Source organism: Marmota flaviventris, chromosome 16, assembly GCF_047511675.1.
Source record: "Marmota flaviventris isolate mMarFla1 chromosome 16, mMarFla1.hap1, whole genome shotgun sequence".
Classification (NCBI taxonomy): Eukaryota; Metazoa; Chordata; class Mammalia; order Rodentia; family Sciuridae; genus Marmota; species Marmota flaviventris.
In genome coordinates, this window is record NC_092513.1 from 27,681,747 (window position 1) to 27,739,605 (window position 57,859).

The window sequence follows — 57,859 nt, forward strand, 5'->3', positions numbered from 1 at the left end:
AAATGCAATCTCTTTATAGCGAATTTTTAGCAGTTATATGTAGATGTAGAAACCTACTGATTTCCTGGATAGTTACACGCACACCAGAATACTGAGTGTTTTGTGTAAGGTTATGAGCCACACTAAACAGCATGAAAGCTCTCTCCTCTCCAATGGATTCCCTAGCTCATTTAGTCCAGCAGTTCTTAAATTTGAGCATGAATCAGAATCACTTAGAAGGCTTGTAAAAAGAAAGATTGATGGGCTGATCGCTGAGTTATTGATTCTGTAGGTCTGACATAGTCCTATATATTCTACACTTCTTTTTTCTCTTATATCTTGCCCGCCTCCCCAGTTCTAGGGATTGAACCCAGGGGTGCTCTACCACTGTGCTTTTTATTTTGAGACAGGGCCTTGCTAAATTGCCCAGCCTCCAACTTTATGATCACCTGCCTCAGCCTCCGCAGTCGCTGTGATTACAAATGTGCACCATCATGCCCGGCTACACTCTGCATTTCCCAGGTGACAATGGTGCTGGTCTGGGAACTACTGGAAACAGTGCTCTAGTCCAACCTTTTCTTCCAGATGAGTAACTGAGAGGTAGAGAGGAAGTTATTATTAACTAGTCTTATCTCCAGGGCGTCCTTCTCCTCAAGAATCCCAAATCTCAGTGATCTCACTTTCAATCACCCATAAGGCAAAGTAACTGGTTGTACCAATCTACATTAGAACTCACTTTTAAAGAAAAAAAAAAAACATTTTAAACTAAGGGGCTGCAACTTTAAAAGTGAATTCAGGCAGGTACCTCAGCAGGCGGGTCCCAACATGCCCATGATCAGGGCCCACTCTGCCCAGAAACCCTGCTTTGCAGGCGGTGGCCACCCAGTCGCAGGAGAACCCGGTACGCGCGCCCACGCTGAGTGACTGGGTCTGAAGCCACGCCAACACAGTGCGATTCCGGGTCCGCGGCCGCCCCTTTGAGTTTGAGAAGCTTTTTGGCACCGCCAGAGGCGGTTTTGTTCTGAGAACCGTGGGTCCCACGCAATGTGACAGTTTAATAATTGCCGCAAACGCGACTTTACTGAGGTACCTGGGATTAAGGCTGTTGTTGGGACCGGAAGAGTAACGCCCAGCCGCAAGGTACCCAGCTTCCGGCCATCAAGTGTCCCACCCTTCTCCTTCCCCCACTTTCTCCCGCCCAGTCCAGAACGTCCCTCAAAACCTGCCCGGCTGCCCCGCAGCCCAACAGTTCCGTCCGCCTGAAGGTTCTCAAGCAAGGTCAGGGACTTCCACCTTTCCTCTCTCGTCCAAGAGGGATTTTTAAAGCTTGTTTAGTTCTCTGGGTCTTGTAGTTTATAGTGTCTCCGTGGTGTCTGTCTTGCTTTCTGCAGTCTAAGGCTTAATATAACAACTATTATTATTAATTATTGATAATAGATAAGTGAACGATGCTGAGCCCTTTAGTTTATTATTAATCGTGAGTCTTCAATCTACGTGTTTTTTTTTTTTTTTAAACTAGACATCGTGGCATGGATAGCACAAACTTTGTACCCTTCAGGAATTTAAATATAATGTTGGGAAGGGAAGACAAATGCCACAGGTAGATTTCACAAGCCACTCCACTTCTCTGGAGGTGTGTCTAGGAATAATTCAGACTGAATCCATGTTGCCATCTGTGAATGTTGGGGGAAAAGGGGTCAATAGAAGCTTCAGAAAGGAGTTGTGGCTTGAAGTGCACTTAGGAGGGCTGGGTAGCCATTAGCTAGGTGAACAGAAGAGGGACTTTCTGGTTGGAAGTGGAATAGGAGATAAGTGAGGTGAGGAACAGCATGACCAACGTGGATGGAGGGGAGGCTCACATTGGTGGGAAGTGCATGTCAATATGTGAAACCTCAGAGTCCTGCTTTTGAATGTGACCAGTAGCCTCGGTAAAGCCACAGAATGTGATCTCCCTTCCCTAATTTTAGGCCCCACCTAAGACCTAGAATAGAGACTGAGTAATGAAGTCTTAAGGGCTGCCTTTTCTACCTCCCTCAGAGCCACTGGAAAATGGCACATGGTCTGGGCATATACATGAGGTTCAAACCAGGAAACAGGAAGCTGTCTGGGGAAGCCACATAATAGGAGAGGACATTTGTCTTCTGTGGTGATCTTTCTGATTAAGAAAATTATGTCTAAACAAGGTTAATAGCTTAGTCAACACCAGTGAAGCAGGCTGAAGAAATGTCAGTTTCGATGGGTTCTTAGTTAATAATCAGAGCAGGGCTAGAAGGGAAAGATACAATATAATAATCCAAGCAGAAGAGAAAGCATTCCCAGGGAGGGCTGATTTTTATGAAAAAATACTTCATTTATTAATATTTTATTTATTATAATAGACTTTTCTTTCTGAAAAGGTAATGAAACCTATAATATTGCTTCAAAGGAGAACTGTGAAGTCATTTTAAAATTCAGGACACAGAAAGCATTAATGAAGACCTGCTGGGGGAAGGGAGTAGGAGTAGGCATCTTCTCACATCTGGTATGAAATTGATGGCTTTCTTCTCATTTGTATTGGAAACTCTGGATGAAAGATGGAGAAGATCAGGAAGACCACTGAGGGCTTTGGCCTTCTCCTCCCAATTCTCCTCTCTAAATGTTATATTAATTTCTCTTCTTTTCATCACTTTGTAGATTCTTTGGGCTACTAAATTATTCCTTTAAAATGAAATAGGCCTTACTGGAAAGAGGAAGAATGATAGGAGGGCAATGAAGAGAGATCAGAAGGATTCCAAGGATTGGGGCATTGTTTTTTTTTTTTTTTTTGTACTGGGAATTGAATCCCAGGGCACTTTACCATTGAGCTACATCCCTCAATTTTTAAAACGTTTGAGACAGGGTCTCCCTAAGTTGCTGAGGCTGGCCATGAACTTGTAATCCTCCTGTTTCAGCCTCCTGAGTTGCTGGCATTACAGGTGTGAATCACCACACCCTAGCTGGTTTGGGGCATCTTGAGGGAGGGAGCCTGAGGTGATCTTCAGGAAGACCCCTGGGTGTGGGAGGACCTTGAAGGGGCATCAACAAGGAGCTTGGAGCACACTAGTCACAAATTTTGTATAATGTGCAGTCAGTGATAATTATACAGAAAACATTGTGTAGTGCCAGATATCATGAGGGGACTGTTTCAGAACTGGTGAGGGTGTTCTAGCTTTCTTTTGAGACCTAACAAGCTACCAAAACTTAGAGACTTAGTTAAAATTTTTTTGAGCACTCTCTTAGCATGGTGGGAGAAAGTACAGACTCTGGAGTCAGAATGGTATCATATCTTCCCACCTAAATGGCCTTGCAATTGCCACTTAGCCTCTCTAAGTGTCAGTTTTCACATCTGTAGAATAGGAAAACTTCCTTATGGGATTTTATGAGGTTTAAGTGACATCATATATCTAAGTGCTCATTAAACCATGTTGGTGCTAGTGTTGTTTTTATTTCTATGGGAACAATATCTCCACGTGTTGGTGCACAAAGCTGTAGCAGGTGTAGTTCCTGTTCTCAAGCATCCTAGTGAGACAAATCTACAATACCGATGGGTACTATAACAATGCACAGTAGCTGTGGCAGGTGCTGGCTTAGTATAGGAGTTTACTGGATGGGAAAGGACATGATCCCAGACTTTATATTAGGTGAATGTGATAAAGGAATAGAAGAACATTCCAGGCTGCAGGGAAAGCAGAGGAGATGAGGAGATAGAACTTAAGGGATACAGTAGGGGTATCAAATAAGGTCCTTGTTGGGAAGGGAGGTTAGTTGAGCCTGGAGAACAAGTTGGATGGACTACAAGTTTTGAAATTCCATCCCAAGCCCTTTATCCTGTTTGCCAGTTTCTTTTTATACTTTTCTACTGAAATATTTTAAAAAGAGCTGGATGGAGTCCAAAGTGACCGCTGCAAGTAAGACATTTAATTGAAATGTCATATTTCACCTCAGAAATTCACAATTTAAAAATTTTGCCCATTGATGTCTCCATGTTTATTTATTATTTATTTTATTTTATTTTTTAATATATTTTTTAGTTGTAGTTGAACACAATACCTTTATTTTATTTACTTATTTTTATGTGGTGTTGAGGATCGAACCCAGTGCCTCACACGAGTGAGGCAAGCACTCTACCGCTGAGCCACAACCCCAGCCCTCTATTATTATGTTTTAAATATTTATTTTTTAGTTGTAGTTAGACACAATACCTTTATTTATTTATTTTTATGTGGTGCTGAGGATCAAACCCAGGACCTCGCACATGCTAGGCGAGCGCTCTACCACTGCGCCACAGCCCCAATCCTGCTTCCCATCCATGTTCTTGAGCATCCTCTCCTCCCTTCCCAACAATCCTGTGAGATCCTACAAATCCTTCTGATGAGTTTCCATATGGCCTAAGGTAACCATTGTCCATTTCTATAGCTTATTATAAAAACATCTCTAGCAAATGCAATTAGTAAAAATGTGCAGATTATACAGTACTAGCCTGATTTTTTAACACTTTAAATTAATCAAATAAATGGCTTAAGGACTTATTAAAATTAAGGGTAAGTCTATAGTCTTAGTTATGCTGGGATTTAGTTTATTTTTATATGTGCTTTACCACTGAGCCATAACCCCAACCCTCCATGTTTATTTTTAATGTAATCTTTTAAATTACTTACCACTGAGTAAAAGAGAAGGATCTGGGGTGATGTCCTTCAGATTCTTTTCCTCCAGGATCATTATCACACACCATGGTAAGGACCCTGATCTTGGTGAAAGATGTGTGGCCATGTGGGGTTTGAGTGAGCCTAGACTGGAGTGAAAGCAAGTCAAGCTGGGCATGATGCCACACAACTGTTATCTCAGTGACTTGAGTGGCTGAGGCAGGAGGATTACAAGTTCAAGGTCATCCTGGGAAACAGAACTTGTTTCAAAAAAAAAAAAAAAAAGGCTGAGGTATAGCTCAGTGGTAGAAAGACCCAAGGTTCAAACCCCAGCACCAAGAAGAAGAAAAACATCCGTCAAATGTGGGTGGTGGGCATGGAGACTGATAGCGGTTACTGTAGGAACCTGGGCCAAAGGGATCACCAGAAATGATGAGGAAGTGATATAGAGAAGATACCTCAGTGTCTGTAGGTCTGTGTTTAAATCCAGATGCTGTCACTTTGTGGATATGTGACCTGGTGAAAGTGTGACCTTTCTTGCCTTCAGACCTTTCTCAACTTGTAGGATGAAACTTTATCACAGCACCTGCTTGGGAGTTGGTAGGTAGGATTTATTGGTTGGAAGGCTAGGAGTCTGCCTTCCTGATTCTCTTTTCCTTCTTTCTCTCCATGCTCCATGTCTTACACCTCCAGTGTGATGGGATGAAAGCAGTAATACAGGGAAGGAAGCAATGGCTGTGCCTCCTCTTCCAACCCCTACTGTTAGTATTCCCTGTGTTCCTAACTCATTTAGTCTCAGTTCAGTTTTCACATCTATAGAGTGGGTACCACAGGATCTGAAGGAGGGAAAGACTTCAAGGAGGAGTGGAAATAGGGGTAACTGCACCCAGAGGTTGTCCATGAGATTCCACAAGATCCCCAAAGACCTTTGGAGGCAGAATTTACTGTGGTAGGAAAAATTCCTCATGAGTATTCTGATGAGATCATGTGTGAGTACTCAGTAATATCTAAGTCATTTAAATTATTCAAAATATCTTGCATTTTAAAATGGCCACACTCCCATCTCCCATTCAGCTCTGGTTACTGTCCTCTTTTGAACTCTTTACAGATTAGCTTCACCAGGGACTTTCTGACTCACTGTCTCTACTTTTTAACCTCTCATTTTCTTTTTTTTTTATTAGTTGTTCAAAACATTACAAAGCTCATGACATATCATCTTTCATGCATTTGATTCAAGTGGGTTATGAACTCCCATTTTTACCCCAAATACAAGTTGCAGAATCACATTGGTTACACATCCACATTTTTACATAATGCCATATTAGTGACTGTTTTATTCTGCTACCTTTCCTATCCCCTACTATCCCCCCTCCCCTTCCCTCTCATCTTCCCTCTCTACCCCATCTGCTGTTATTCAATTCTCTCCCTTGTTTTTTTCCCCTTTCTCCTTACAAACTCTTATATGTATTTTTGTGTAACAATGAGGATCTCCTTCCATTTCCATATGATCCTCATTGTTACACAAAATTACATATAACCTCTCATTTTCTTTTAAATTCAAGACTGACTTTTTCTCCTACCACAGTAAATTCTGCCTCCAAAGGTCTTTGGGGATCTTGTGGAATCTCATGGACAACCTTTGGGGTGCAGTTACCCCTATCTCCACTCCCTCCTTGAAGTCTTTCCTTCCTTCGGATCCTGAAGTACCCACTGTTCTGGCTTTCCTCCTGCCACTTTGGCCACTCTTTATTAACCTTCCTATGCCCTTTTTCTTCTGCTGCAGTTAAAGACGATTTTCTCCGAGGTCCCGTGATCATCTTCTTTACACTTCTCACTTTTCTCCTAGAATCGTTTTATTGACTCTTGGTTTGAACTGCCATCTGCAACAAAAATCATTCTCCTGAGTCTTACATCATTATAGTCAACTGCCTTGTGAGAGCCTCTACTTGGATCCCCTTGTCCCAAATCTTGCAACTTGCTTCTTTTCTGTTTCAAGTTTTAGAAAATGTCACTACCATTCATTATCTTTCCCTATTCCTTTTATCTTATTGTCCATGTGAAAGCAATCACTAACTCCTAATTTCATCACCCAAAGTGCTCTATAATCTCTTGTTTTATCCACTATAGTGTTATTCTCTTGGATCAGATTTCCATCATCTCATTTGGGCTAATACCTTGGCTTTTTACTAGTGTCTCTAGTTGAAGAACTACTCACTCTCTCTATATTGCTGGAGTTGCTCCCCTACCTGGAACTTTCCAGTGGCTCTCTATTGTCCCTAAGACAAAGACCACACTCCTGTACACGTTTACAATGTAAGGTGCTCATGCTGTGGCCTTGCTTACCTTCCTAGCCATACCCCTCACTACTCCTTCAAGGCTCCAAACACACTGAACACCTTGCAGTTAATTGTACAGCTTACATGCAGATCTTGGTGCGCATTGGTTCTTTCAATGGTATCTTGCAACTCTTCTAACTCTTTTGTGAGGAAAATATACTAAGCCTCAGGCTCAGTTTCTCTTATGTTCCTTTGATAGTTCTTTCATGAACCTGTGCTCTTGCGCATCTTGTAAAAACCTCTGTGTTCTTAGTCTGTCAAACTTGGGACCTCATTAAGATTACTTTAATCTTAATGAGCTATGAGAATGTAGACACTCAAGAGGTAAAAATTTTGTCATTTTCTATTTATTTGCTGTTTGTTTCAATTTGAGTACTACTCAGAATATTAGGTAGATTGCTTCCATTTGCTTTTATTTGTCTTCAGTGAATCTTCAATGAACCAACATGTTCTGGGCCCAAGAGCAGGCATAGATTGCTTGGTGATAAAGATGTAGAGAAGATTTCTCAATATCTTTTTTGCCAGTTCCTGAGGATGATTATTCTACCAAATAGAAATAGGAGGCTCTGATTCCCTTTCCATGTATTTTCATTATCTCTGTCAGAAATTGGGTTCATAATGACATAGAATCAAACTTTTCCCTCTGAAGTGTAGTCTGAGAGCTCAGAAAATGATATTCTTTTTAAAAGTACCATTTCTCCCTCTCTCTTCCCTCCCTCCCTCTCTTTCTTTCTTTCCCTTCCCCTCCCCTCCCCACCTCTCCCTCCCTCCCTCCCTTTCTTTCTTTCTCTCTCTCTCTCCCTCCTTCCTTCCTTCCTTCCTTCCTCTCTCTCTCTTCCTCCCTCCCTCCCCCTTCCTTCCTTCCTTCCTTCCCTGGGATTGAACCCAAAGGCGCTTACCCACTGAACCATATCCCCAGGCTTTTTAATTTTTTATTTCAAAATAGGGTCTTGCTAAGCTGCTTAGGGCCTCACTAAATTGCTGAGGCTGGCTTTGAATTTGTGATCCTCCTCCCTTAGCCTCCAGAGTTGCTGGGGTTACAATCATCAGCCACTGTGCCCAGCTAATACCATTTCTAATGTTATTACCTCTTCTGTATCATTAAAAGAACACAACTTCCCACCCTTGAAGCACTTGAATTAGCAATGCTTTTTTTGGAGAAAGGATGCCTCCTTAGTTTCTATGGCTCCCCCAGCTCTCATTTTATCCCTGGATATGTTGTGTTTCCTGAATTATTGCAGGACTTACTCATGCCACATTAGTGTGGATTTGTTTGTAGTTTCTAAGATATTGGACTGTTAGAGTTTTAATGGAGCTCCATTAGTCTATTAAATTCCCACACCCGTTGGGCATGAGAAAAAATGCACTTAAAAATGAAAAACAATCTCTCAGACCGCATTACAAGATCAGAATCTTGGAGTGGGCCCAGGAACCTACATGTTAAACTTCATTTCCCCAGTGATTCAGGTAATTATCTCACTACTGGACTAGGAAACCTATCTAAGTCTCAGGCTTACAAGGAGAGAATGAAAGTTCAGGTAATTTACATGCTTTGTCCAAGGTCATATGAACTTGTTGCAAGTCCAGAATTGGCACCAGAGATTTCTGACTACATTCTCATTCTTCCACAGACAGGTGGAAGACAAAGGTTCCTCTGGGACCTTTGTCTTTACACTAAGATCTTTGTAACATAGACTCCAGATTACTTTAGTCATTATCACTAAGTGGCCCTGCTTAACTGATCTTATGCCTGTGTCTGATCGGACCCAGTGAATAGATCCAAGCTGTCTTCATTACAGAGCATGGCATATTACAGCCTTTCAATAAATATTTGTTGAGTGAAGTCAATGAAGCAAGAAAGAATCTCAGGTGGTTTTGAATTAATGATCCAAGATGACATTATTCTTTTCCTAAGGTGGCAATACTCCAAGCAGGAATTGGGGAACCACCCATTCCTTGGCAAGGGAGGATGAATGATATTTTTCTGGATGTTAATCATGGGAAAGTTGGCAAGGGGGAAAGGCAAATGTAATTTTAAAAATCACATACAATTTAATTGCTGTGTTAAAGATTGATAGTTGTCCTCAATTTTTTTTCCTTGTGTGGGTGTGTATGTGGTACTTGGGATTGAACCTAGGGGTGCTCTACCACTGAACTACATCCTAGGCTCCCCTTTTAAAAATTTTTATTTTGAGACATGGTCTTGCTGAGTTGCCAAGTCTGGCTTTGAACTTGTGATCCTCCTGCCTCAGCCTCATAAGTAGCTGGGACTACAGGCATGGCCACTGTGCTTGATTGACTTCTAATTTTTAACTGAGCACATGGCTGCTAATAATAAGGACTACATTTTCCAGTCTCTCTTGGATCTAAGTTTGGGTGACTAGAATCTAAGTGGAACATGCAACAGCTTCAGAAGCTTTCCTTAAAAGATGTGCCTCTTGCCCCTTTCTTCTGCATGCTTACCTGCATCTTGGATCACAGGTGTGATGGATGAATTGAGAACTGAGTTCTAAACCTTGACATGATTCATAATTTGGGATTGGATAATTTTTTCTGGTACTGTGGATAAGAGCTTGGATAATGCTTTGTCGTCACAGAATATATAGGACACTTAGCAGCATCCCTGGCCTCTACTCTTTAGATGCTGGTGACACCTGCTTCCCCAGTGGTGATAATCAGAAATATCTTCAGACACTATCAGTTGTCCTGTGGGAGGCAAAATCACCCAGATGGACAGCTATAGATCAGGAGGTGCCTTGGAATTGGTAGAAGGAGGCTGAGTCCCTGGGCTGGTAGAGCACAACCGTCATATCAGTCTCGGGCGGCCTACCTCTGTACTCCCACATGGAAGAGAAAAATATTTCTCTGGTTCAAGCCACTGTTGAGTTTATGTTACTTGCAGTCATACATAATCTAATAAATCCAATTGCTATTTTTCTTTAGCATCTATTGAAAATGAATCTCAATAAATTTATTTGATTGGGAGGCTATACAAACAGAATGAGAAAATATTGTAGGGGGCCATGAGTTTAAAGATGTTTAACTCAAATGTTAAGCATTAGTTGATTTGTTGGGACTCTTAGTTAAAAGGGCCAGTTATGCTTTCTACATTAGCTTAAGCAGAAAAGATGAGGATACTCACAATCAAAGAAAAACCTGCAGGAATCAAGGAATCTCTGAGGAGTTTAGGGACAGGAACCAGAGACCTGAGGCTTCTAGAACACCACCTCCCACCACCACTCTGTTTCTTTTAACCCATTGCCTCACTCTCTCCTACTCCAGATGACTTTCTTTCACACAGTAGGGAGTGTGGCCATTGACAGCCTTAGTCTCACAGTCCCAACAGCCAGACCACCATCAGCTCCAGCTCCAGGACTGAGATCAGCATATACCCATCTTGATAAATCACTGTGCTTAAGGTGAAGCGCGGTGATTGTCCCACACTAGCTCATAGGGCCCCCCCTCTGTAGTCAGAAGTGACCAGAAGTGTCAGGGGTGTCAGGGGTGGGCACAGACTTGCCAAAGATAATAGCTACTTTGCCTCCTATGTCACACATTTCCTAACTCTCATATACACAATCTCAAAAATCTCAAACGTGTCCCCACTTAAAGTAATAGTGCATTGTTCACACCTCCTTCCCTTGGGAGAGAACCAAGGTCTACTGAACACCATGTACCCTTCTCTCTCAGACCTGGGTGTGCTTCCCTTGCCTTGCAGAGGCACGTGTAACCATGTGTAACCACAATGGGGGAGAAACAACAATAAAAACTCTCATTTAAAAAAGCAGGAAGTGTGCAGGAGAGGACAGGCACTGGCCCAGAGGACACCATATACTGCCTGTCAGGAATAGTGAGCAATCAGTCAGATGTGTTTGTCAGCTCATTGTCTGGCCATGAGTGAGTCCTCTGTCAGCCAGTGTTTCTTCCCTGCTTATGGGGATCTCCCATCCAGGGGTCAGCTGGGCCGCCCCTGAGGAGCAGCAGGGAGGATTTTGCTGCCAGGTTTGTCTACTTAGAGTCCCCCTGCTCCCTGGCATGGGCTTTGGGGACTGGGGTTTGCCTTGGGAATGATAATCACAAGGTCCTGCTTGCTCAGCCTAGGGTTTCTCTAGCTTCATTAAATCCTCGATGGTGGCATTTGGGGGGCTCTACTGGTGGGTAAATTGTGATATTGAATTTGGGTCCTGGCCTTGTAGTTGTGTTTCTTAATTCATTTCCCTAGATCTCAGCTTCATAGCTTTACTGGCTTTTGCCTTACCTCCAGGGATAGAGGGAACTTATTTCCCACCAAGCCCCCTGGCATTTGGGTGGCGAGAGCAGGAGCACTGAACAAAGTCCAGCCAATCCTAGCTTTTCTTCCCATCTGGCTCTGTCCTACTCAGTGGGGCCCCATGAAAGCATGTGGGAAACTCAGTGGGTACCCACTCTCACTCCAGCCTCCGTCACTTGTCACTTGGAAGCACCTTAGGCTAAGAGATATGTAACTCAGAAAAAAGACTTAGAAAGTTGCCCTCATGGGCTCAGGCAGCAGGCTCTGGGATATCTGGACAGAACATTCTGTGACTGTGAGTATTTGGAGCACGGTCTAGAAGGGGTCTCAGTCTCCTGGTGGCTCCCCTTTCCCTTGGCTCTGTGGGCTCCTTATTTATAGGAAAAGGCCAGAGGAAGGTCAGATTGGGAAAGCCTAGGGGGTCGGGACAGGGCTGTTCCTATTCAGGTCTATGTCAGTATTGCTTTTGTCCCTAAACTGCTCCCAAGTGAATGACACTTAATCATAAGCTGGAGCTGCCAATCCTTTTTTTTCTTTTTAAGTATTGGCAAGGAATGAATTTATAAAAGAAGGTGTTTGAGAAGGCCCTGAGGAATTAGATTTCCCTGTTTCTCTTAATCCTCCCAGGTAGCCGATTCCTAGTCAGAACATTAGTTTTAGTACAGCTAAGGAGGAGATACCCAGCAGGTTCTGGGCTTTTTGGGGTTTGGGGGGCTGGGCAGGAGGCAGGATGAGCCAGGTTAAGGGAGCATGAAAAGAAGCTGAAAACTATTGTTAAAAGTGGCAGTAGTAAAAATCCCTCTTACCTCACCTACTTCCCAGTCTTCTCTAGTTTACCCTATTGACAGAAGCCAACAGGCAAAGGAAAACTGTGGGTTGTAGAATCCCAGCCCCAACTGTTACACAAAAGAGTATGAGAGGGCGAGTTTGGAGCTGAGATCTAGTAAATAGCTTACTAACCTGCATGGGTAGGGAGCACTATCGTTCAACCTCCAGTGGAGTCTTGGAACATTGGCTAAAAAGAGAAAGAGACACCTCAGCATGCCCATATATCCTGCTTTAGTGTAAGAAGGAAAAAAGTAGTCAGAATTCTCTAATATCATGACTTTTTTCTACCAAGCCTCCCCTAAATCTTTAGCTATTAGGACACATGGTTTGTGTCACAGTATGTACAATATCAGTTCATAGTTTAGCCATGTGGCAAGGACTGTCAGATTCCTGCTTTTTTTCGAGTCAGCCTGTTCCATCTTCTAGAGTGGAATGAATGTCTCTTGCAATATTTTTGTATCAATTTGGGTTCTTGGTTGCCATAATAGAAACAGATTCTTATGAAATGAACTGAGTTTATTGGAAAGACATGGGGACAGTTCATGACATCAAAGTAATAGTAACCTGTCTTGAAAGCGAGAGAAACCAGGATGGCTTTGGGTATCTCCTGACCTTTAATTGTTGTCAGACCCAGCTCCAACTTCCTTCTAGCCTGGGATGTCTACTTAGATCTCAAATTCCTGTGGGGGAGAATCTGATTGGTTCCATGTGAGCCAGGTGGCTGTGCGTTGGGTCAAGGCCTGTGCTTTGGGATTGTTCTATAATAGACCAGGTCTGAGTCACTTGACTCCGCTGTGTCTGAGAGTTGGGTATAGAGACTGGTGGTCCCAAGGGAACCCTGTGGAGAGGAAGGAAAAGGGAGGTACTGTTACCAGCAGAAGGTGGGAAGAATGCTGGGAAGAAAAAAACCAATGACCATCTGAGCAGCCAAACTGGAATTTCAAGATTATGTGAAGTGGAAGTAACTACATTGTAAATGGCAAGGAGGAGGAAAGCTGCTTCTTCACCCACCAGGATTCCTGGCCCCACAAACTGCCCTGCAGACATAGGCCCACACTTTATTGGACTTTTGATCTCTTTCCCCTCACTAGCTTCTCCCTTCACTGTGTCGGGTGATCAGCCAGGGTGAGAGTTATGTCTTACACTGCTCATTGTCCTTGGTTTCCTTCTGTGTGTCCACCCTCCTTATTCATTTCCTTCGCATGATCCGTGCTGTTCCTGCATGACAGTCTCTTTTGGATTTGTCCGCCCAAATTAATCTTTCTCAAATCCCTTTCCTAGGACTTGCTTTTGCAGACTATCAAGTGGGAAAAGACTGGATAGAAGCTATTTAACTAGGGTTTTAATATCTGAAATGTTTTCATATCTGAAGTCCCAGGCCAACCCATCTATGGTCTTGGAAGAAATGATGCTTTGCTTTAATTTACAAACTTACCTTCTTTTTGAATACACCACCTACCATGTGACCATCAGGGCCTGCCAATACATGGTGTCTTAATAAGAGCATCATTTATTTTAACCCTAGCAGTGGTTCTGGAAAGGGCAATAGTTGAAGGATTCAGGAGGAACTCACAGGAGCCTCCAAAACAAGTCCAGGTGAATCAGGGAGGAAATGTGTCAGAACACAGGCAGAGTCCACCTCTTCAGAAGCCATCCTTGGTTACTGCAGGGTCTTCTGAACTTTCAGCTACTTTTGTGTAAGAGAGCCCCTTGGAATCATCTTAGTGCTTTTAAAGTTCAGTTCTGCCAGATCCAAGATGAGTTTGGAACAACTCAATTTTTTCCAAGGTCCTTAGGCATAATTTGGATAAATCCTTCTGGTTGAGAAACATTGTACAGCATAAATGAGGTGCCTGGGGCTATAACTTGAAAAATGGAGTCCACAGAAGAAATCCAGCCCTCAGGGGTGCTTTATTTGGCCAACATAGTGTTAAAAAAATCTGAATTTGAAGCTGGAGGTGATGCATACCTGTAATCTTAGTGATGAGGAGGCTGAGGCCCTAAGAAACTTATTGAGACCTTATTATTATTTATAAATAAACAATATAGCTGGGCATGGTGGCACATGCCTGTATGACAGCAGCTAGGGAGGCTGAGGCAGGAGGATCATTAATTCAAAGGCAGCCTCAGCAAAATCGAGGTGCTAAGCAACTCATTGAGACCCTGTCTTTAAATAAAATACAAAATCGGGCTGGGGATGTGGCTCAGTGGTCAAGTGCCCCTGAGTTCAATCCCTGGTATCCCCCAAATTAAAATAAAATAAACAATATAAAGGGCTGGAGATATAGCTCAGTGGAAAAGTGCCCTCAGCCTCAATTCCCAGTACCAAAAAAGGGGGCCCCCTCCGGAATTTGAATCTTTTAGTGAAGGAACCAGTATCCAATTTGCTACAGTCCCCACTGTTCCCCATAGCCCTATAATATGAGATTGTGCTTTTTTCATTGTTTATGACTGATGAGCACTTATATCTCCCAGAGGGTCATCCTGCATGTGGGCACACTGGCAGGCAGCTCACTTATGCCAATGGTACTGACCCAGCACTGACTCTTCTTGAGGCCCTTCTTCAGGTGCTGCCATCAGCACAACTTTATAACACATGAGGAAAGTCAGTCTCCTCTCTCTGTTGCTGTGCTATGATTATTTTAAAACATGATGGACTCAAAGTGCACAGGGACAGTGTTCCTGGTAAGGTGTAAACTGATAGCTACAGTCTTTGAACTGATGGAGTTGAGACAAAAGCTCCAGAATCATCAAACTCAGGCTCCAAATGGAACATGAGAGAAAAGGATTGCTATCCATGAATTTGAAGGGAAGATTGGATTCTGCAGAAGTTGAGTTCCTGTTGGATGGCTCAGTACCATCCGAGTTACCTTGGAGATTTTATAACCACTAATATCTCAGGACTGAGTGCTGGTATTTGTGAGGACCACAAATATAAGTCATATATAATTTAGGATTTTATACTGTCCATGTAAAAAAGGGTTTAAAAAGTGAGATTAATACTGTGGAGCTTTTCTGCTCACTCCCCACTCTGCCCCCGCTCCCAGCCCCGCTCAGGCTCCACTGGGCTAGCGCCTCGCTCCGAGCTCCTGCTAAGCTAGCGCAGTCGCAATCAAGATTACCTACTGGACCTTATCACCCATGATGAGATGTTCTCCAACATTTGCAAGATCTGGGAGATCGTGCCCGGGCTCTGCCTGGATGTGGAGGGCAAGATGGTCATTAGGACAGAGGATGACATTGATGACTCTCTCACTGGTGGAAATGCCTCCGCTGAAGGACCCGAAGGGAAGGTACCGAAAGCGGTAATCACTGGTGTTGATATTGTCTGTCATGAACCATCACTTGCAGGAAACCAGCTTCACAAAAGAAGCATGCAAGAAGTACATCAAAGATTACATGAAAACGATGAAAGGCAAACTTGAAGAACAGAGACCAGAGAGAGTAAAACCTTTTATGACAGGGGCTGCAGAACAAATCCAGCACATTCTTGATAATTTAAAAAATTACCAGTTCTTCATTGGTGTAAACATGAATCCAGATGGCATGGTCGCTTTCCTGGGCTACCGTGAAGATGATGTGACCCCCATATGTTACTTTCTTTAAGGATGGTTTAGAAATGGAGAAATATTAACAAATTTGGCAGTTACTTTGGATCTATCATCTGTCATCATAACTGGCTGCTGCTTGTCATCCACACAACACCAGGACTTAAGACAAATGGAACTGATGTCATCTTGAGCACATTTATTTTGACCATGGTTGTTTGGAGTGGAGGCATTGCTTTTTAAGAAAAAGGTTGTCTAAAAATAAAGTGCATTTAAACTCTCTTGAGAGAAGTTCTCTTAGTTTAATACAAGTTTGAACTATATCCAACCTGTAGTATTCCTGGAGAAGCTAGAGCCTGATTGTAGTCCACCAGTAGAAAGCTGACTGTATTTAGATAACTCCTGCAGTGAAAACTACTTCTGCAACTGGAATCTAAAAAACATGAACCAAAGTTTTAATTTTGACTTGTAATAAAGGGAAAGAGCATGCTCATAGCAGTACCAACATTTGAAAAGTGGAACCTTACATGTTGCATCACTTATAATGGAAGTAGTTAACCCTGGAAGAGGTTACCAAAAGAATAAAGAGACACTAACTCAGTTGAAAGAAAAAAAAAAACCTTTGGAAATTCTTATCATTTTAACATTTAATCAATACAAAAATTGTTGATGTACTTTGCTTTTTTGTGAGTGCGTTTGAAATCCAGTGTGTACTTTACATGTGGAGCAGATCTCAATTTGGACTAGGTTCATTTCAAAGTGATACATATTGCTAATTGCTACCTTAGTCAGCAGGCAGATTTAGCCCCTCACTGAGAGGCCAACATGGCCTCTCAGATTTTACCCAACATGTGGGTCTCAGAATGTAGAAAGGCCTCATTGTTGATTCTGTGGACTGCTTGCCTGTGCTTTTACTGCCCCAAGGTACACTTGCCTTTGGGCCACTGACTCATGTCCTAGCTGCCATTGTTTCCTGTAGTCTGAGGGACTTAATTTTAGCTGGGTTTCCTGGCACTGTGACAACTTTCCTCTGTGCTTCATTTCTTCCCTTTCAAGTCCTTGCCTGCCACTGCAGTATAATTCAAAGCTTCAATGGGCTGCAATCCAATGGACCCAACCCAAACAGGAAACTGGATTTCTCATTGTTTATCTGAAACCATGAACCAGAAAATGTCGGACACTTGTTTTTAGTGCTTCATTGAGTTGAAACTGAATCAAAACACAACTATTTCCAACAGCATCTCAAATATGGAATGATTTAGAAGCTTCAACTGTTAGCTCGAGATAATAAATTAGAACATGAATTGACCCTAAGCTTTCCTCACCTGATCATTATCACTAGAAGTAGGAAAGTTCCTCTTTTGCTTAGGATCTTGTTAGTCAGAAGCTACACAACTTTATGTGAGGCTGGGACATCCTAAAGTACTCCAGGAGTATTCCAGCAAGTATTCCACAAACCATCTCTGTGTTAAAGGTCTTGGTGTAGATCTCTGTCTCAATCCCCTTTGTGAACCCCATAAGATACAGTCTTGCCTGTTGCCACATGGCTGTCTCCAGTGTGGGCAAATAGGTACTATATGTGTGGTGGTTCTATATACTGTGTATGCTGTAGATCACTGTGCAAGACATATTAGCAGTCTGTTAATAGCCACTCCTCCTGCTTTTGTTCCAATATGGAAGAGCTCACCTGTTACAGCAGAACATGACAATACCACATGCATGCGTTTCCAGACTCTTTTGCAGCTAGGAGTAGCTTTAAGACCCAGATGTGCCAGAAAGGCCTAAGTATTTTGAAGGAGCTTCTGGGAAAGACTTCTCTTGCTGTTTAAGAGAGAGGGGAGGAGAGGGAAGAGACAGAGACATGAGAGAATAAATTTCTTTAACTCTCTTGCAACTCTGGTTGCTCTCTTCTTCTTGATGTGGTTGTGATGTTTGCAACCAGAGCAACTATTTTGACATTTCAAAGCAATAGGCCCAAGTATGAAAGTGGAGACTTATATGGATGCTTAGAATGATGAAGAGGAGGGAAAAAGATTTTACCCTTGATGACGTAGTTGAGAAACTACATTAAACCTGGAACTTTCCTACTTCTAGGAACAAAATTCCTATTGTCTGAACTACCTTTAATCAGGGATTCTGTTGCTTGAAGCCCAAAGCATTCTAACTGCATGGGTGCCTGGTATTTAATGTTGTATCTTGTCTTCTGCTTCTTTAAGGTCACTGGAATACTCTTCCTTCACCTTTGTTGCCTGGCTGTCTTGCCCATCCTCTTCATCACACTAGTACTTTTACTTGTCAGTGCACCTCATAAAGTTCCTTTGAGGACAGAGACTGTGACTTAATGATTCACTAGTGTAACTCTCATTAATATTATTTAATAATTAGTCATTTAACACATATCAATGAATGAATGAATGAATGGGGACTATCAAGGAAGAGAATTATTAAAATGAAAAATGTATCTATCAAGGATCAGAAACTATATATACACAGGAAGGCAAATAGCTTGTGGGTACAGGATCAGATAAAGGCCATTAGCTGCTTGATCTAAGCATGGCTTCATTTACTAAGTCCTAATACACAGTGCACCCATGTCCACCAAAGCGTCTCCCTTAATACCTGTTCCTGCTTCCCACTCCAGTGTGAAGACCCCTTCCTGTCTGCCTCTTTCCCCTAAGCTTTAGTGTTTGACTTGCTACCCCATCAGAAAGACATAAGCTTGCTTTAAATGTTAGCACCAATCACATTAATGCTACATAAGCTTAGGTCAGTTCTGAGAGGAGTCTTTTCTTTTAGGTGGCTTCATGTATGTTTTCTATGACCCTACTGCACTTGTTTTAAAGTTTAAGAGCTGCAAAAGCTTGTTATATATATACTCCTTTTTTTAAAAGCCTATTATTTGCTGTATTTGTTATTTTTATTTTTTTAAAATAGTTTTAGTTGTATATAGACACAATACCTTTATTTTATTTATTTATTTTATGTGGTGTTGAGGATTGAACCCAGTGGCTCACATGTGCTAGGCAAGTGCTCTACTGCTGAGCCTCAACCCCAACTCTATTTGCTATATTTATTAACCCTTAAGTTCCTTCAGGATCAACCTTGCTGATTTTTTTTAACAAATGAAAGTTTGCAGCCCTGACACTACTAGTCCTTATAATGGTTTCTGGTGGAATGGTTTTGTCAACACAAGCTCAATAAGGAGATGAGACTCTCAAGATCAAAGCCTTTGGAAGGAACTTGTTAGATAAGGGGGGAAGTTGAAAACATTCCTGTGCATAAGACTTTGTTCTGTATTTACTCACCACAGAAACATTCTCACAGATTGTCTGTAAGAAGCCCCCATGCAATCTTGGCCTATTCCATGCTAGTCAGGTATCATGGGAGTCTTAGTCTATTTTGTGCTGCCAGAATACCAGAGTTCTTAATGTTGGGAAATCCAATATCATAGTGCCAGCATCTGGTGAAGGCCTTCTTGCTGTATAATCCATGGGACAAAGGGAGAGGAGATGTGTGTGTGGGCAGAGAAAGAACACACTCCTGTACTCCTGTGATAACTAGCCCATTCCCATGGTAAGGGCATTAAGCCATTCATGTGGCCAGGACTCTCATGATCTAATCACCCTAACGATATAATCACCTCGTAAAGCCACTTGACACTGTTTTGTTGGGGATTAAGTTTATGACTTATTGACTTTGGGGGTATATCCCACCATAATAGTGGGTAACATGCAAATTAGCACCTATAGCTCATAAAGATATGATGTTTGGAGACTCAAACCCCCCAATCTTTTCTTTCTCACATGAAAGGGGCTATCTTTTGGATGGATTATGCTGGTAAATGTATTTTTCTGGAACAGTAGGCAGGAGAGGGTTTGTTGTTACAGAGGATCATTCCATGGGGCATCCCATGATGGCTGTCTGTTTCCTGTTTGGGCTTCTTTGGAACTCCTCAGTGAGACTCATTGAAGTGCATTTACATTGCACCATGTTTTCTTTCAGGGTGAAAGGAGGTGGCAGAGACAAGCATGCCATGGCTTCAGATATAACATTCTAAGAAGAGGGTTGTCCTAGAGAGCTGACCCCTGAGGCATGTCACGCCCAGGGCTGGCTCTGATGGAGGTGCCTGGAACTGTGGGACTGCATGGAAGTTGGCCCTTAAGACATGGATCTCACTCACAGCATTAGGGGCATGTCCTGAACATCTATAAATGTCCTCAGGAGCTCATCCTCATCCTTGATCTGGGAGAACAATGGATGGTTAAGAGGACATCCAAGAGAATTAGGTCTGTCAATCTGAAAGTTGAACAGGGTTTGCCCAACTACACATCTGGTGCTAGTACCAAGTTTAAGAGAGGAAAAAGGGCTCTAGCATGTCAGAATGTATGAGCTGTACATACTTATGTATGCAACTGTTCATATCCAAAATAGCTACAAAGACACATTATACAAAGCTGAGCTATGAATATAATTTATTAAAATACTTACATAGAAATTTGTTATACAGATAACAGAAAAAAATATAAATGCTCCCTAAGAATTCTCATTTAATTTTAGGATAATACTTAGTAACAAAAATAGCTTGAGAAAATATCATTTAAATAAGGCAATGTACAAGGCTTTAAAATGCTCCTATTGGCAGATCTGTGTGAGTGCATGGGGAGAACATGCTCCATGAGCACATCAAAGCTCTGTTCTGAAGGTCACCTTGGGTCTATTTTAGGGGCGTCTGGTTTTCTTTGCTGTGCCTGGACTCTTCACTGCTGGGAATTTCTGGTTATGCTTAGTTTTGCTTTCTCTCAATTCTTATTTTGCAAATTCTCTAACAAGAGAGATATTAGTCCCAACACTGAAAATTCAACTTTTTAATTACATTTATGACAGCTACAAATTTATAGTTTCAAAAGGTTTTGGTCACCAGGTGTTAGAATTGAAATAGTGTTTGCTTGTTTGCTTTCCTAAGAAAAGGAAGAAGTGAATTTCTCTCTAAAATCTTGGAGGGTTACTTACTGCCCTACTTGTTTATCCATCCAGCAAAACTGTATCCTGTACTGAGCACTGACGACTGAAAGAGGGAAAAATCTTGAGACTTCCAAAGTCTCAATTTTTCACCCCCCAAAATACAAAGCTGAAGGGAGTAGAGGTGGCAGTGATGAGCTCACTTTCCTCTCACTCTTCAGCACAGTTAGCCATAGAACCTTTACAGAACTTGTAGCTTTTAAATTAGAAAAGCAAAAGAGAAGAATTCCTCACCTGTATTTCTTTGGGTAGTTCAAATATCATTCATTTCTGAGAGATAATATTACGAAGGTGCAGAAAAGAATGATTTTGTAAAAGAAATTCAACAACTTCTAAAAATAAGATCTATAAGCAAACTCACTTTAACATCCAGTCTTTAAAGACATCCTCAAATGAATTAAAAATGTGAATTTAAAGGGCTCTGGAGTTTCATGATGATTCTGTGTATTTGTAAGATCAAAGGAGGGATTACAGTACAGTATGCTGAGCATTTTATAAATACCTATGCTGAGTAGTTTATAAATATGTACATTTTTCTTTAATGCCTAGGGATTGATGAAGTCAGGAACTTCTCTTATTTTATGTTGGAAAGAAATTATTTCTTATAGAAAGCATAATGAACTACCTAAAACATCCTTCACAATCTCCAAGAAAAGTGGCAATTCAGAATAATTTTGATAAAATCCCTTTTCCCCTTCTACAGTTCTGTCACCATGAAGAAACTCAACCATCTCCTATAAATGTATGTGACACACACACTGGAGAGCGTGGAGGCCATTCTGCTGAGGAATTGGAGAACTTACCCACACCCTATCTGCACCCTTGTGATGTCAATCAAAACTGCAACATGTAACTTGCATTAATTTTAAAAAACCATACTGCTTATCTGAGAATTCTGGATTGAACTTCAATTTTGTGAATTCCTTAAGGCTTAGTTGGTTTATAAAGCATAATTTTTAATACTGATAAAATGATCTGGCCAACTAAGCACCAAGAATATCAATAAATATCAATAGTTAGCTCTGTGTTCACTAGGTCTTTCTATCGAAGCATTTGACTTTATAAATACATTACAGTCTTAGCGCCAACTCTCATTGGGGTTTCAAATTCCACACTACAGCATGTCACCTGGACGTGGTCCTCATGTCTCAGGATATTCCTGGAGTCAAAAAGCAAAATGCAAAGTGAACAAAAGAACAGATTGCTAACAGTCAGTATGAAGTTGTCCAGTAGAAAACCACAGTTGCTGAGACTCTGTAAGTCAATGGGAACATAAGAAATGACTCGTGACCATGGCTGTGGGTGGGGTCGCTCTCACAAAGGGCTCTCAACCATCCTTCTCTTGCTCTGTAGATAGAAGATGCGGTTCTCTTCAGGATAAGTGACTTTACTGAGTGGCATCCTGTAGATGCCGGAGTTTTTTGTGGTCAGCAGGAGGAACAGAAGTGTAGCCAAACAGAAGGACCAGGTACCAGCCGGCAATCCAACCTGGGAAAAGAGAGAAGCCACATATTCCTTTGAGATCCCCTTGGAAAGCTAATCCACACAACACCACTCTATACTTTCACCCTGGCAGGGCCGGGGGTACCAGGGGCATTGCTGTGGATTCCGCTTATGCCCAAGAAGGTCTAGCCTAAGATCTCAGGGGTTTAACAATGGAAGTCTCTTCATGTGTCCTTTAGGATAGTCAGTTAGGCCTCTATTTTTTCTTTCCTTACTTCTCATACATCCAGAATTCCCACACCAGATGTGGACACCTGGTACATGGAAAAGACACTTAGTGCATTGCTAAAGACTTCCTCTGAATGGTCAAGTCCATGGTGACCATTTACTTTGACTTTCACTCAGTCTAGGTCCTGGACTCCACTTGTTTCACTTCTTTGAATTTTGTCTCCCAAATAGACTCTTCAGTTTCTTAGGGTAGGTCCTTCTGTGCTGACCATGGTGACTCACTCAGTTCTGAGCATACCCACTGGTTAGCTCTAGTCCTATGCATATGCCCTGTGGAGTGTGATGGAGTATAATCTGACTGCACATCAGAATCATCTGGGGGAGTTCAAAAAAACAGATGCCCAAGTATCACACAAGATCCACTCAATCAGAAAGATGAGGGACTGGGCCTAAGGATCTGTACTTTCCAAAATCTCATAATGAATTCAGCAGTTTGTTCAATATAGCCTATGGACTGGCACCTGTAAATTTTTTTTGTTGGAATGCAAAGAACTCCATGAGACTTGGATATACTTCCCATCCTATATGGGAATTTGGCTTCTCATTTTAAAGATGCTATATCTCCATAAAGACCCTCCCAGATAAACTCTCTATACTAGTACTGAGAGAGCCAGGTACTATCTTGACCCATTAGCAGCCACGAACACATCAACATGGACGAGGCCGACAGCAACTGGCCCTTTTTATCCTGCAGTGGTGGATGAGGCTGAGAAGAAAGTTCAGGCATTCGGAGGTGGAGGATTCTCTCAAAACAGGAGAGACTGAGCTCCTTGAGTGAGGGACAAGAGAAGGTCAAAGGACAGGAGGACAGTTCTACAAAGAGAAAGAGTGGCAAGAGACAGTTAATGGGAAAGATTGTGCCTATTGAATAATTTGTCCAGGAGCCATGCCTTAGAAGTCTTATTTGACAACAGATGAAGGATTTAATAAAGACCAGAAGTAAAAAAACAAAACAAAATTATTTCCAGATGTAGTAGCACATGCTTGTAATCCCAGTGGCTCAGGAGGCAGAGGCAGGAGGATCATGAGCTCAAAGCCAGCCTCAGCAAAAGCAAGGCACTAGGCAACTCAGTGAGACCCTGTCTCTAAATAAAATACAAAATAGATCTGGGATGTGGCTCAGTGGTCAAGTGCCCCTGAGTTTAATCCCCAGTACTCCTCACCTCCCCCCAAACAAAACAAAACAAAAACAAACCACAAAACACTATTGACTGGATTTAAAACGACAATAATAACATCTGGGTTTTTAGTCAATTATCTTTCTTCCCCTTTCCTGATTTCTCAATTATTATATAGTTCTGGCTTTCTGTTTGAGTAAAAGGTACTCTAAGGTCAACTTCTTGACACAGTTAGACTATGAACTTGATAAAATGTTATTCAGTTATTGATAAAGTATTGTTAAAGTTACTCTTTAAACCATGCAATCTGATATTTGTAACATGCCTGGTGATTGCAGTTTGGACTAAAGTTTACTGTGATATTGGAGGTGAGAGTGACCCAGAAGCTCCAGAAGGAGGAGGAGTGAGGAATAATGGGCATCACAGTCATGGATCCTGTCACTGGATGCTGCCCAGGTGGACTTCAGAAGCGTTTTCCATGTAATTCAAAGCTGATCAATCATACTCGGGACAGAGATACTGAAGCAAACTTACCTTAGCCATCAGATGTGTCAGGCTGCCTCCAAGGTAGGCGGTGAACAGGGCTACAAAGAAAGGAGAAAGAATGCTTGGGAGATGTATTTTGAATCACAGGAAAGACTGCCTTCCAATATAGAACAAATGGAAGGCACATTTGCACATATATCCAGCTAGCCCCACACCGCGATTACAAGTACTAAACTTAGAGTCAGAAACTCTGGGTTCAAATCCTGCCCTATCAGGATTGAAATCCTGCCCTTAGACTCTGTCTAAGCTTCCATGTTGTTGCCTATGCAATGGAAGTAAAAGGTTTATCCCATAGAGTTGATAAAAGCAACAAAGGAAATAATGCTTATGTTTAGCACATAGTAAATGCTCAATAAAGGTCGTCTGTGGTGCTATTTTGTTGTTGTTATGGCTAGTATGTCCATGACAAATAAACTTCCTCATTGTTTAATCCAAGTATAGTTGAGTTTCTGGGTATAACCTGGTTTCTATATAATCTCCCTGAATCTAGGAAATATATCTATATATCTTTTTTAAAAAATCTATATATCTGGGATTGAACCCAGGAGCACTGTACCACTGATTTGCATTCCCAGCCCTTTTTGCTAAGTTGCCTGGTCTGGCCTCCAGCTTGTGATCCTCCTGCCCCAGTCTCCTGAGTAGCTGGGATTACAGGGGCTCACCACCCCATCTGGCAAAACAGCCCTGGTTTCAAATCCCAGCTCTCCCATTTTATTTGTTGAATAACAAATCCATGTCTTTCTCAGGATCTAGTTTTGTCATCTGGTAAAAGGCAGCTTGAAGATCTGCTTTCCAAGGAGGTGATGAGTCTCAAATCAATGCATGCATTTCCACAAACAGCAGCTGTGAACTCATCCCTCTTACCATGTGACAGTTACTATCTGCGCAGAGGAGTGCTCACCACTTGGGTTGGAAGGTTTCCCTCTGTAGTTTCATCAATCTCATTCATTTCTAAGATCACCTTCATTCATTCAACCACTCCTCCTGGGCCTTCTGCTGTCTCAAGTGCCAGCTCCTGAGAAACATTTCCCTGAGCACATAAGACCTGATCTCCATTTCTCCTTTTAATGCCTATTGTACTTCAAAGGCCTAATTTCAGCACTTTCCTGTTTCGTGCAGTTGCCCTGTTTTAAAGTGATCTCCAAGTCTAAGTTGCTCTTTTCTCCACAGCAAGAGTGCCCGACTATTAAGCAGTGGTACCTGTCCATTAAGACTTGTCCATTAAGTACTGGGAAAGCCTGACATTGGAGGGGGACTTCTACACACCATAGGCAATTTACGGGTGACTCCCTGACAGCATTCTTGGTAGCTGATGAAGAAAAAAGGTCCTTGGACTGTGAAAGTTGACTGGATTTTTGCTCTTCATGGATGATGTCCCTTCCAGTGGACTGTCATGCATGAGTCCTACTGTAACCCGACCATTGATGTATTTAGAGCGTCCTCAGATAAATAACAAAATGGGCCACTGCCTAGCAGCTCTGCCAGGTGCCATCAGAGCTTTCTTAGTTCTCCTCTTGATAAACATGTTTGGAGTGAATGAAAGGACCGCTCTGTAATCCAGGCTGGCCATTTATTTCCCCTGTGGACAAGAGCGGCCTTTTGTTTGGCAGTGTCAGGGTTATATGGACAAGCTAAAACCTGCTGTGGCCTTTTACATGCTAGACTTGCTTTCCAGGAGGGGCTGGAAGTCTGTCTCAAAAGTTAATGTGCAGAGAGTAAAAAGTCTGATAGGACCCCTTGGAGCTCAAACAGATACAGATGCTCTCACACACTGTTGGCAGCAGTGGAGAGGGATACAGCCCTTTGGGGGCAGTGAATTTGGCATCTATGGAAATTAAGTTGGCATTCCTTTTGCTTCATCAGTTAGACTTCTAGAAATATGTTACAGAAATACTTGCACAAAGTACACAAGGATATTTGTACCAAAATATTCACTGTAGCAGTGTTTGAAATGGCCCTGAAGTAGAAGCCTTGTGAATTTCCCCCAGCAAGTGAGTGCTCGTGATAAAACACATCTGCAGCGTGGCTGTCTCTGCTGCCTGGAGCTCCCGAAGGTACAGCCCTCCCCTGACGCACCAGGACAGATGCCAGCTAATACCTGGCTTTTGCTCCCCACTCTGAGACTCATCCCCAAACTGCTGATGTCCACAGGAAATAATCTCCCAGGGTAAGAAAAGGAGACACCCAAGGGGAGCAAACACCAGGAGAGAAAGCACAACTGAACAACTGACAGCAGATAAGATCAATTAGTGAATCATAAATGAAGCACTTGGTAGGTGAGGTGACTGGCCCAATGGATGGAGCCAAAGATGGATCTGCTGGTCAACTAACCTGGAGATCCTTGTGAAGGGATAAAGAGTCGGAAGTAGTAAGAAAACATCCAGAGTGCTGAAAAAGTCAATGCAAAAGTATTGCATTCAAAGACTAAGAGCCCTAGAAGGGGAGGGATAAATGATTGGAGAGAAAAGACCCGAAAAATTAAAAACCAGCAATATCCTAGAATTAGAGGAAGATAGAGGGCTCACCCTGAGAGGATCTGAGTGCCTAATAACACCGGAAATGCAAAATCCATGATAGATGGACCATAGAAAAGCATCTCTTATGTAAAAAGACAATTTGGAGAGTCCAGAGAGAAAAATGAAATCACCTCTATCAAAAATTAGATTATCTTCAGACATCTCAATAACCGTTTTGGGTATAAGACAATGAAATACTCTTTGAGGCAATTTTCAAAGTATTGAGAAAAATAAAAGTTAAATCTGGGATTTTGCATTCAGCTAAACTAAAATTGAAATAAGAGTGAAAAGATGTTCTAAGACACACAGGGTGTTAAAACTCCCACAAAACTCTCTCTGAACATGGCCGGGGGGGTGGGGAGGAGTGAAAAGATAAATCAGTAAAGTTTATAGTTTCCTAAAAAAGCAAGTTTTCAAAAAAGCATAATAAACCCCAAATGAAAATTCTGTACAATATCAACATGGTTTCCCTAGATGTTAGTGGGTAGGCCTCCCCAGAGGAGGTAAAGCAGGCTGAGATATCCGTCCTGATTGGGGAGGAGATAAAGGGATTGTTAAATTTAAGAAATTGTGGTTGGGGGGCTGGGGCTGTAGCTCAGTGGTAAAGCACTGGCCTCCCATGTGTGAGGCACTGGGTTAGATCCTCAGCACACATACAAATAACTAAAGATACTGTGTGTTTATCTACAACTAAAAATAATTAAAAAAAAAAAAAAAGAAACTGAGGTTGGGTGTGGTGGCACACACCTATAATCCCAGCAACTTCAAAGCCAGCCTCTGCAATTTAGCAAGACCCTATCTCAAAATAAAAAAATTAAAAAAGGCTCGTGATGTAGCTCAGTGGTAGAGTGCCCCTGGGTTTAATCCCCAATACCAAAAATAAAAAAAAAGAAATTTAACAAATTGAGAGGAAATAATAAGCAAGGTTGGTTCCTGTAAGTTATGCAAAGCCACCAGAAAAAAATTTCCAGTTTTAAATAATGCAAACAAGCTGCTAGACACTATTTATGTTTAATGTGCTTTATGTACACATGGACTAATCCTCAGAACAGTTCTATGAGGCAGGTACTTAACTCCCATTTTTTAAAGTGTAGAACTGAGACACAGAAAAGTTAAATAAATTGCTTAAGTTCAGAAAGCTAAGTAGAGCTGGGATTTGATTCTACAAGTCTGACACCATGGTCTGTGATGATCTGAACTAGTTCCATATACTACTTTAACCACTGTTCTATGCTAGTAAAGATATCTGTTCTATCCAAAGGAAGGTAAGTGTGCCCCCTATAAATGCCCACATCCTAATTCCCAGAACCTGTGATTGTGTCGTCTCATGTGACAAAAGGGACTGTGAAACTCTGCTTAAGTTACAGTCCTCGAGATGGGGAGATTATCAAGGATCTTCCAAATTACTACAAGTGTCAATTTAATAAAAGAGAGGTGAAAAAATTGGACCTAGGGAGTAGAATGGAATATTTTTACTTTTTTTTTTTTTTTGTTACTTGGCATTGAACCTCCTGCATGCTTGGCAAGCACTCTACCACTGAGCTACATCTCCGTCTCTTTTTATTTTATTTTGAAATAGGGTCTCACTAGTTCCTAGGCTGGCCTTGAACTTGCCATCCTACTGCTTCAGCCTCCCCAGCAGCTAGGATCACAGGTGTACACCCACTGCATCTGGCTGGTATTTTCATTTTCTACTTTATACTTCTTTATACAGATTGGATTTTTGTTTGTTTTGTACAATAAGACCACACTACTATCATAAAGGAAATAAGGAAGATATTCCAACTTTGGGAAAACACATCCCCCTCCAAGGTCTGCCAAACCACATCAATATCTCCTGTGACCGAGTTTCTGCCTGACCTTGAAGGATGCACTCAGGCTGTCACCACACTGAACTGTGTTACTCTTTCCACCAAACACAACTCCTCCTCCAATGTTTTAGGACTCACAGAAAAACCACCATCTCTAGGGGGGACTTCTGAAATGATTCTAACTGTGACGTTCCCCCAGAGGAGCCTGTGCTGCAGATTTCTCTTTGTTATGCAACTAATTCTGCAGAGGCTCCCCTCTTTACTCCCCAGCCTCCACTGTCCACTCTAACATTCTCTGTGCTCAGGAACTGCTTGGGACCTAAAGCTTTTGGGTTGCCTCATGACTGTTTAATACTTATTTGCTGTTACTGCAAATAGAGGTCTGAAACCAGTCTCAGAATAAAGCTATAAGGTTGGAGGATGAGAGTGTCTAACCCAGCTAAGCTCAGATGACCACAGAATCTGTCCACAGCTTCTTAGCCTTGAACTTGTGAACAAATGTAAGAGTGAACAAAACAGATACAGATATTAGGTGAAACAGCTGAGTAACTATAAAGAAACTGACAGAATGACATCTAAGTGGTGACACCAATTGAATTTTTTTCAATTTGACATTATTATTGCTGTATGTATATACGTGACTGCATAACCCATGTGATTCTGCAACCTGTACACTCAGAAAAATGAGAAATTATACCCCATCTGATTCAAATGTATGATATGTCAAGATCATTGTACTGTCATGTGTAACTAATTAAAACAAATAAAAAAATTAAAATTAAAAAAAATTATTTTTATTTTAAAATTTTTATCCTTTTGCAGCACTGGGGACTGAACCCAGGGGTGCTGTACCACTGAACTAAACCCTAGCCCTTTTATTTTTTATTTTGAGACAGGGTCACACTAAGTTGCTTAGGATCTCCCAAATTGCTGAGGCTTCAACTTGCAGTTTTCCTGCCTCAGCCTCCCACAGCCTGAGTACTATTAGCTTTGCTATAGCACAAATCACAATTGAATGGGGCCTTACCAACCCTTGGTTCCATCTCACCTCTGACCAGGGCAGAAATCCCACTCTACCTCTTGCCTGAAATGTGATCCACCATTGTAATGACTACTTAGGTAGCTTGGATCAATTAAATGGTGAGAAAATGACTCTGAACACATACTTCCACCAGATTAGAAATAATTTTCCCACATTCCACTATCCCTCTCACCTTTTTGTATCTAAAGGAGTATCACTCCTTCCACTCCAGAGCATTATCTTAAATACTGTTATTACATTGAATTACATCTCAGGATAAAGCAGCATGCGCTTTATAATCAGCTTGGGGAAGCCACCAGCATTTCAGATCCAAATCTCCTGAGGTCTGTTTAGCCTGAGGGGTTGCCATAAGGGCCTAATGCTGTAACAGAGGAGCAGCCAGGGGCAGGGTGAGCAATTGCAGGTTCTGGCTGGTAGGTTTGGGTTTACCCTTAGAAAATCCAGTGCGGAAGGTCTTTCCTCACTTCCTTTAACCTTTGTCCTCCTTACCCAAACTGAGAAGTGAGAAGACTGGACTGGAATTCTCCCAGGACGCCTTCCAGCTCTGACAGGCAGAGTCTGGCTAGTCCTGGGTCGGAAAGGTTTTAAAAATCAGCTCTCAATGTGTGGACCGCAGGCCAGCAGCATCTGGCCCCGCTGGGAGCTTGCTAGAGACAGATGCCTCTCCGTTGCCTCTACCTCTGAGTTGCAGACACAGTGTGAGACCCAGTGATCTGGATTCTGTGCCTGCTGAAGTGTGAGGACAGCTGGATGAATGTGATTCTCAAAGTGCCACCTGTACTTCCCCCTGATTCGCCAAGAAACATGGCCTGATATTTAGCTTATTTTACTTAATTATTTTTGGGGGTTAAACAATAAACAAAGAATGCAGGACAAATCTGATGTCCAGGCCCCCCAAATATACATAATGTAGTGTTGTCAACATGACTCCATAGGCTCCTAACTTCACAATGAGGGAGGCAAAAGTGACTTTAATACTCCCAGAGAGGGGACATCATTGACCTGCTCACACCATTAAATCTCAGGTGGGCCGAGTTAGGATTCCAGCTCTAATCTTACACAGTCCTTTTTAATTCCTTGATGTGGGTCCCATTGCTGGGAGCAACCTTCCCCCTACCCCATGGTAGGATACTCACCGCAGGCAAGTGCTAGGAGGTGGGCTTGCCAGGTGAGAGCTATGAACATTCCCCCAATTGCAATGCAGGCCAGAGAACTGTTGTAACCCCAGAGTCCAAAGTAGATGTCCTTAAATGGCGCTGAGAGACTGAGTCCTGTTAGGCAAGACAGAAGTGGTCAGTTCTCTGGACAAAAGGGAGGATGCTCTGGAATGAGACAGGGGTGTGGTCCTGGGGTCAGGGGGAGCATCACAGATCTCCCGTTGGTCCCCAGGAAGCAGAGACTTCAAGAAAGGTCTGGAGTACAGAAGACACCGGAGACCATGCACAGGATGCCAGAGGAGCTCAGTATTTGGCAAGTCTTGTGCTTACCTGCGACTATCCCCAGCAGTGATCCAATGGCGGCATGCAGGCACATGAGGGGGGAGGAGAGCAGGAGGCCACATAAGAAGATGCCCCCCGTCCATGGGTTGTCACAACCATATATCTGACCAACCCCCACCGGCAGGGACTTCAAAAGCTGCAAAATCAAGTACAAAACTGAGGCTCCCAAATGACTGATCATAAAACCTACAGGACACCCCCAAACTCAGTGTTATTCTAGATTTAGCATTCTCATGTTCAGATCAGTTTTAACTAATCTTTAAAATTCTCTCCTTTAATTACAAAAAACAAAATCTCCATCCTTCTTTAGCTTTATCCACACAGGTACATCTGCCCTTCCCTGGTGCAGCTGTGCACGCCTTTCCCAAATCTCCTGTGCGCCCTGACTCCCTGATGTGTCCTGCCCTTGGCCTCGATCACTGGGAGGCTCTCAGTATAGTCATTGCTTCTGGCTGTGAGGATCTGTCACAGCTTCTGCTGAGGATAGTAGGAACTACAGCTCCTTTTGCTTCAAATTATCTAATGGTGTTGAGGGCAATAATCAATTCTATTGAATATTCCTATTCAATAGAAATATTACTACCATGCAATTTGAGGGCTTCTACTAGGGCCAGAGACCTGGAGCTGAATGATCTTAGACACAATTTAGAAAAGATTATAAGCAAGGTCATGAATCAGGACCATATTTGCCCTTTTGATGTTAAGTAGGACATGTATTAGTTTAAACACATCCGTAACTTATTCCAGTTATTAACACCTGTCAGTCAGACATCAAAACACAAAAATACACACAAATGTCATAATTCTACTTTGTGATTGAGGCCTGAATTTAAAGTTTTCACAGAATGGGAGTTCTCAAGAAGGCACAGAATTTGACTCAAATGATAATTTTTATAATAATACTCTTGATAGGGCCAGGATAGATATCATCACCTTGACATTCCCATTTTGAGTGAGGATAATTCCTGAAAGATGCCTTCTCCTGTGGCCCCTTCACCTGTTCTGGGTTATATGTGTGCCTCTAGGCAAGAACCCTCTGCAGGTAAAGACAGAGGGAGCCCCGGCTCTGGCACAGGGGATGTGTCCTTTCCCCTCGTGTCTTAGGCTGGGTCTCACACTGGCTTACACATGCTGGCAGGGTCTCTGCTCAGCACACCAGACATGGGCTCTAAATTCCTCTGGACGTGGCTGGGTCCTTGTGTTTACACAAGATAATTTCCTGCTTGTTTCTTGTAGAACAGGCAGCTTCACACAGGCAAAGAACGTATAGGTTTTTATCTCTGAACTTAATAGCATAACTATCCCTCAGGTAGCCAGGGGGGTGGGGAAATTGAATGAGATGTCAAGTAAGCATGCTGATATAGGTTCTGAGAGAGGAGAGGACAAACCCTCCCCTGCCCCAGGTCAGCCTGTCCATCACAGATTGTCTACATCCACGCTGTCCAGTGCAGGAGCTACTAGCCTCCTGTGGTTATCAGGCAGCTGAAATGTGGCTAGTGAAGTTGTGGAACTGAGTTTTTAATTAATTTACATCTAAATTGAGCCATATGAGGCTGTATATGAGACACAACAGTTCTAGAGAGATTCATATTATTTTATAAATTATTTCTTTATAAGTAGTTCTAATACTTTTTTAAAAAAAATTTCCTTCTGGCTATTTCCAAAAGCTCCTATTCATTCTTTGGGTAGGAAGCAAAGGCTCATGAGTTTTTCTTGTATTTTCATTGCTCAGCAAAGAGCACAGCAGAGGGTGTTTCCTAACTGGAGAGAGGGAGAGCCAGTCTTTTGCACATAAAAAAAGGTAAGTTTTCTTTGGCTTTCTCCTGATTTCAAGTATTCTCTTGTTCTTAATGATCAAGAAACCTTAAGCATATTTACTCCATAAACACAAGCAGGAAGAGCTGTAACTCAATTTGGGTTAACTAGGGGTTTAAGAATCTGTCCTCTCTCCATGCACACCCATCTGCAAAGAGACACTTTGCACCCTGTATCCTGGGATAGAGTGGTTCTCAAAGTCAGGCCTGCATCACAATTTGGGGGGTTTGTTAATACAGGTTCTCAGACCCCAGCTTCAGGGATTAAGATTTAGAGGGTCTGAGATGGAGCTTGTTTTGGTAGTTAAAAAATTCTCTGGGTGACTCTGATGCTTACCAAAGCCAAGAATCCTGGATTACTCTGCACACTGTATGAGCTAAGCCAGAAGAAAAGGCAGAACAGAGAGGTTCTGCAGTGAGAGTCAGCCCGCAGTGCTTCTGACAGGAGGAACCAGGTCATGGAAGATTGAGCTCCAGGTCAGAGGCCACCATCCTGATTCCTAGTCTCCATCACATCCACCCAAATAAGGGCCAAGCTCACAAAGTGTGTCTGAATCCCATTCACAACAGTGTGTCTGAATCCCAGTGGTGCTATACTCTGGAGATGGCACTGTGGATTTTTTTTAAGAAGGGGAAAATTTTAGCTTTGAACAAATAATTATTTTTTAAAATCCCTTAGATACCAAAGCTCCAGAGTAGAACCATTGTTTTAGATGGTAAGCAGAAGGCAGAAAGACCATGAAGTACTGAGTATCTAGGAGACTCAGATACCCGTGGGCAATGAGCCAGAGGACCTGGGTGTCTTTAAGGGAGAAAGGGGATTGTGAGAAAATAGGGCATCTTACCTCCAGGGCACTGAGGTCAGACCAGGTGACATTGGGAACTGAGCTTATAGGTGTGATCAGTTGGCTTGGAAAGAATGGATTGTAATGTCCTGTGGCCGAAAGGTACATTGACAATGCCATGTTGAAAGGGAGAGTGAAGACGGGAAGGTCCCACTTGCTGAACACTGAGCTCAATGCACTCGAGAAAACTGGGCTAAAAAGGAACGGAACAGAACAATCTGGATGTGACAAGCCAGACTGGAAAACGGGGTCTTTATACCATCAAGGACTTTGCTTCGCCTGCCAGTATGTGCCTAAAGTGTTCTGTTGCCAAACCACCCACAGACTGGAAATATGGGATATGTTCATCATGGAAACGATAATTCAAAAACACAGTACAAAAAAAAATCAACTCTTAGCTTCTTTGGCTTTTGAAAAAATATACTCTGGGGTTGCTCAGAGTGAATTCTACATCAAGGTTTTAAAAATACCTTTGAAGTACTTAATAAAGTATATACAGAGCTAAGGTGCCCTGCAACACTGGATCATGTGTCCCTTCCTCCCATCAGATGATACCAGACTCCTGCATCCATCTCTTCATGGATCTATTATGCACATCTTATTTGGGAAAAGAGAAATACTTGCCCAAGGAAGGATACAGGTAGTGTAGGTTAGAGGAAAGAGATTTTCTATTCAGCGGGCAGAGTTGACAATTTTGAGCCACTGACAAGTGTTGTGACCTTAAGCAAGACACAGGTCCTCAGTTTCCTGGTCTGTAAATTTAGGACTGGTTTGGGTGGTCCTTGGGCCTGTGTCTCTCCCTCTTATTGAACCAATCAAGAAGTCACATTTCTAAGATCAGAACTCCAGATTTCCTGGGTTGTGGGAGGTGTGGTGAGCACCCACTGGCCACAGCTGAGTTCTAAAAATGGGGTTCCTGGACCAGCCATATCAGCATTACCTGGGAACTTGTTAAAAATGCAAGTACTCAGGCTCCACTCCAGACAAACTGAACCAGGAACTCTGGGAATGGGGAGCAGCCACCTGTGCTTTAATAAGTCCTCTAGGTGATTCTGATAGTACTCAAGTTTGAGAACAACTGATGTGAGGGTGGGTCTCAACATTGGTATATTTTAGAATTGGTATATTTTAGAATCACCTGGGAAGATCACCAATCACATCAGGATACTGATTGGTGTGAGTGTGTGATGTTTGTGGCCACATACATTAGTGAGCTTAATGTGTATCTGGGGCTGAGAACTTCTGGATGAGACAAGGGTATTGGAGGAACTGGTAGAAGGCCAAATAACTGGTTGAAGGAAGCATACAATTTTAGGTGGTTATTACTATTTCCAGCGGAAATTTAAATTAGTGAATCTAATTTTTTAAAAATTCTCTATTTTCAGATGGGCACAATGGCTCACACCTGTGATCTCAGCAACTAGGGAGGCTGACACAGGAGGACTGCAAATTCAAGGTCAGCCTCAGTATTTTAGGGAGGTCCTAAGTAACTTAGCAAGCCCTTGTCTCAAAACAAAACAAACAAACAAAAAAATGGCTGGGAATATACCTTAGTGGCAAAGCAACACTGGTTAAATCCCTAGTACCCCTCCCCCAAGTTATTTATTTTTTAAAAATGTTATGGTAAAATACACAGAACATCAAATTTACCATTTAACTATTACTAAGTGTACAGCTCAATGACATTAAGTACATTCACATTGTTATACAACTGTCACTGTTATACAGCTTGTCAATTCACAAGACAGTTTTCATATTACAAAATGGACACTTGGACCCATTAAACACCAACCCCTCATTTCTTCCTCCTTCCATACTTTTTTTTTAATGGTGCTGGGGATGGAACCCAGGGCCTTACCCCATGCTAGGCAAGGGCTCTATCACTGAGATACATCCCCAGCCCCTCCCTCTACAATTTTTTCAGAGGCATTTTGAAAACCAGGTACTTACCACGTCATAGACATAGCAGATACAGGCAATAATAGCCACCAGAAATAGTTTCCTTTGTCTGAGAAGACAGCTATGAGTAATCCCACCAAGGTGCCATTGTAGCCATGGAGCCCAGTTGCTATGGCAGACCTGTAGGCAGGAGGCACAGCACAAGTAGACATGGGGAGGCCTGCATGTCAACTATACTTGTAACTTCTAGATCACATTCACATTAGAAAATAAGATTATACTTGGAAATGTTTCAAAGACTATTAAGCATCATATAAATACTAATAAAAACAGGAAGTATACACATAGATAAAACTTCAAATGTGCATGTAGAACAACCCTCTCCATAGGTGTCACAACCAAGGACAGGTGTAGAGGGTCTGAGGGAGGAGGGGGAATAGGCCAGGCCACCTGCTCTGCTTCATTTAATCTTTCTTGCAGAAAGTTCTTATTATTTATTTTAAATCATTAAGTAGAGTTTTTTTTGTTTGTTTTGTTTTGCATATAAAACTATTTCCTAACCCTGATTTTTTGGTGCAACCGATTAGATTCCTGAAATGTAAATATAGTATCTTTATAAACATTAATCTCCCAAATCTTTCAATTTAGCATATGTTTTCATATTGCTGTGTCTAAATATGCATTTATCCTTCTCCTCCTTCTTCTTTTTGGTGCTGGGGATTGAACCCAGGGCCTTGCTCATGCACTGATATCTCATAGTGAAATATATATTTCTAAGTTACTGCGAAGAAAAATAATTACTTATATTTTACTTGGCAAAGTACCCTAACATTTAATGACATGCATGTTTAGTGCCTCTTTTTGAAATCTCTCTTTGCTAGATATTTAATCTCACTTTTAAAGATTTTCCTATAGGTAGGTGTCTACTCTGGCCATAATGGTTCCTGTTTCATAACTGGGGACTAGAAACCCTGAGTGAGAAATGGGAATATTTCCATAGAATAAGCCCAGGCCTGTTAAGCCAGCCCCCCTCAGGGCTCCTGGAGTTGGCAATGACACCACTTGGGATATGCCCCAAAGAATCCAGTCGACGAACTGGAGCACCACAGGCTTGTCTGGGATAGATGAAATAAGTTAAGATGTAGCAGGACCACTTCAATGACCATGAAGGGCACAGGGTCTACTCCCCAAGAGCTTGGATCTTCAGGTGATGTCTGTGGGGAGGGGGCAAAGATGGTGAGGTGAGTGAGGAAAGTCAAATGCAGAGCCTGCATCCAGGGAGCCACGGGGCAGGGAGGGATGGGAAGGGCAGGGAGAGAAGTCTTGGCTCTTGTCTCTAACTGGGCCAGGAGCTACCAATGCTGATGTCACATGCATTTACTGGGGTGAGAACATCAGAGGTGGGACTCCCTGTTGAAAAGTCCTTTGTCTCCCTTCACTAATCCTTCAGGGAACCTGGGAAATTGTATTGCTGAAATCCAGAAAGTGGGACTATGCAGGCTGACAGTGGAGAGCTATGCAAAGACTTGCCCTCTCGACAACTGTCTTGGAGAGTTAATGCCTGAGTTTGGTCAATGAAAAATGAATGGTGACATCTACAAATTGGAGAAGCCATGGCAAAAGCAATAGGAAGATGACATGTCATCACTTGGAACAGAAATGTCATTTTAGTGTAGTCTTTCGAACCAAAGAAAGTCAAAGAGATTTGAAAACAAACATGCAAATATGACTTATCTTTGAAATAGTGTGCCAAGGAAGTGGGGTTGATCATATTTCACTGGAACAAACCAATGAGGGATTATTCAGTACAGCATGATCCTAGAACGACACTAGATTTGTCCCTCTGAGAGCTGAGCTGAACTTTGCATTGTCTATGAAGAATGAGTTTGCTAAACTAATGATGAAGCAAAATATAAAGGGCTTTTTAAAAAGCCATTAAGCCTTTCATGAATTCATATGCATTTTTTTGCTCAAACAAAATGCTGAAGACAATAATTTTATTGACCATTAAAGAAGATCACCTTAGAAGCTCTTCTGGTAATCACCTGTAGCTGAGTTTTGGCTACCCTGTCTTATCGTGAGAATGTGGCATCATTCAAACTGGCCAATTATTCAGATATTAAGAATAAGAGACAATAAATGATTCCCTGACTTCTGACTCAAGGCAAATAGGAAGAGATCTGTGGAGTAAAGGTTGTTTCTCCCAGGAAGGGTGTGGCTGTCAACCGCTCCCAGTGGCTGGTTGGCTACTATCTCAGAAAGGGAGCCACAATGCCATAGACAGATGTGCCTACCTGTCCTGGCTGAGCAAGAGGGCCGTCAGGGTGGAGACCACTGTTCCCACACAGCCATTGAGAGCCCACCAGGGGTTCTGGACCAGAAGTCCCACCAGAATCAGGATTCCACTGATGGGGTTGCTGACGAACACCACTTGGGATATGCCCCGAAGAATCCAGTCGACGAACTGGAGCACCACAGGCTTGTCTGGGATAGATGAGATAAGTTAAGATGTGGCAGGACCACTTCAACCCCCAACCCCGAGCAGAAACACCAGGGTCCCTCAGAGATGAAACTGACTTTTGATATTCCTTAAGCTTCTTTCCTCTAAACCCTTTGCCTCTTTAGTGGCACCCAGATCCCCCAAATCATTGTGTTGTTTTTTTTTATGCAAAACCTATACTGTCCCTACTGAAATCTAAGCTTCAGAGTCTAACGTACTTACTTACCACCCTCAGAGGTACAGATTCTTAAGTCAAAGGAATGAAATTAGCTATAGTAAAATTTTCATTTTTAAGTACTGAAATTACAGATGGAGCCTATTGCTTTCCTCTGAGGAGGATCCAGGCCCTGACCACTATTCCAGGAAAAGATATCAAGAGGTTTGAAGGTTGAAGATAAAAAATAAGAGAGTGAAGAGTAATGGGGAATCTAACCAAAGATGTAAGTAGAACTGTCAGTCAACCATTTCCCCAAAGCCACTTTTCCTGTTTCTCCAAGGGATGGATGCATAGATACCTTTAAGCCACCTGGCAAATTCTTTCATATCACCGGTGACATAGCCAATTGTCTTGGGGATGCACCTTCTCCCTCCACATGATGCAGCCTGGTTTTCACTGTGGTCTACTTTGACTATTGTGGGGCTGTCCTCCATCGTTAGTTCTTCTTCTGGATCCTTCAGAGAAGAACAAAATTCATAAATATCCCTAATGTAGAACTTTCCAGGTGGGCCAACTAGGGCCTAGTTACAGTAGCCACAAAAGAGGAGTTTAAATACATCCATGAGGACATGCCTCATGGGACTAAAAAAGCCCTGTTTTCCTCCTGAAACATCATGGAGATTATCATCCAAACTCAAATTCCACACTATCTTGGTCATCAATGTCTTTAATGCTACCATGAGAAAGTTCTAGACTGCAATAATATAAGGTTCAATTTCTAGTTCAATAAACATTTATTGAACCCCAACTTCCTGTACTCAAGGGCTCGGTCTAATTGAGAAGAAAGAAAAATGTTAACATGACAAGCCAAATAACACTACGGGAAGAGCTAAAATCAAGTGCTTGAACTTCATACTGTCAATTAAAGGAGGAGCAAGATCAAGTTACAGAATGACTTGCTCCCAAAGCAGACTGATTAGCTACTTTCCAAGGAAAGTGCCTTTTTAAATTAAATTTTAAAATGACAAAATACTAGTTTTTATTTAAGACTTTGAAGGGGAAATTCAAAAAGAAAAACAAAACAGTTTGTGTGTTTTAAGAATCTTCCTAAGTTTTTAAGGAACCAGCCTTCCACCCCCACTCTCCAAATCCAACACTGATGAAATTTGTTCTTATATCATGCAACTGTCTCAGATCTTCTTTTCTTTTGGAACCTGTCATTTAAATGTGTAAACACAGGTAAGAATGATATTCCACAAAGATATAGAAACTGAGAAAGGTTATGCCGTCAAAAGCCAGTCATAGCCAAATGTCTTCTTTGATATAAGGAGAGTAACTAAGAACAGAGTAGGGTCGAAGAGCATGAGAAGAAGATTAACATTAAACAGGGATGAGAGGTGGGAGGGGAAGGGAGAGAGAAGGGAAAAAGCATGGAAACGGAAGGAGACCCTCAGAGCTATACAAAAATACATACAAGAGGAAGTGAGGGGAAGGGGAAAAATAATACAAGGGGGACAAACGAATGTCAGTAGAGGGGGCAGAGAGAGAAGAGGGGAGGGGAGGGGAGGGGAGGGGTGATAGTAGAGGATAGGAAAGGCAGCAGAATACAACAGACACTAGTATGGCAATATGTAAATCAATGGATGTGTAACTGATGTGATTCTGCAATCTGTATATGGGGTAAAAATGGGAGCTCATAACCCACTTGAATCAAATTGTGAAATATGATATATCAGGAACTATGTAATGTTTTGAACAGCCAACAATAAAAAATTAAAAAAAAAAAAAAGCCAGTCATAATCTAAGGATTGTATGGTATAAGGATTTATAGGGTGTAATTATGGTAAGCATGCCTTGGCAAAAGACAAACGATGAAACCACAGCTTGTGTTCACTATGGGACTATTTTATACAGTAAGTATGTAATGTTACCCGACAACAATATGGTACTGCGTAGACAAAATGAGGGTTTTATGGTAGTAGATATAAAAGAATATCAATGGTATAATTTCAGAAACAGAGAAAGACAATGGCCAAAGCTCCTTGGGTGTGAAAGAAAAGCCCAGAGCACAGCCAGGTCAATAGGAAGCAAGCAAACCCCAAATCATAAGACCCTAGAACATACAGATATAGAATACCGAAGTCACAGTCACATAAGACATGACCAAAGTTTATGCAGAAAACCAGCTCATCTTCCCCCAAGGCAAGGCTGTGAACAAAGGGTTCTCATGGCTATTTCTGACCTCATCATTATTCCATTTGCTACATCAAATTGCTATTCACAGATAAAGTTACATCTTTTTTTTTTTTTTTTAACATCCTGATTCTTGTTTTGGTGTTTATTAAGCCCAGCACAGAAATAAACATGGGTAACTGATTTATTTCTGAGTAACAATTATACTTCAATTGTATTACTTTACTGCCCAACTAATCATCCTGCTTTTTAAACAATAGTGAACCATTAATTGTTGCACGAAGTGGAAGTTATTTATACAATGCAATGTGGGCCAAGGTCATTCATTCTGTTTTGGCAAAACAATGTCAAACACCAATATCTGTGAAATTTCTAAAGAATTTCTAACATTGGAAACTGCTGGAGGCCAGGAACCTAAACTTTATTATACCTGTGAAGATGTGAAACTACTTGAGTAATTAAGCATTTATGAAAAATTACTCTTTATTTCATACTGTGTCTGAATGATGACTATTTCTTATTTTCAGACATCTCCTTCTTCATATCTCACAACTGAAAATATGGCACGGTAAGCCCCTTCCTCAATGACCCATTTTCAAAGCCATACCAAGTCATGAGAGGCCCTGGGCTTCAGTCCAGGTAACCACAAAAAGCACAAAGCCACAACTTCCTGGAGTTTCTATACTGAATATATAAGGTCCCAAAAGTGACAGATTCCAAGGAAAACAGGGGGAGGGGTGGGGGAGTGGTATTTCCCATTGACTACAGAACAAATTCCAGAATAAAATTCATGCTCTCAAAATTTCCAGGATATATTTGTTTGTTTTAGAGCATTTTAAATACCCCATCACCTCAGAGATTTTAGAGATACGGATTCAAAACCTGATACTGTAACTGGCCAGACGTGATTGAGAACCTGAATGACCTGAGTCCCCTGCTCAGCCACCTCCAGTTAAGACTAAATAATTTTTGTTCAAAATCCACAGCCCAACCTACAGAAGGCTTATTATTGCTATTTGTGTCTCCAATATCTATGTGCTGGGATGCGTGGGAGGGCTATGATGCCCTAGAGACAGGGGCTTCTCCTGACTTGAGAAAGAGGCTGCGTTCAAGAGAGATCTCATGAACCATTTATTCTGAACTGCTAGTTCAACAAACATTCTCAAAACCCTGAGAACCTTGATACTTGTTCTAGAACTGAGGCAGGAGAACTGGTTAGGAGCAATCAGTAATTTCAAGTTGCGATTCTCTAGAATTTGATCATGCTAGAATATGTGCATTTCCTTAGGGAAATTTAGGGTTCCACACATTCTACATGTGAAGTCAGTGAGAGGCTATGGAGATGCTCTGCCTGATCCCGACTAAATAGACCATTACATTTCAACCGAGAGGAAAATAAAATAAAAAGAATTCTAATAGGAGCAGGATAAATGTAAAATCCCAGGCCATGGTTCCCGTGCTTTTGCAAGGCTTTCAGAAATCCCCAATTCAGTGGTCAGACTTCTAAACCACAGGCAATACCACGTGGCTTTTTGGCACAGGAATCATGGGCCTTTGGTTCAGCCCAAAGCCCTGAGCTCAGCGGAGCTTGCTGACCCCCCACTTCCCAGGCTCTTCTCAGAAAAGACACACCAGAGCTTGCAGCAGGCTCCCAGGTTCCCCAGAGGAGGCTGCAGGGGAAAGCATACCTGTTCTTGTGGCTCATGGGCCAGGACCAAGTTTAGCCGGGCAAAGCCTTCGTGCGCTGCCTCACCAGCTTTATTTCCAAAAGGGTCTATCCAAATAGGACCATGACGGGCGTCACCAGCGCCACCAATCAAAGACCGTCCATTCATCCTTCCTTTTTCTCCATACATGACAAAGGGCAAAAATACATGAATCAGCAGGATGCGCCCTGGCTCCAGTGAGCACGAGAAAGCCCAGATGGGGGCAGTGGGGGGGGGGGGCAATGGGGCCCCGGTGTTGGAGGTTGCACAGGGCCTCCAACACCAAGGACAGACCTCCTCCTCATCAAAGAGCTTGCAGCCGGAGGGAAGAGAGACAAGGAGCTGACTGCAGAAATGGAATGTTCATTTTGTTTTACTTAAAAAGAAAAAAAAAAAAAAATGGCAGCCCACCATGCTGCTGCGCAGAGCCCAAGGCCCAGGCTTGGTTCTGCTGCGTTTTTCTTCTCTGCTGGCAGGAGGCTTGGCCCATGTGAAGCCTTCTCCAAAGGGAGAGGTGAGCTCAGGCTCCAAAGTGCTTGTGGCAAATTTAGGGTTCTATATGGGGGACCAACACTGAGACAAGTTGCCCAGTCTTAATCAAGTGTGAGATAGCGAAGACATGGAGTGGCCTCTGTTTTCTTCAATAAGATACTAGCTGCACTATTTACACACAGCAAAAGCCCATTTAGGAGGCCAAGAAATGGCGTTTTTTTCCTTCTATCTGATTAAGAATGCTTAAATATCGAATATCACCATTAATAATAAACAATTGTTAGTTGAATTCAACAAGTGTGGCAGGTTTTAAAAATTTCTCTTTCTCTCTGTCTTCCTTCCTTTCTTTCTCTTCCTCTCTTATTCTTTCATTGCCTCCAAGGATACCCTTCTTCCTTCAGAAGTTCAGAAAATTTGTCTGTGTGGTATTTATTTCTTTATTCTTCCCTCTTTCGTTTATTTTACTTCTACTGGCTTGATGTGAAACCTGAAAACTTCACCAGAGTAGCTCTAGAAGTGTACAGTTGTGGAAATATTTCTGAAATGTCTTAGGAAAAAGTGTGTGTGTGTGTGTGTGTCCATGTTAAATTATCTGGCTAGTTATATACCAAATTCATGTGTCTGAGTTGCTCTGCAAGTATTTTTGTTTGATAAAGAATAGCATTAAGAAAACCGATGGCAGGGCTCTCATATACAGGTTTTGAAAAAACAAAAAAGAAGGAAAGAAAGACAAGAAGGGTGGACCCCCTCTTGTTGTAGAAGCCTATGCCCCCACCCCCAGTGTCTGCCTTTGTCCATCACCAAACTCACACGAAACTCAGAGAACCACATCATTGAGCTCAATGTCAATATTTTCTTAGATCCAAGAGAAAGAAAATTTGAGAGCTAGTTGGAATTATAGAGAATCATAGTAACCACGCTTCATTTTATAGAAGAGAAAACTCAGGTTCAGAGTGGGAGCTGTTGATGTTCACTCAGCAAGCAGCAGGCAGAGTATGCCTTAGGGAATGGGTAGCCTTGGTGGTTCTTCGTCCTCCGTCTGGGGCCAGGCACATTACTGCTGCCCGAGATTCTATTCGAGTCAACTAGAAGGAGCTGCTCTATATGGTAGGGTCTGCAGTGGATGCCAGGGCTCAGCCATGTAGTGAATGCAGGAACCTTTCTTCATGGTTGCCCCAGGTGTGTGTGTAGGGGTGTTGAACAACAAAAAAGAAAAGGCTCAGCCAGCCCAAATTTCATCCTATACCCTCCCAAGGAAACAGTTACTCTCCAATAAGCAAACATCTCCCTGTACCTCAAAGGGAACCTCACTCTTCTGCAGTACTGATATAGCAAGAGCAAGGTTTGCATGTAACATCCCAAGAATATTCTGGAAGCTGCACCTGGTGAGCTTTCCAGCAGAAGCTGGAAATCGCTTTTCACAGCCCAGATCACTAGCGAAATGTGGCAGTGTTCAGCATTGATACGAAACAATATCAAGATTTCAATTCAATTGCTATTTCCTATTTTATTACACAGAATGAAACTCATTCCATTATGAGCATTATTGGAGAAATTTGCACAATTGAAGAGACCCGAGTCTTCAATTTTCTGTGCCTCAAGTATCACTTCAAAAATAATACAAAATTTTGGATATGGATATAGAAGTATTTAAACATTCATATTCCATCATACTAAAAAGACTTTCAGCATTGATGTTTATTTGGTACTTACTGTAATCTTTATTTTAGGTAGTTTTTGATTGTAAGTGTCAGAAGTGCTCAGTTCTCTTTAAATCTGTAATCAGAAACAAAGAAAATGCTGTCAGGTACTTCTAACTCCCGTGCAAAACTCTTCGCTTCTCAGTAGACAGCTCTCCTAGAAGCCTTGAATTTTACATGCCAGAAAGTGCAGCTGCAAGAAGTTGCCAAATCTGTGGCTGCAGTGGAGACCCATCCGTTTTCCCTGATGGGTACAGAGGCAGAGTCCCTTCAGCATGACAGCACCTGCAGAAGAGCCCGTGAATTCATACTTGGAAAGCGCAGTTCCTAGCATCCCACTTTTATTTTCCTTTTGAGCCATATAAATGCTCATCTCCAACTTAATTATTCCAAGAGCACAGCCTGAAACTTTTAATAGTGCTGTTAAGTCAGAGTCATTTAGCACCCGAGTGGACAACCTGTAGCAAGCAATCCTCCACGTAGCTCAGGGCTGCTTCTACCTGTTTTAGAAGTGCAATTAAAGACACTGCCTTGAAGCGTCCAGCAAGAAGCTCGTGGCTTCTGTGAATTGCTTACTTGTCTACCAGAACTCCAACTTGGCTGCTTCTATTCAGTCCTGACAATCTGAGACATAGCTCTCCATTAAACAAAGAAAAGAGAAAAAGAGCAAAATTTAGAGAGAACTAAGAAGGCAAGTCTCAAAAACGAGCAGTTGGAAATTACTAGAAATGAGGAGGGTACTTACCCTCCAGCTGGTGTCCTGGTGGCAGAAGGCAATGGCTGATAGAGACCTGCCAGGCACTGTTAAGAGAGAGAGAGAGCTGCAGAGGACAGTGCTGGAGGGAGGCACCTAACCTTTTATACCCAGAGCCCCACTCTGCATATCTGTGGACTGGTTTTCTCCTCCCACTTCAGCCACCAGTGCCAAAGCAATGCTGGGGAACTGGTCCTCTGGCTGCAGTACCTGCTGTCTCTCTCTTCTTGGTTTGGTGCTGACAACTTTGCCATGGTTTCCACAGCATCCTGAGGTCTTTATCCAGTGAGAATCCCAGTGAAATTCATCTTTTTCTCCTCCATGCTATTTCCTCTAGACCCTAACCTCCCTTGAAATATTTTTGTAAAGATTTGTAACCAAAAAGAATCCACATAGTGCCACTTAAAGCAAAAACCACGGACAGGTTGCTGCAGAGTGGACTCAGGAGGGAAATGATTGCTCCCTGGAGTGGGGGCTGGGGGTGAGGGTGGGGTTCTTAGACTTGATGCAATTTCTGCACAGGCATGTGAGCAGCAAGGCCCTGGGGCGCAAGGTGCAGGGTGGGAGGACAAGGTGTACAGAAGCCGTTTCTGAGGAAAACAGAAAGACAGATGTTTCCCTGGAATGCTCTTTTTTTTTTTTTTCCAGGTGAGAATCCCAGACAGAACTCTGCTGTTTTTTGAAAGTTAGGAGGCAAACATTCCATAGCAGGAAACTCTACAGTTGAATTTAAAAGCCCTTTCCATCCCCTTTCTTTTAATTTCAGTTTTGTGGCTTGTTCCACGGTGGCAGGAATCTAACAAACTCAGGTGCACTTCTATGCGCCTGGAATTTTGCGAAATCCCCACAGAGAGCAGAGCAGATGTGTCTGATCTTCCTCCATCCGGGCCTCCCACCCGCTGGAGGTGCAGATAGTCCTTATCCGCTTGGGCAAGGCGGCTGGGACTCTTGGGCTCCACCCCCTGGACACCCGCCAGACCACAGGGTTACTCATCCCCATGGGACCCCCTCCCTGCAGGTGTTTCCCAGAGGCTTGTCTGGGCCCTGGGAGGGAGGGCTGTAGGTCAGGTTGATGGTAAGGTTTTCAGGTTGGGAAAATCAACATTTTTCCTGGTAAAATGAGGAGAAAACAAGCCCCTGGGGTCCCCTGAAAGAGAAAAATGAATCACAAGAGTGTGGGGGTCTGCTTTGGGAATGAGAGAAATCACATTAGTGTTTTCAAGAGTTTGTTACACAAATGGACCAAAGTCCCTCATGCTAATAATGATAATGATAATGATGGTGACAATAATGGCAAGGATTTCTACAGATGGCTGAGCAGCTCCTCTGGCTGCTGTCACTGTGCTAAGCATTTTTCATGCAATAGTCATGTAACTATAGCACAAATCCTATGCAGTAAGTTACATGCTTCCCATTTCACAGGTGAGGAAACTGAAACCCAGAGAGCCTAAATAACTTGCCCCAAGTGTAACATCAAAGTTTATACTGTTCATCACTCTAGTGCTGCCCAATATTTCCAATTTCTGCTCATATGTCTGCTTAATTCATTCATTAACTGAATTAACTCAGTCATCAACACATATTTATAGACTTCATCAGGAAGCCACCTCTGAATGGCACCCATGCAGCCTTCTGTCTTGGCCCGGGTCAGATTGAGGGTGTGTAGCAAGTCTCAGGTCTAGCAGAACCACCTCCTACTACACTACGCCCTTCCTCCCTCCCCGCCCTCTGACCTTAAGTTCAGGTCACAAAAGACAGCCTCCTTATATGGTATGCACAGGTAGTCAAAGCACCTGGGATTCTAATTCTGGCAAACCTGAGTCTGAATCCTGATTTGTCCCTTACAAGCAGTGAGACCTTAGGTATGTTACCCTCTCTGAAACGCAGATTCCTCACTGTACAGTGGAGTAAGTTTGCTTCCTTTATAAGGTTATAACGAAGGGTGACAGATGGAAAGCTCTGTGCCTGACACATGAAGTGCCACTGTGTTTGCCCCTCTCAATCAGCATTGCTTTGCCCTGGAGGATTACTGAATGGTTCTCTCTCTCCACAGCTTGAACTAGGGGAAAATATTCTTCCTAGCCTTGACCTCCAAAAGGATGCAGACATGGACATGGAGGCAAACATTGGACCATAACCTTGAGTCAGATAGGAGGTTGACACAGGGCTTGCAAATTTCTCATACTGTGTGCTAGGTGCAGTGGTGCACACTTGTAAATCCCAGAGGCTTGGGAGGCTGAGGCAGGAGAATTGTGAGTTCAAAGCCAGCCTCAGCAACAGTGAGGCACTAAGCAACTCAGTGAGACCCTGTCTGTAAATAAAATGCAAAATAGGGCTTAGTGTTCAAAAGCTCCCAATTCAATCCTTGGTACCCGCTCCCCCCCAAAAAAGTTCTCATATTGCAAGATCTAAAGATGCCAAGGTTGGTTGCTGCCAGGCTTTGGAGAGAACCCAGGCTGTCCATCAGGGAGGCAACTGGGCACCCACTACTGACAGCACGTGTGTGTTTGGGGGATTTTTAAATAGCTCTGATGGCCCAGTTCACTGCCTTTTCCTTAGTTCTCTCTGCATTGCCTCCTGGTGTCATTTATAGAGTGTCACTTGCTAAGTGTTTTTGCCCTTGCCTTGCTTTCTTTGACTCCCCTGTGTCTTTCCACCGCTTGTCCTCTGCACACCCTTCTCTGTCCCTGTTCTCGAAAACCCATCTTCCATCTCTGCCTGGCTACAGTCATAAATGAAGATACACAGAACTTCTCTTGTCTTCTTTCTTTATGGAATTTCTGCTCAGAGAAAGTTCTCTCTCCTGTCTTCCTACCCATACTCTGCCCACATCTGTTTGGATTTCCCAGTGGACACCTGTGAGCTTAGAGCAATTTGTGTCTATATTCTCATTCCCCCAGGCCCCCTTATATTGTTATTTATTTTACACATTTTATTGGTGTATTATAGTTGTACATAATGGTGGGATTTGTTGTTACATATTTGTACATACACATAATATAACAATGTAATTGGCCAATATCACTCCCCAGCACATCCCTCCTCCCTCCCTACCTTCCACCTTCTGGTCCCTTTCCTCTACTGATCTTCCTTTGGTATCTGAGATCCTCCTCCACCTTTTTTTTTTTCCTTTTTTCCTCTCTAGCTTCCACATATAAGAAAAAGCACACAACCTTGACCTTCTGAGTTTGGTTTATTTCACTTAACATAATGCTCTCAGTTCTATCTGTTTTCCTGCAAATGACATAATTCCATTTTTCTTGAGGGAGGGCTGAATAAAACACCACATTTTCTTTATCTGTCCATCTGTTGATGAACACCTAGGCTGGTTCCATAATTTGGCTCTTGGGAATTGTGCTGCTATAAACACAAGTATGCATGTATCATTGTAGTAAGATGACTTTAACTTTTAAAGATGAATACCAAGGAGTGCTATAGCTGGGTCATATGGTGGTTCCATGCCTAGTGTTTTGAGGAACTTCCATACTGATTTCCATAGTGGTTGTACTAATTTATAATCTTACTAACAGTGTGAAAGTGTTCCTTTTTCTCCACATCCTCTCCAGCATTTATTATTATTTGTATTCTTGATGACTGCCATTCTGACTGGTGTGAGATGAAATATCAGTGTAGTTTTAACTTGCAGTTCCCTAATTTCTAATGATGTTAAACATTTCTTCATATACTTGTTGTATTTCTTCATATATTTGTTTGTATTTCTTCTTTTGTATCTATCTATTTATTTATAATGCCTCAATATAGTTTATTCTACAAATGTGGGGAGGGCTATTTGATGTTGTTTGGTTAGTATAATTAATTTCCTCAGTGAATTATAAGAAAATTTGAACTTTTTTCATATTTTTCATTGGCACATTATAATTATACATAATAGTGGGATTCACTATATATATTTGTACATGCACATGATATAAAAATACAATTTAGTCTATATTGTTCTCCAGTATTTCTTTCTTTCTCCTCCTCCTCCTTCCCCCAGTCCCTTCCCTCCACTTTGCTGGTCTCCCTTCAATTTTTGTCTTATATTTTTAAAAAAATCTTGTTATTTTTACAGTCCCACCTGGGCTGGAAGGTTCTGGATGACAAGATCAGGATCCAATAATTCTCTTTATTGATGATCAATGGCTTTCTTTCCAGAAAGATGGTTAGGTCAATGTAAGAGATGATAAGAATCAGGTGAAGAAATGGGGAAGAAGGAAGAACAAAATTGGATAATGACTAGCTTTAACGTTTCTCTATGATGTCTTGCATTTTTACATGTTTCTAAATATGGGTTTGGCTCAGGACTTATTACAACACAATTTCATTTTGGTTACTGCTGGCTCTGAATCTGTTTATAGGAAGTTTAACTTTATTTATACTCTGTACCTTAAACACATGCAGTTGGGCAGTGCCCACAACTGGGAATTTTGCAAGAGACCGCTGGAAGGCTCTTCTGCATCCCAAGCAAGTCTTTTCTAAGTGGCAGAGAGAGTGCTAAAGAAAAAGCATTCACATTCTTCTTTATCCTAGCACCAAGGGCGCAGCAGAGATCACAGTCTGGAACAGAATGTTCCTCTGCAGTATGTTCTGAGCCCAGGGAGGTTTTGGTTTGGTAAACAGTGAGACAAAACAGCACCAGATGAAAGCCAAATCTCCCACTGACCCAGAACACTACTTGGGGGCCACCCTTTGTGGTAGGCATTGCCCAGATGCGCAGCCAACCGACAGGCAGGCGCTTAGTGCTAATGTTTTTCTCAGACTTCTGCTGCCTGCCCTGGCCTGGGGAGCTTGGGGTGGCTGATGGCAGGAGGTATGGATGTACTTTTGTTTTCAGTTCTTAAAGTTCTGCAATTATCCAGCTCCATTTAAGAAATGAAATGGGGCTTAATAGCTGGGAGCACTCCGGAACAAAGCAGAAAGGTGACAGGATCTCAATCCCTACGTGCAACTTTCATCAGATAACCACAGGGATCATTTTTCCAGCTTTTAAATTAAAATTAGGCCAGTCTAGGTCCATAGTGCAAGTCTCTGATGTCCTCAGGCAGTGCCTAAGAATGGGTAGGTTGTGCACGTACAAATGCTGCAGGTCTAAGAGGTCAACAAATACCCTAGAAGTGTACATTTCTAGCAACAAAATTCTTGCAGATGGCAGTCAAATGTCTGAGGAAAGGGGTGAGGAATATGGGTAGGAGGAGAATCTTTTGAATTTCATTAGACTAGTTGAGGAAGGATTCAAGTGTTGGGAAAAGTAAGTTACAGGGACACACATTTCCCTGGGCCTCCTCCTGAGGGTGACCCAGTCACAGTGAGTGTTTCCTCATTGTGGGAGACACAGTCCTATTGCTCCCAGGCTTAGGAAGCTGTGCTTTATTTTACAACAGGCCCACGAAGAGAAGATGGGATGCACCTGGCATCACCATTGAGAATGAGACTCTCTGAGCACTGGGGATCCTGGTGGCTCACCAGGGGGACTATCAGCGGGTGGGGGTAGGGAGGATGTGTTCCAGTGAGCTTGCTCTCTGAAGCTAGGGAGGTGGCCACTGACTTAGGTTCCTCACCCTTGTCCCAACTGGAGGTTTAACGTCTTCTGGCTTAATATTCTCAGCCTGACTTAAAGGACCCTTTGTGTTATCAGAGTGCTCCACAGTCCCACTCCCCTGGCCTTTTCTTCTCTTTCTTTTGGTATCTGCCAAGCCTGGAGTCAGGGCTAAGGGTAAAAGGAACATCAGGGAAAATGATTCTGTGACTGTCCCGTGGGCCTATTTGAAACTGGACCAACCACATTGCATCCTCAGATTCTTCAGTTGGCCACTGATGTCCTTGTGAGAAAGTGTCCTTAACCATCCTCAGATCCACAGTGCTGTTCCCATGTGACATACCACTCAGACACTGGCTCTGCAGCTGTGTCAAATCAAGCTAATGGCTAGGCTGGCCAACAGGAAGGGTATTAAGTTCAAGTGGGGCAGCCAGAAGTGGTTCCCAATATTGTGCTACTCTTCCACATGTGGGGCACACAGTGGAGCATGGTCAGCCAGCCTTGTCCCAGTTACCTGATGGATAAGCACAAAAACTCCATGGCAACCTTCATGCTCCCTGCTACCTAAAATTCTGACACAGGGAGCATGTCCCTTGCTCCATATTCATGGTCAGTCGTCTTAAAGAGACCACTCTGGATGAACAAGAATTTTTTTTTTTTTAAACATGATGGTGTTGTGCCATCAGCCAGCTTGAAAGTGGACCAAATTTATTGCCTCCCCAACTTCTTGAGTTGATAAGTTGAGTTTACCAACTGAGTTGGTTAATATGAATGTGACCAGAGGTTTGTATCAGAGTCTTAGCAACTCTCACTACAAGAGTATTGGTCCAGGAAATGCAGTTGTGCCAGGGTGCTAAGAGAGACAGACATGGTGGAGAATTTCTGTGCACCCCTAATGCTGCATCCTGCTGTTAAAGAACAAATGACTCCATGTTTTATTCAAAACCAAAATTGAACCCGGTGGAGAGGGCATTATTTATTTTGATGCAATATCTCTTATAAAATGTTAAAAATCAGCTAAGCATTATATTATCATGTTTTCCATGCAGTTATTGGAAAGTACAAAAATTTCAATTTTTCATTTAAAACTAAGACGCAAAAATGGTGATGGGACTAGAAGGGTTCCTAGTTTACCACGAGTCCCTGCTTATAAATAAAAGATGGGAAATCTCAACTCGGTGGTGACTCTTATTTGGAGATATGCTCACACCAACTTTGTTTCCAATAATGGAAACATCTGTGTTAAAGCTTGAGTTTCTTGGGACCAGAGGTACCTTCTCCCAACTGCGGTGTCAATACTGGATGTTGGAGAAATAGAAATGTGGAACAAGGTAGATTATGGACAAGGAGAACAGATTTCCCATGGCTTTATCCGTTTTTCCCACCTGTGGTCTTTCTCCCAAAGCTTAAGTTATTTATTTTCCCAAAGCCTGGATCAAAGGATGTAACTGAATGAAGGGCTAATATTTAGTTATTTCATGGTGGCCTGTGGGGGTTGGGTAGTGCTGATGTGAGTGAAGCCAGAGTTATGCCTTATTATTAGCTCTCTATTCCCCAAATGCATGACTCAGTGAGACACTGGACATCCATGTTCAAGTGTCAGCTGAGGTCACACATGGATGAGAAGTCCCTCCTCCACACAGAAGATCACGTAGGATGCAGCTCAGGAGATGTCATTTTTGAACACATGTGTTGGAAGTTGGTCCTCAGTGTGATGATGTAAATGGGTGGTGGAAACTTGAAGAGGTGAGGCCTCGTGGGAGGTGGTTATGTGGCTGGGGCATCTCATGAGGGATGTTTTATAAAAGAGTGAGGCCTGATCCCTCCTGCTCTCTGGCTTCCTCTCTTGCCATGTAATTGCTTTCAAAGAAGCTCACACCATTGTGATGCCATCCACCATGAGGCCCTGACAAGAACCTAAACTGAAGAGGCCAATCTTGGACTTTAGCATCCCAAACTATGAACTAAATAAAGCTCTTTTCTTTATAAAGTACCACTCAAGTATTCTTTCATAGCAATGAAAAAATAATAATATGATATCCTCATATAGGCTTTGAATGCCCAACATCCTTTAGAATTCTGACTTATTTTCCCACCCCCCCATTTGGGGTCCATGAATCTCAAAGAGATATTGAACTGCCATGCAAGTCCAACAAGCAATTTTTTAATAGTTTTTAGTTTCCAGCATTGAAAAAAGAAAAACTAGATTTAAAATAATATTCATGACAGTCTGAAGGGTGGAAATAAGTTGCCTGAAGAAAGCTTTGGTGGTAGGTTGGGTTCCCAGAGCTTTGCTCATTTTATAATCTGAGATTTCTGTTGGAGGAGAGGGTGGCAGCCTCAGCCTCTCAGCTCAGTTGGGCAGAGATGATGGACTGAGGTCCCTAGCAGAGCCTCCACATTTTTGCTTCAAATGGATTGCTTCATTTATCTCTCTACCTGGTATATTTTGTCTTATTAGTTTAAAATAATCTCAAGCCTCAAAACAAAATCCCCAAACGTGTTTTCCCATGATGGCCACATGCTTTTTTGCCGCTCTGGATGCTGCATACCAGTTAAAGTCTCTTCTGTCATTGTCCCCTTCCTCAGTACCAACATGAACCCCATTTCTCTCTTCCACCTGGCTTCTCAATATTTTGGTCCATTGGATTCAATCACCCATCTGGCCATTGTTGAACGTATGTCAAAAAATAAGGTTCTTAGTTGAGTAAGATGTTGTTCTTCATTCCAAGGATTTAAGTCGTTTGAACTTCTCTATCTTTCTGAATCTTCTCAGCTCTAAATGTGCGCTGGCTTGAATTCTCAGTCTTCTCCCCTTGTTTTCCCTTGGCAAGATTCCACCTCCTTCCCCTCCTGTTCTACTTCATCCTACAGCATCATTTATGGTCAGCTGGTTATTGGTTTATTGGGGGTAGGAATGGAGATCTGTCTACTGGCTTGGACTCTGATGAAATTGGCACTTCACCTACTAGCTTAACAAACTGCCTCACTTATTAGAGGAAGAGTTGGGCTGAATCAGTGACTCTTAGGCTTGTCTGCATATTGGAAATATCTGGGGAGCTTAAAAAAATGCCGATCAAGAGTTCCTCCCCTAGAGAGTCTTATGGAGTTAGTTTGAGGTGTAGGGGTTTCAGAAGACTTTTTGGTGATTCTAATGCACAGGCAAGGTTGAGAACTACTACACTGAATCCACCTAACCCTGATTCCTCACCCACCACAAGGAAGTGTGTCACAGGGGGATCAGATGGATTTTGGAGTTTGACAGATAAGGTTCAAATTATAGTGAGGAATAACAGCATAAGGGAAGTTAATTTTACCATAAAATGAATGAAGGTTAATTTACCAAATAAAAAGATGAAACAAGATCATAGCACCTGATTGGCATTGAAGCAAAGGTGGTTTTTATTATTATTTACCTTTAAACCATCTGTCTCTGGCTTCCTTCTTTCTTTCTTTTTTTGAGGGTTTTTTAATTTTGAAATTTTTTATTTGTTTTAATTAGCTATACATGACAGTAGAATGCATTTATGAACTTTGATATATCATACATAGATAGGATATAATTTCTCATTTTTCTGAGTGTACATGTTGTAGAGTCACATTGGTCATGTAGTCACATATATACATACAGTAATAATGTCTGTTTCATTCTACTATCTTTCCATCTCCACATCCCCTCCCCTCCCCTCCCTTCACTTCCCTCTACCTAATCTCAGGTAATGCTATTCTTCTCTAGTGCTGGGCCTCCATTGTGAATTAGCATCCACATGTTAGAGAAAACATTTGGCCTTTGTTTTTTTTGGGGGGAGGATTGGCTTATTTTGCTTAGCATGACATTCTCCAACTCCGTCCATTGACTGACAAATGTCATAATTTCATTCTTCTTTAAATGGCTTCCTTATTTCTAACAATGGTGCCATCATCTCAGTTCCATTACTCAAAAAAAAAAAAAGCTTTCTGATTGTTGAAAGAGAATGACTTAAAAACCCGTATTTTATTTGCATCTCATGAAGCAGACTGCTCAAGAAATCAGTTATCTGTACTTTAAAAACTGCCTGTACAACCAGGTGCTAGAGCCAACCCCCCCACCCCGCCCCAAACCGAGGTGACAGTTTGGTTTCTTCCCTTCTGGTAATGTTCAACTCTTGCTACTCAAAGTGTGGTCTACTCACAGGTAGCTTTGCACACTCTAGAACTTGTGAGAAATGAGAATCTCAGTCCCACTCAGACCACCCGAGTCCCGAGCTGTCTTAAGCGCCAGGGGATTTGTGTGCACCTTACATCTGGGAGGCGCCCCCCTAGGACATCTTTCTCCTTGAGACTTGGAAAGAAGGAATGCAGTCAGCCTCCTGGAGTGGTGACAGTTTACAGATTCCAGCGTCTTGGTTGGAGATGCCATGGTGAGCCCAAGTGAGTCACGGTCGTGTTCCAGCTGGCAGCAGGGAGCGTGTTGTCACAAGCTGGGCTGTGCCTGGGGAAAGTGCTGCTCTAGGCGAAGCCTGTCACCCCTTCATCCCATTAGGCTCCATTAGCTTAGTCTGCCCCACCCTCTGCTTGATGCCCCATTGCTTCACAGGCTTGGTGGATGCCTCCCGGCTGTCAGTCACCAAGAGAGATCATCACAGTCACAAGAGGCTTATGTGCACTTGCAGAGGGCAGGGCTCCCTCCAGGCCTGGCATCAGTGCCTACCATCCAGCCAGAAACCTCTGCAGCCTGCCCTCCACAGGACTGATGTCTCCTGTCCTGCAGGGCCAACCCTAAAAAGGCTTTGGGATCTTCCCTATGCATTTGCCTTGTGCCCCTCCCCTGCACTCTTTGGGTCTGCATTTTGGATTCCTTGACCTTATAAACCCAGGGGTCCTGCAGTGATTCCTTCCCACCACACCCCAGCATACAATTCCTTTGGCTAAAAGTTACCCCTCCCCTCCAAAAAAAATATCCTACCTGTGTGAAACTATACTTTCTGTACCTTACATTACACTCATGGACACTTGACTACACTTTCCAAAGGAAATCTCTCTGTCTGAGAGAAGGTCAATCTTCAGGCCAGAGCTGCAACTATAGGCTTGCATCACCCAGAGTGACGCAGGTACCTGGTAGGATGCAAAACAGGGGAGCTTATTTGCCACAACCGAGCTTGCTCACCAGCCTGCAGGCTTCCTGAGGGCAGAGTCTGGGCTGTTTTTTTTTCATTACTTAATCCAGTTTCAGGATCAGTATCTGGCTCACAAAGATTCTCAATAACTGTATGCCGAGTCTATGGGTGACTATATGAGTGAATGACTGTCACTCTGAGGACTTGAAGGGCTAGGATGAGTTCTTGAATGGTACTGAAATAAGGCATGTGTGTCTTGGGGGTAGCAAAGGGGTAGGGGTAGATTTTCTCCAAACATGGCTCTCAGTCCAGCACTCTAGCATTACGACTAGACAGGTAGTCCAGGGGACAATGCCTCTGCCATCTGCAACGGGCATGGATGGCCTTTGGTCATCGGCTCTTGTTGCAGGTCAACCATCCTCAGGCACAAAACAGCCATCAGCCAGCCCTCCAGGGAAGCTTCGGCCGCCCTCTAGGGCTATATAGCAACGGGGAGGGCTGAGCCTCTCTAGGCATGTAGATTGGCCAGTTCTGGGGACACATGGGCCACTGTGAGGTTGGCAAGCAGAAAGGAAGCCTGTTTCTACAGGGCTCCTTGTGGACAATCTAGGATGGTTCCAACCTCAGCTGCAAACCCAGGCCAACCCAAATGTAGGAGGCCTGGAGTTCCCAGGGACTGGGGTTGAGGTATGGCCAGTTCCTCCTCTGTAGAGCCTGGCTGCAGGCTGTGAGCCATGCTGCCTGGGTTCAGCATCTTCCCTTGGCTGGAGGCCATATTCCTTCATGACTCCTCCCCAGTTTCCCATCTTACCATATATAGGTCAGACTCTCTTAAATGCTGCCAGGTGATGTACACTTAAGCAAAAAATTGTGGACATTCACAACAATGTTCCATTACAGCAGTACCCAAGTGGCCCCAAATGGAGAGCAGCTCAATTGCCCTTCACTAGAGTAGACAACTAGTGAGACCCTCACCCTGCAAGAGAACGAATCACATGCAACTCCTCCCAAGGCTGGGGGTCAATCTCACAGTGTTGAGTGAAAGAAGCTAGTGACAGGAGAGTATGACTAAATGATGCCATTTATACCAAGTTTAAAACTGGGCTAAACTGACAGAAGTCAGGATTTTGGTCCCTACTGGAAGGGGCACAGGGGACTTCTGGGGTGCCACCAATGTTTGTTTCTTCATCTGGGTGCTGGTGCCCTGGGTGTTTCAGTTTGTGCATGTGCACTTTAAGGTGAGTCTGTATACATCATGAAAAGTTTAAAGTCACAATATGGCATAGAGAAGAGGTGGGTGGGAGTCTATTTTGTGACATGCGTTTGAGATGTCTGGAAATACCCAGGATGGTGTTGGAGTTGTGGGTCTCTAGTTTGGGAAAGAATCTTGGGCATTGTTGACAAAGATGGGACAGGGAAGATGAGGCCAGGGAGGGTCTTCTGGGACAGCAGGGGAGCTGTCAGAGGCAGGAGGAGGATGAGGAAGCAGAGCCATTCCCCGGAGGCTTATTCAGCTACCCTCATACCAGGTCCCTCTGCTCAGCTCTGCTGGCCATGGAGGGTCCTTTAGAGCTTGTACTTTTGATGAGATGGGGGCAGATGCTCCTTCAACCCTTCAGGTGGCATCATATTCCTTTTAGAAGCCAAGGAAGCCAAGGGTTGGCGAGGTGACCTGTCCAGGACTGATGAGGTTCATTGTGAGGGCGCCAGTCCTGCTGCACCTCCAGGGGACGTGGTGACTCCCTCAGCAGTTGCAAAGGGCAGAGCAGAGTGAGGCCTCCAGGCAGCTCGACAGGGCCTGGGAGTTAACCTGGGAGTATACTGCTCGGGGTACAAGGGCCTCTTGAGATAAAGGGAATGTTCTGGAATCCTTGTGCACACACTGAGCGCCACAGACTTGTCCTGCAGCTTGTATGAGCTGTGGGGCTTGACCTTTCCTTGTAAGCCCATCAGATTAGGAGGTCAGGTGCTGTCCCAAACACCTGTGTGACGCTGGGGGCCATAGGAATGTGTCAGGAACAGAGCCAGTACATTTCCAGCGCAGGAGGACTGGGAAATATCCTTGTGAAACATCAAGGCATCCTTAGAAATACAGAAGAAAACGTATGCACTTATACAAGAAGGGCAAGGTCCCCACCTTGAACTCCCAGCCATCATGCAGGGAAGGGCAGTCGGGATAAGGCACAAAACCCTGCATTAAAGCCCCTCCACCTGGTTTCCAGGGCCCTGCTTCCAGAAGAAGGTGCTACCCTGCCCCTCCATC

The 57,859-nt window shown here is 42.8% G+C and overlaps 1 protein-coding gene, 1 long non-coding RNA gene and 1 pseudogene across 2 annotated transcripts; 2 read left to right on the forward strand and 1 right to left on the reverse strand.

Annotated features, from left to right (window-relative positions):
* Positions 1-1,185: 1,185 nt before the first annotated feature.
* LOC114092977 (uncharacterized) lies at positions 1,186-21,660 on the forward strand. Its single transcript, XR_003582835.2, has 3 exons — positions 1,186-1,257; positions 19,625-19,908; positions 21,345-21,660. It is a non-coding gene; the product is annotated as an uncharacterized lncRNA (long non-coding RNA).
* LOC114092976 (translationally-controlled tumor protein-like) lies at positions 15,209-15,822 on the forward strand (annotated as a pseudogene).
* Positions 20,078-42,147, reverse strand: Slc14a1 (solute carrier family 14 member 1 (Kidd blood group)). The gene is made up of 9 exons (XM_027935648.3): positions 42,001-42,147; positions 38,478-38,634; positions 37,757-37,946; positions 35,514-35,642; positions 33,564-33,756; positions 30,893-31,040; positions 30,542-30,676; positions 24,025-24,074; positions 20,078-22,129 (listed from the first exon to the last, which is right to left on the reverse strand). The coding sequence occupies exons 1-9, from the start codon at positions 42,145-42,147 to the stop codon at positions 21,956-21,958; spliced, it is 1,323 nt and encodes a 440-aa protein (XP_027791449.2). The 3' UTR covers positions 20,078-21,955.
* Positions 42,148-57,859: the final 15,712 nt, after the last annotated feature.

Bases quoted from the DNA above. Each gene is read 5' to 3' on its own strand.
- Slc14a1 (XM_027935648.3), bottom strand. From the start codon at position 42,147: ATGAATGGACGGTCTTTGATTGGTGGCGCTGGTGACGCCCGTCATGGT. The intron at 33,757-35,513 runs GTAAGTACCTGG...GTTCCTTTTTAG, and splicing joins TCTGCTATGTCTATGACGTG to CCCAGTTTTCTCGAGTGCAT. The intron at 22,130-24,024 runs GTAAGTTTGCTT...CTCTTTTCCCAG, and splicing joins TGACACATCTGATGGCTAAG to GTTGGATTGCCGGCTGGTAC.